At 41.2% G+C, this 71496-nt stretch overlaps 3 protein-coding genes and 1 non-coding gene across 6 annotated transcripts in view; all 4 read left to right on the top strand.

Moving 5' to 3' along the window:
- The window catches only part of BRS3 (bombesin receptor subtype 3), a 6573-nt gene extending 1588 nt beyond the window's left edge, over positions 1–4985 (top strand). Inside the window, exons 2-3 of the mRNA XM_020971778.2 lie at positions 1815–2166; positions 3462–4985. Coding sequence (XP_020827437.2) covers positions 1815–2166; positions 3462–3878 — 769 coding nt within the window. The 3' untranslated portion in view covers positions 3879–4985. The remainder of the gene's footprint in view (positions 1–1814; positions 2167–3461) is intronic.
- Positions 4986–29789: 24804 nt separating this feature from the next.
- On the top strand, positions 29790–52163 carry HTATSF1 (HIV-1 Tat specific factor 1). Of its 3 annotated transcripts, XM_020971781.2 has the most exons (11): positions 29790–29936; positions 30263–30445; positions 33784–33973; positions 34537–34584; positions 35863–36017; positions 37744–37907; positions 39100–39199; positions 46787–46876; positions 48541–48678; positions 49801–49983; positions 51627–52163. In XM_020971781.2, exons 2-11 carry the CDS (start codon positions 30272–30274, stop codon positions 51630–51632), a joined length of 1248 nt encoding a protein of 415 aa, XP_020827440.1. In that variant the 5' UTR covers positions 29790–29936; positions 30263–30271; the 3' UTR covers positions 51633–52163. The 3 variants fall into 3 exon arrangements, with proteins under 3 accessions (XP_020827440.1, XP_078003858.1, XP_020827442.1); XM_020971783.2 differs by lacking the exon at positions 29790–29936 and having other exon boundaries at positions 30174–30445; XM_078147732.1 differs by lacking the exons at positions 29790–29936; positions 51627–52163 and having other exon boundaries at positions 30056–30445; positions 49801–51618.
- Positions 52164–65374: 13211 nt separating this feature from the next.
- On the top strand, positions 65375–68594 carry LOC110197728 (uncharacterized). The gene is made up of 3 exons (XR_013483700.1): positions 65375–65469; positions 67549–67618; positions 68279–68594. It is a non-coding gene; the product is annotated as an uncharacterized LOC110197728 (transcript).
- An 881-nt stretch (positions 68595–69475) lies between these two features.
- VGLL1 (vestigial like family member 1) overlaps positions 69476–71496 on the top strand; it is a 4388-nt gene continuing 2367 nt past the window's right edge. The window contains exon 1 of the mRNA XM_078148043.1: positions 69476–69705. Within this exon, the coding sequence (XP_078004169.1) occupies positions 69480–69705 (226 nt within the window). The 5' untranslated portion in view covers positions 69476–69479. The remainder of the gene's footprint in view (positions 69706–71496) is intronic.

Below are 71496 nucleotides of genomic sequence, written 5' to 3'. Positions count from 1 at the left end.
CTTGCCAGATGAAAAGGTAATTTTCAAAGGAAGAAAGTAACAAGGGGCATGCCTGCTGCACACCTTGACACAAGGCCCTTCAGCCTCTGCCACCATAACTGTGACACAAATGGGGCGAGGCAGACGAATTTAAACTAATAGGCAAGGTAAAATTTATGCCTGCACTGGTCTGGAATGGGAGGGATGTTTCATGATATCCTACTCACCTCTTGTCCCCAGAGAAAGGACATCCTTTGACCCCACCAAAAGAAAGCCTTTCAGAGAAAGGTTACACACTGAGTTACTATCACACAGGAATCAACACCCTAAGAACCTACTATTGACCTCAAAAAAGGGAAAATATATGTAAGGATCTAAAATCCCAAACCTAGAACACCTCACATAATAGGTAAAGGGGGTGCCACAAGAAAAAAAATTGAGATGTGATCTATTTAGGAACCAGCAATCCAAATCAGATCAGCCAGCTGATAAATGGTGGCAGCTCATTTCTGAGATTGTATTGATCTGAGTGGGAGGTTGCCCTGATGTGGTAGAAAAAAACACTGGGTTTAAAGCCAGCAGATCTTGGTTGTAGTCAGCCTCTAGCTAGTTATGTGACTCTAGCCAAGTCATTCCTCCATGCTAGGCCCCAGTTTGTAAACTTGGATTGAAAGAGAGGTTGACCTAATGATGCTTAAGGTCCCTTGCAGCTCTCAAGCCCTGTGAAAATTCCCTTTGAACCTAGGATCTTAGGACTTCAAGCTCGAGGTGACTAGCCTTAGCCTGGGGTCCATGAATTCTTTTTGAAGAAACAGTTTCAGAACTTGATTTCAATATAATTGGTTTCCTTTACAATCCCATGCATTTTAGTGTATACATTTAAAAGTATTTTTCTGAGAAGAGGTCCATAGGCTCCAGATTGCCAAAGGGGGCCAACACCCACAGAAAGGTTAAGAGCCCCTGCTCTAGTCCAATATTCTCAATTTCATAGATTCAGAAAATGTGGCCTAGACAGCGGAAGTGGCTTGCCAATGACTGCTAGCTAGTGTTAGGGCTGGTACTAAAACTCAAGGCCCCTGGCTTCAAATCCAATGCTCTTAGCAATGCTATAGGATATATACATATATTTTGGCAAGGCAATTGGGGTTAAATGACTTGCCCAGGGTCACACAGCTAGTGTCAAGTGTTTGGTTGGAGGCTGGATTTGAACTCAGGTCCTCCTGACTCCAGGGCCGGTGCTCTATCCAATGTGCCACCTAGTTTTTAACATTAATTTTTTCAACTTTTCATGCTGATTTTATTTTATTTTTAATAGCATTTTTTCAAATTACACGTGATGATAATTTTTGACTTTCATTTAAAAAATGTTTGAGTTCCAGACTTTTTCCTTCTCTCCCTCCCTCCCCCTCACTAAAAAGGTAAGAATTTTAAATGGGTTATATATTACGTTCATTTAAAAAAAAATTTTGAGTTCCAAACCCATTGAGAAAGCAAGCAATATGATACATATGATATATTTTAGCAACCTGGGTTGGTGGCCTATCCTTCTGTTAGACTTTGAGTACCTTTAGGACAGGTAATCTGTCATCAAACTTCCTATCCCTTAGTACCTAAGCAAAGTTTGCTGAGTCATTAGTTGCAGGCCAATGCCTCATATTGGCTCATATCATATGGCATGGTATGGCATATAGTATGGTATGACACAGTATGGTATGGTATGGCATGGTATGGTATGGTATGGTATGGTACGGTATGGTATCATACCCTTGCCCACCAGGCCATAGAACCTTTCTGCTCTTGTTTCTGACTCTCTCTGCCTCTGGTTACACTTGCAGATACAAGGCAATAGTGAAGCCCCTGGAACTGCCAGCCTCTGATGCCTTCTTGAAGACGTGTGCAAAAGTTGGCTTTATCTGGATCCTCTCCATGGTTCTTGCTATCCCAGAGGCTGTATTCTCAGATTTATACCCTTTCTATAATCCTGAAAAAAATGAGTCTTTTGAAGCCTGTGCTCCTTATCCTGTTTCTGAAAAGAACAGGCAAGAGGCTCATTCTCTCCTATGCTTCTTGATCTTCTACATTATTCCCCTCTCTGTCATTTCTGTCTACTATGTTCTGATTGCCAAAGCTCTTTACAAAAGCACCATCGAAATACCCGCCGAAGAGCAAGAACATGCCCGCAAGCAGGTATGGATGAATCAGAGCTGACATTACCAGATAGCCCAAAGCTGAGCTAGACAGTGGAATTTCCCATCACTTAGGAGACTGGAAGCAGAGACTAGGGCAGCCACCAAAGTGACAGAGTTCAGAGAGGGGAGCTACTGAATACTAACACACGAATCCCCCATTGCATACAGTACGTAAAGGCTTGCCAAATGCTTTCTTTGCAATGTGCCCGTCTGATAGGAAGTGCCCAGCATAATCTCCATTTTACAGATGAAGTAACTGAGGTGACTGTAGAAATGTGTCATTATTTATTACAGAATGCTAGGCCTAGAAGGATAATGGGTCTTTAGGGCTGAAGGGGACTTTAAAGACCAGGTAGTCCAATTCTTTGTTGTATACCACAATTGAAGCCCCAGGAGGGAAGGTGACTTGCCCAAGGACACATGACCAAAAGTGGCAGAGCAGAGAGTAGAGCTCAGCCCTTCTGATCCCTGGGCCAGTACCCTTCTGACTAGTGAGTATTACCTTCTTTCAAGCAGTACCTCCAGGAGGCTACACATGGATTCCTACCACATTGCCAGGGCAAAGACCATTGGGGGAACTCTTCTTTGAGAGGCATTTACAACCTCAAAGAATAAATCTTGTTACAAATCCCATCTTGTTTTTGACCAAACCTGGCCTTCCCTAGTTTGATTAGCCACCTTATTTGCTAGATTTAGATCCAAATGATTTTAGGTTGTTTTCTGAAATTCAGGCTAGCTTTAAACAATAAAGACCAATCACCATTTACAGGGTTAGATTAGATGATCTCTAAGATCCCTTCCAGCTATAAATCCTGGGATCTCCAACAAGATCCTCTAATCTAACCAATGCATAAGGACTTCCAGTGATGGGGGAACTTGCTACCTTCCAAAAGAGCCCATTCCACTTTTGTGGAGTTCTCATTGTCTGCAAACCTTGGGCAATATTACATGGCTTCCCAGAAATGTAACTGAGCGTTAATAGGACCAGGTATGGCAACCTCTCATAGACAAGAACAGAATGAATAGAAATGTTACCAAGGCCCAGTCTCATTTGATAGGGGAAAAAGAATCTCATATTTCTCTTTAAAAACCAGGAGATCTTTTGATTCCTTCTGTCAACATATGGAGAGAGGTCTATGTACACAGCAGACATCTCAACGCTTTGCTTTTTAATTAATTGGTATGATGGGCTACATTGTGGTATTCCATGTGACCTGGTTAGGTTCTAAGTACCCCAAATGCTCTGTTTGTCTTAACCTGCTAAATAACCTTTCTTCTCCCTTTGCTTCATAGATTGAATCCCGCAAGAGAGTTGCCAAGACAGTGCTGGTGCTGGTGGGGTTTTTTGCTATCTGCTGGCTGCCTAATCATATCCTTTACCTCTATCGGTCCTTCACTTACCATTCTTCCATTGATTCTTCTACCCTTCATCTTCTGGCCACCATTTTCTCTCGGGCACTGGCTTTTAGCAATTCCTGTGTAAACCCCTTTGCTCTTTACTGGCTGAGCAAAACTTTCCGGCAGCATTTTAAAACACAAATCTTTTGCTTCAAGTACAAATGTCCCAGGCGTTCAACTGTCACCAGGAACCTGGCCACAGGCCTTGCTTCGACTACTGGGAGCACCCAGGTCTCTGAGATTAGTGTGACCTTGCTCACTGGGTATGGTGCTAAGAAGGAAGAGGATAGTGCCTCCTCTGTTATCAGTTAAAGAGGGCAGGCATCAAGCTTTTTCCAAGTGTATGGGTAGCTAGGAATTCTGGGGAGGAGTATAACACTTAATTACTCATCTTTGAATTGTATTGGAGATACTTAAGAGAAGGTTCTTGTCCAGTCAAATATTCTTGTGTGTGTGTGTGTGTGTGTGTGTTGTATTCTTGTGAGTAAAAATTTGATGTTCTAAAACTTTCTAAATTTTAGAGAGAAAACATTTAGTAGGCGGAGACACGCATGGTTACAAAGAGAAAGGGAAGGAGTAAGAGAATGAAATCAACATGGCACTAAAAATGTAAAACTCAATATATAGGAAGATGTATTTTCAGGAATATTTCCTTTCAAAAAAGGTCACACATAACTCACATTTCGACAGTGCTTCAAGCATTAGAAAGCATTTTCCTACTAACTGCCCCATGAGATAGGTAGTGTCTGTAACAGAAATGAAGAAATGGTGGTTGAGTGAAAGCACACTATTTGTCTGTAGACACATGGCTAGTACCTGACAGATCTGGAATGCCAAGGCAGATTTCAGATACCCAATGTCTCTATATCACACTAAACACTTCCCCCAGAATCAAAGAATTGTAGATTTAGAGATAGAAGAGCCCTTTGAGGTCATCTACTACTCAGTCAAGAAGCATTTAATAAGCACCTACTATGGGCCAGAGGCTGGGCTAGGCTCTGCAGATTACAAAGTCAGCTACTCCCTGTCCTCAAAGAGCTTATATTCTTCTAGAGGAGACAACATACATATAGACGATTCAATACAAACTATATACAGAATAAATGTGAGGTAATGTTGTCTGGGAGGGCACCTACACCTGGATGAGGAAAAGTCCTACTCAGGAGGTGACAGACATTTGAGCTGAGCCTCAAGTCAAGTTAGATAGTGGTGAGGAAGGAGGGCATCCCAAGAACAGCATGTATACAGAAACATTTCCTTTGTCTATGATACCCACCCTGACAATCACATGTACCCTTAAAATAAGCTATCTTGCTTTTGGGGGAAAAAAAAAGAGAGAGAGAAAAAACCAAACTCTTTAACTTATAGGACCCAAATCCTTCATGGACTATGGATGACATTTCTAACTTTCCTCACTTTGTACTCATGTGATGGACACCAAATTATGCTATTTGCATCTCTGCTCTGCCATACAGATGCAAATTATATTATTCTCTTTGTATAAAAATAAAGTAGCAAAAATAGAGATAATAAAGAATCTTTTATACAATTTCTTTTTAAAAAACCAGTTCTCCTAATAATTGATGGGAAATGTTCCTATTTTCCATTGTTCTCTCTTCTACTATCTCCAAAAGTTTAATGGAAATGAAAATGGGAATGTTTTGAGGTTGGCAAGTATGAATAACATACTAGGGTTTGGTTCATCTGTCTTACTGCTTCTGTAATAAGACACAATGGAGTCTTACTTTTTCCTTCCATTCAGTTAAAAAGTTTCCATGATGGGCTGACTTTATGTGAAAATGCAATAGGTGGTCACCTACATGGTGTCACATGAAGGGCACAGGGAAGGCCAACCTCCCCCAATCCTGCCCTGTCCAAAAATATCATTACCGTGAGACAGCCACAATATCTGAAATCCCACCACAATGGATGTTATTTTGAGTTGAGCATTGCCCTCTTCCCATATCTTGTTTTAAAATACAACTATTCCTGGGAGCTTCTTCCACCTTTGTGTGAATAAGTTTATTCGGGCAGATTGAATTACAGAAAGTGCAAAGTGACCTCTGTGGTGATTCTGAAGGTGATTTCTGGGCACTCGGGAGAGCATTAGAGGTTTGCGGGTTCTTTATTATGGCTAACTTCACTAGCAAATTTATGGTGTTCTTTTTTCCTTGACATTGTGATAGTGGTATATAAACGCTACTTTTGTGAATATGTGAGATAAATGTGATTATATATATTTCTCTATCTCTATGTATATACATATATAAGTAATAAGTACTACCCTTGTGTTTCTCACCATGATTAAGGTGTCCTTTGCTCACAAATGGAACAGAGAGGGGAAGAGACTGAGAAAGGAGTGGGGCAAAGAGAACGATTTTCCTGAGGCCAACATCTCCTGAGGTAAAAGAGGCAAGGGTCCTGCCCTGGTACCCACTGAATGGAAAAAGGCCCAGTCTGTGTAGATCCTCTATGGGAAATTGACATGAAGACATGGACAAGAATTGCAAAGGCCAAAGTTGTAAGGGGGAGGGGAAGGAGAAAGGAGACAAAGCTGGAAATGCATGTGCAGAACACAAGAGAACGATTTTTCAAACTGGAATTAATTCATTGAGTGGTGAAAGACAGAAAAAAAAAAGAATAGAGGTAGTGAAGCAAAATTAAACCATTAGTAAGTTGTATGTTTTTAACACACAGACTTTTTGCTACGTTTGTTCCCTGGAGTATCTTGCTGGCTCCATTTGACATTCAAGAATCCGAAAGGAGAGTTAGCCATGGCTAGACTCTCTTTTTAGGTGTCCAGCATTCAGAAGCAGGGAACCACACCCAAGGCTCTGATTTTCCACCTGTGACTGCTAGCTTTTAGCATACAGACCATTCACAGTCTTATACATGGACGAACACCCTTTCCCTCCATATTTGTGCTTAAACCAGAGGAGTTATTTCAGACTGTACTGGAAAGGTTTGGAAACCAAATGTAAATATTTTCATCCATGATGCGAAAAACACTGTTCAAACAAGGACTGTCCTAGGACTGTCTCTGGAAATACCAACAAGGTTTTGACTTTTGTTCAATGTAATGTAAATGTTGTTTCCTGAAAGTCAATTTTACGTGAATAAATTTTAAGCATGAATATAAAAGTATACACTTATATTTACATAAATTGAATAATTAATTGTATTTGCATAAAAGTGAAAAATAGTATTTGTGATTAATTTTGATTGTTGGGGGGGTAGGGGTGGGGAGGTGGGGGGTTGGGGGGTGCTTTCAGCTGTTGTAGTCTGCTTCCTTTTAAATGGCTCACCCTCGTGGTCCTGAGTTTTTTCGAATGTTGTAAAGAATTCAAAGAATAGAACAGCTGATGAATTCTGTCCTTCTAAAGTATTGTAAAATGGGTTTACTTAAAATAAGGAATGTCTATATTGTGTTAGTGTTGTGTTAAATTAATAAACATGTAATAAATCAGTAGGAAAACTAAGTGAAATGGAGTACTGAAATTATTTTCCATGACCGATACATTCACTTTCTAAAAAGAATTTTTGTAAAATAATATTTAACTGCTTCTATTTTATTTCAAAATTTAAATTTTATTTTAGGTCACATAATGGCAAAATATTTTGATTACTCTATATGTTCTTTATACAAAAACTTATATCTCTACTCCACTACAGGAAATACCTTAGAAAAAGCAAAAGTTCCAGATCATGAAACTCAAAAGCAGTCTTTTGACATCTCAGAAAATTGGAACTCAAAGATCTGTTTCTTTCATTCTTATTTGCATGCTCTACCAATAGACCATGCAGGAAACATAAATCAAATGGCAAAGTATCTGAGACAGAATAGTAAACGATGGGGAAAACCATTCGGTAAACTCATTCCCAAGGGCCCCATCCCCTCCAATGCCCTCCATCACCAAAGGGGAGCTCTTCTACTGACTCATACAGTGGGAGAAAGGAGCAGATCCCCCCAAAAAATGGACACTTCTAGACAGGGATCTGCCTAATATTTTGGCTGGAAATTCATCCTGCCTAAATATCCAGTTCTGCCTCCAGCAGCATCACCCCCTCCCCCAATCACCCACCCCTTCCACTCCACTCCCACCCCCATGACTGTCATCTGAAGCAGTTCTGGTTTTTGCTGTTGCTTTCTGTCCTACGCCATTCTGGGGAAGCATTCTTCCTCTTTATAGTGAGACTGCCCAGAATACCTGTCTAATCAACACACTTTTTTCTGTTCCATTGTTAAATAGCCCCATAGCCTCCTGCCAGATGGCCTACAAAAGGGGCGGTTGAGCCATTGGGTTGCTCTCCTTTCACAAGTTGAGTTAGATTGGCTGAATTCTATTCCTTTTTTCCCTGCCCTCCCTATACAGTCTCAGCTAAGAATCTCACCTTAATCCTTCACTCCTATCTCCCATGAAGAGATGGTCCTTCTCTTTGCCAAGGACAGCTCCTCTACATCCATTTCATCCCATCTATATTCCCGCACCTTCTTCTCCAGCAGATTGCCCCACAATCACCCCCACTCTCTATTCTTCAATCTCCCCCCATCTCCTGGCTCCTTCCCTGCTCCCTACACATACACCCAGACTCCTTCAACCTTCACCTGTCACTTAATCCCACCATTAGTCTCCATCTTCCCATATTTCTCCTTCCTTTCATGGCTAAGCTCCTTGGGAAAGCTGTCTTCTCTCAGTAATTCCACTTCCTCTTCTCTCATTTCATTCTAAACCCTCTGCAATGTGGCTTTTGACCTTATCATTAAATGGAAACTGCTCTTTCCAAAGTCACCAATGATTTTTTTTATGATTTTTTAAATTCTATTTTATTTTATTTTTAGGTGCAGTCTATCCCACTTACCTCCTCCCTCATCCCTTTCCCCCACCTCAGACAAAGCAAGAAAAATGAAACTGTTACCAACATGTATAAGCAAGTATAATGAAGCTGTTCTCCATATGTGGCATGGGGGTATCACTGTGTGGCTTGAAGAGAGGCAGAACAGACACCTCTAGCCTCTTCTCCCTCCACCCTTCTCCAAGGGGGACTTTAATCTCTGCCAGGAGGAGAAGCAGAAGGTTGGGGCCAAACATTTGGCCACTCTGCCCTTCTCAAACAGAGCAGGTACTGAGCTAGAATTATATCTGTCTGCTACCTTGTAGTTCTAAGGTTCAAGCTAAACTTCTCATCACTATTCGTTAATGGGAAAAGAAGAACTCCAAAGCAAAGTAAAACAAATTCCCTTCAACCCTCCAGCCCGCCCCCCAAATGCCTCAATCTACACTCTGAATCCATCACCTCTCTATATGGAGGTGGATAGCATGTTTCATCATGGAATTGTGACGAAACCCTCTGAAATCATGGTAAGTCATTGTGTTGATCAGAATTCCTAAGTCTTTTAAAATTCGTCTTCATAATGCTGTAGTTATTGTATAAATTATTCTTCTAGTACTGTTCACTTCATTCTGCATCAGTTCATTCAAGTCTTCTCAGATTTCTCTGAAACTATCCCTTTCATCATTTCTTAAAGCACAATAGGATTCCATCACATTCATGACATAACTCGTTCAGCCATTCCCAAACTGATGGGCTTCCCTTTCGTTTCCAGTTCTTTGCCATCCTAAAAAGAGCTTCTATAAATACTTTTATACCTTTGGGTCTGTTCCCTCTTTCTTTCATCTCTTTGTGGTATAGACCAAGTAGCAGTATCACTGGGGCAAAAGGTATATACGGTGTAACAGCTTTTTGGGCATAGTTTCAAATCACTTTCCAGAATGACTTAGATCAATTCATAGCTCCACCAATAATACATTAAGGTACATGTTTTCCTACAGCCCCTCCAGCATTTGCCATTTTCCTTTTTTTGTCATCTTTATCAATTTAATGGGTATTAGGTTGTACCTCATAGTTATTTTAATTTGCAGTTCTCTAATTATTAGTGATTTAGAGGGTTTTTTTAATATAGCTATTGACAAGTTGGGTTTCTTCCTCTGAAAACTGCCTACTCATATCCCTGAACCATTTATCAATTGGGGAATGGCTCTTAAGGAGTAAATTAAATCAGTTCCCTATATATCTTAGAAATGAGACTTCTTATTTAAGAAATCTGCTGCAAAGCTTTCCCCCCAAATTTCTGCTTATCTTCTAATTACCAATGATCTTTTAATTCTCAAATCTAATGGCCTTTTCTTAATCCTCATCTTTCTTGACCTCTCTGATACTGTCAATAACTGTCTCCTAGACATTTTTTTCAAGGTTTTTGTGATGCTGCTCTCTTCTGGCACTTCTTCTGCCTGTGTGACTGCCCTTTCTCAGTCTCTTTTGGTGACCTTTCATCCAGATAATGCCTACTAATTATGGGTGTCCTCCAAGGCTTGGACCTGGACCCTCTTCTCATTTGCTCTATGCTGTCTTGCTTGGTGATCAATTTTTGTAGGTTCAACTATCACCTCTATGTAGCAGATGCTCAGATCTATAGCTATCCAGTCCTAATTCCTCTCCTGAGCTTCAGTCCTGCCTTTCAGACACTTTAAACTGGATGTCCCGTCTGCATCTCAAATGCAGTATGTCTGAAACAGAACTGATTCTCTTGCCCCCAAACACTCCTTCCCAGATTTCTTCTTACTGGCATCCTCCCAGTTACCCACGCTTGTAATCTCAACCTCTCACTCTCACTCTCCCCGCATATCCAAACCATTGTCATATTTTGTCAATTTTACCCTCGCAATATCTCTAATATATATATATATATATATATATATATATATATATATATATATATGTGTGTGTGTGTGTGTGTGTGTGTGTGTGTGTGTGTGTGTGTCTACATACATATATATATGTATATATATATACATATATATATGTATGCAGACACATATATATACATACATATATATGTATCCCCTTCTCTTTATTTACACAGCCACCGACCTAGTTCAGTCACTTCTCACCTCTTGTCTGTACTATTGTAATAGCTGTCTAACTAATGTTCCTTCCCTCAAGCCTCTCCCCAATCTAATCCATCCTCCACTCAAATGCCAAAGTGATTTTCCTCTACTGGAAGTCTGGCATTGAAAGCCTATCACAACCTGGTCTCCTCCTCCCTTTCCAAGCTCCTTGCGCCATTCCCCACTCCACACACTCTATGATCCAGTCACACTGACCTATTTGCTGTTCCTTACACATGACACTCTATCTCCTGTGTCTCCGCCTTCCTATCAGCTGTCCTCCAGGCCTGGAATGCCCATCTTGCCCTTGCCTCCTAGCTTCCTTATCTTTCTTCGAGTCTCAGCTGAAACCCCATGTTCTGCAGGAGGCCTTTCCCATTTCTCCCCGTTCCCAGTACCCTCCCTGAGATCACACTATATATCTGATATGGATAGATGTTGTCTCCCCCATTAGCCTGTGTGTGAGCTCCTTGAGAGCAGAGTCCATGATTTTGACTTTTTTTGTCAAAGCATATTGCCTCGCACATGGCATTCATTAGAAATGCTTGTTGACTGACTGTGACACCCCCCCCCATGAGGTCAGTGCCTTCCCGGAGACTGGAGATAAACACTCATATCATTTCCTTTTGTCCATTTAATTCTTAGCACTGGAACAGCAAGCTGTACCGCAAATGGCCCTGAACCTCTTAGCTACAAGAAAGTACAAAAAACACTCGAGGGAAAGGGATGGAGTCAGAGACTTCAATTCAGAATTCCTGTTACCATGGCAAAAATCTCTGCCCCCTTTACATGTAGATGAGCAAATCAAACCCCCAAGAGATTGAGTAATTTGCTCAAGGTCATACAGGACATAAGTGGCCAAGGCAGGACTACCATTGAGATCCCCTAACTTCAGGTATTGTCCCTATTTTCCCACTACAATCCATGGCCTCTTCTACATGGTCTAGCATTCAGATTTCTACAGTTGGAGGGATGAAGAATACTGTTGCATTATTTTTAGGAACATTTATTCACAATAAGTCATTAACTCACTCTTTTAGGGACTACACTGCAATAACGTCAACATAAGAGATGTTCTTTAGGACAAAATAGTTTGGAAGAATTAACAGAGAGATGTATTCCTGTCCCACAGGATTGGTATTCCCCATATAGGCCTTCAGAAAGTCCAAAGACAGAAACCAGAAAGAAATCCTCCTTCACTCAAATGCCAAAGTGACTTTCCTAAAGTGAAGATCTTACTGTGTCACCCTGCTCCTCTATAAAACTCCAGTGGCTCCCTATTACCTTCAGGATCAAATATCAAATCTTCTGTTTCTCATTGAAACCCCATCACAGCCTGGTCCCTTCTTACCTCTCCAAGCTAAGAAGCTTACCACTTACCACTAACTATAGAAATAATTACAGCTGACTATATCACAGAAACACGGAGTTGGAAGGGGCCTCAAAGGCCATATTGTTGGATTTTTAGTCAAAGGACTTGGGTTCAAAATCCGACTTTGTATGTATCACTTTGGGCAAGTTCCCTGTCTCCTCCCCAGGTCTCTCTTTCCTTACCTGGAAAATGAAGAGCTGCACAAAATGATTTCTAAGGTCTCATCTCACTTTAAATCTATGATTCTGGCCCAAGCTGTACTTGAACAGGAATCCCCTCTAGAAAATCTCTGCCAAGCAGTCATCCAGTCTCTATTTGAAGGCCTCCAGGGAGGGAGGAAACATCACCTCTTGAGGCCAGCTGATCCCACCTGAGGACAGCCCATCCCACATGGGGACAGCTCTCAAAGTCAGGAAGTGTTTCCTTCCATCAAGCTTCATTGGACCTCTCTACCCACGGCTCCTAGTTCTGTCCTCTGAAGTCTAGCGATATAAGTGCAATTCCTCGAAGCTGTCGTGGGCACTTTGCATGTGGCTGGGGCACCAGAGCACCATTGCCCTCATGAATTCAAGAACGAGAAGTAATAGCACTGTTGGTGGCATTCTCACTTAACTGGAAGGATAATGTTCTATGCTTTCTCTATCAGCCAGTCATTTCCCCAACAGTAATGAAAAGCAACTTCTATGTTCCATTGAGTTGTCCTTTTGTAATAGGTTGTATTATCTTTAGATCAGCATAGGCATAGTACTGCCAGCAGAAAATTCTTGAGGCATGAAGAAAGATGGCCCTAATCAGACTGGCTTGTTCTTTGTGCACCAGCCAAATATGACTGGCAGTCTATATTTAAATCCTTAATAATGTTGTTTGGCAGTCAGCTGTCTTACAGACTCAGTGATCTAGTGCTTTACATCTTTTTTAAGCCCAGGATTTTCTCTTTAAAGATTTTATTAGCTCTACAAGTAGAATCTAGTGAAAGATATATTTGTACTTGGAATATCAGTTTGCCCAATCTCGTAGGCTTCTTATTCTCAAGCGATTTGCAAAGGAGAGTTGGCCTTAATTTTGTGCATTGGAACATACTGAAGCATATACCAGCTCAGTCGGGCATTCAAGGTCAGGCATAGAATAGTTCTAACTTAGTATTCCAGTCTCTTGCCCCCGCCCTGCCCCTTGCACATTGCCATTATCATGCTTTCAGCCAAACTAGTCTTTCTCTTTACTAATTACTTAACATGACTCATGCTGTTCTACCACCATGCTTTTACTTCTGCCCTAAACCCCTCCCCACAAATTGACAGTAAGCTCCTCAAGGGCCAGAACTGTGCCCTTTTTTTTTTTTAAAGGCAATTGAGGTTAAGTGACTTCCCCAGGGTCACATAGCTAGTAAGTGTCAAGTGTTTGGTCTGAGGCCACATTTGAACTCAGGTCCTCCTGACTTCAGGGCCGGTGCTCTATCCACTGCACCACCTAGCTGCTCCAGATCTGTGCCTTAAACAGCATCTCTTTAGCATTCCTGGTAAATCAATCCCTACAGTACCTCAAATTATGAAACCCTATGAACACCATACCATACATTATTGACAATGAAAGGGATGGAAGGATGTATACATAGCTCTTCCTCTTCCTTTTTTTCTCTTCTCTCCTTCTAGCCAGAAAAGGCAAGAATTAGATGGGGGAAATACTAAGTGGAACTGGAGAAACTAGACTAGACTGAGGAGGATGGGCTAAACTGGAGAAAAGTGAAGTCTGCAACCTTCCAATACACTCCTGATCTTTTGACTTGGGCAGTGACACCATATGGCTGCAATTTTTGTTAGCAAGACCTCCTAAGGCAAGGTGGGCCATTTGGTACTTTGATGCTATGATGAAGACAATCACTCCCTTGCTTGTGGGTGAAGCAGTGTATATTCCCAGCCTCCATTACATAAGTGATGATTTATCTATCTAAGTAGAGCTAGCCAATCTACTGCCTTGCTAGCAGTTATACAACATGAGAAATGTTAATGCTGATGGCCAGAGAGCCTTTCTTCCATTTACAAGGGCTGAGTTGGAGACAGGGGAGTGAAACTCTTTTCTCTTCTACACCCACTGGCTGCCATTTGTAAGGGCAAAGTAAGTCCATTAAATGATTACTAGGTCAGGTATTCAAATGACCCTTCAAGAGCCATTCAGTACCATTAGGTATGGGAACACATTTCACTCCAGCAAACACTCCTATTATCTTGTTTGGCTCTTTCATACATTTTCTTTTTTTTTTTTCATACATTTTAGCCCTCCTATACAATTTGTGTTCTCCATAATCCCCAACAAAGCATGTTCTTGCACCCTGATCCCTCTAAAGTTAGCCCTCTCAAAGGAGAACATATAAGTAGAAATAGAGTGTTTAAATTTTTTTTATTTCATTGAACATTTTCTAATTACATGTAAAAAAATTTAACAATCTTTTTTTAAAATTTTGAGTTTCAAATTCTCTCCCTCTCTCCCACTTTTCCCTCCTCTTTTGGAAGGCAAGCAATTTGATATTGATTATTCCTGTAAAGTCACGCAAAACATATAGAAATAGAGTTTTAAGAAACATCAGTCATAACTCCTCTTGGCGAAACTGGAGAACTAGCTTCTACTGATACATAGAAGTCTATTACTAGAGACAAAAAGCCTCCCTTCCATGAAATTCATGTATTTGATAAGTACAAAGTCTTGTGATTGGGGTTAGGTATATAAATGCAGCCCTTATGTCAGGGACTTTCTTCTGACAAGAAAGGCCTGGGCCGTTTTGGAGAGAGCCCTCTTCTCTGGCTCATTCACCCCAACCCAAAGATACCTCCTAACATCAATGGATGGTGCTCTCCCTAAGGGTGAATCTCAGCTCCTTTTATAAACATTTGGGATCCTAAAGCATAAAGAATACAGAAAAGACTCACAAATAGAACTCATAGAAAAACTGGAGAGTCAAAAGAGTTTCCCCCTGTGACCCACAGTACTGCCCCAGCTAGCATTCTGGCTGGGGGAAAGCCAGGGGCTCACCACAAAGACTCTGCCTGCCTCTTGTCATTCACTGCCATGACCATGCCTCTCAGTTATTTATTACTAATTAGCTGTCCATTCTCAGATATAGCTGTTCCTTCCCCCAGGAATAAAAGTAAAGGGTCTCTTTGGGTGCTATAGCAACCACCTTCAATTTGCCCTACTCAGTGAGTCTTCATTTTCCATTTCTTCTTAGTTCTGGGCTAGAGGTGCTTATCACTTGCTCAGCATCTCCCACTGCAGATCCAAGGTCCTTCTCCTTCAAACCCACTCTCATTTGTCTTCTCCTTCCCTGTCTTCCTCTTTGGCATCTAGGGCAGGCCATTACAAATTGCCACAGCTATGCTCTGAACCTTGAAAAAACACTGGAAACCAAAACTGCAGTAGAACAGAAGGGGCAGAGCTGGTGACTGCTCCCAGCACAGGCTTCTGTGCCACCTAAGGGAGATGGAGAGAGAGAAGCCCTACCCCACCAAAGAGACAACACAGATTCTGCTTTCAAGTTTATAATCTAATTGGGGCAGGGGAGACACAGACACAAAATCACTATGATACAAGTAAGTTGGTGACAAGTGCAAAGAAGTCTAGGCAAAGTGTTAGGAGAAATCTGAGGAGAGAGGGATCCTAGGCTTTAGTGCTAGAAGGAACCTCAGAGATAATCTAATCTAACTCCCTTATTTTATAGATGAAGAAACTGAGACCCCCAAAAGTGAAGCAACTCGCCCAAATTTACACAATTAGCAAGTGGCAGATTCAGGTTTTTAACCCAGCCCTTCTGATTCCAAATTCAACGTTGTTTCCACTACAACTCAGTGTCTAATTTTTACCTGAGGGAGTCAGTGAAGACTTCATGGAGGAGGTGACTACTAAACTGGATCTAGAAGGAAGGGAGAGACTTCAACGGATGGAAAAGGAGTCTGTTTCCAAGAATATAGAATGACATGAGTAAACATGACATGAGTTTTTAAAAAAAAAAGAGGGATAGGAGAGAGTAGGAGGAAAACAAATTTCAGAGAGTAATTCAGTTTGGTTGGAATACAGAACATGCAAAGAGGAGTAGATGATGCTGGAAAAGGAGGTTAGATCTACCAATGAGTCTGGAATGAAATAAGCAACGGGGAGACACTGAAGTGTTCTGAGGCTTCTAGAGGTTTCTTTCCATAGAGGACTTCCCTGAAAAAGTTGTTGCCACTTCAGCCCATATCTATGGATTAAAGAAAACCCATACTTCTTTTGAACTGGAGGCATCTGGGTGGCTCAGTGCTGGGCCTGGAGTCAGGAAGACCAGAGTTTAAACCTGGCCTCAGACATTTACTACCTCTGGGACTCTAGGCAAGTCATTTAACCTCTGTTTGCCTCAGTTTCCTCATTTGTAAAATGAGCTGGAGAAGGAAATGGCAAACTACTCCAGTATCTTTGCCAAAAAAAAAAACAAACATGGATAGCACTGGCGTGCTATGGTCCATGGGGTTACAAAGAGTTGGACACAACTGACTGATTGAACAACAATAATTTCTTTGAACTGATCCCTCCCCTAGACAGGACCAGTCTTACTTAGTCTCCCAATCCAAAAATATCTCCCCCTGCTTAAATGCCACTATGCCATAAATTCCACCACTAGAAAAATCTTCACTCTAAGTTTTGAAGCCTTTTTGGTCTTCAGAAGTCTCCGCTAAAATGGCACTTTAAGTCCTTACTAGTTAATAATGCCTTAGGGGATTCATTATAGCTCAGGAGTGCAAGGGAATGAGATAAAGAATTGCTGTGTGCAGGAGGAGAGGACTTGAAAAGGGAGATGGATGAGAGGGTGCAATAGGCCATGTCTGCATATTTCACAATTTTGCCAAGGACCCAAGCCAGACTCTAGGCTTAGGAAAACTTATTACAACATTTTGTGCTAAAAGGCACAAGAAGAAAAAAAAAGTTTATTGTAAACTGAAAGCTGAGTAACTCACTCTAATTCTTCACTTTAAGCTTAGTGTGAAATATAACATTAAACAAAAGTATACTTCAAGAGAGGCTATATGGGGGCAGCTAGGTGACACAGTTGATTCAGGAGGACCTGAGTTCAAATCTGACCTCAGACACATAACACTTACTAGCTATGGGACCCTGGGCAAGTCACTTAACCCCATTGCCTAGCCAAAAAAAAAAAAGAATAGAAAGAGAGGCTATATGTGTGTGTATGTATATATATGTTTGTATATGTGTGTGTATGTATATATATGTTTGTATATGTGTGTGTATGTATATATATGTTTGTATATATGTGTATATATATATATATATATATATATATATATATATATATTCATAGCAACATAGCCACGAACAAAGTGAGTACCTATCTGTGGGAAATGGCAGAATAAACTGTGGTACATGAATGTAATAGAATGTGATTGTGTAGTAAGAAATCATGAATATGTGGAATTCAAAGAAATATGGGAAATTTTGTATGAAGTGATGCAGAGTGAAATGAGCAGAACAACCCACAAAAGCCTACAACAGTATTAATTAAAAGCATATTAAAGGCCAAACTCTGAGTAATTGTGATGACCAGTTTTGGTTCCTGACAATAGATTATGTAATCTCCTGTCCTTCTTGGAAGATAGGTACGGATTAAGAGGGCATAGAGTTGCATATACAATCAGACCAGATGTTTTGGTGGGAGACTTACTTATACCATCTGGAAATGACTGATATAAAACAAAAGCATCAATAAAATGTGTTTAAAAATAAAGAAAAACTTTAAAAGAAGTATACTTTGAGGATCTCTGGTTTCACTAATGAATTGAAACCCTTCCATGCTTAAGTAAATGGTTTAACAAGTTGTTGTTTTAAAAAAATGTATCAGCTGGTAGCCAACCTTCAGGGGATAAGATTTCCCCAACTTAACTAGGCTGGTGCATTTATAGACAAAGTCTGCCACTGTCAATTAGACCCCTTCTCAAAGCCCTTTCCACTTGGTAGTACCTGCTAGAGCTTGTATTACACTAGCAGAGCCTTTAAACCACCTCCATGAATTAGGAGTGAAACTAAAGCGGAAGTCACAAAATTGTGCATGATGAAAATAGCAAGTTTGGGGCAGCTAGGTGGCGCAGTGGATAGAGTACTGGCCCTGAAGTCAGGAGGGCCGGAGTTCAAATCCGTCCTCAGATGAAACACTTGACACTTACTAGCTGTGTGACCCTAGGCAAGTCACTTAACCCCAATTGTGCCCCACCCCCCAAAAAAAAGAAAGAAAAAGAAAGAAGATGGCTCTGGAACCAGTCAGATGGGGGCCAGGGCTTTCCTTTAAGAGGGGCAGCTGGGTGGCACAGTGGATAGAGCACTGGCCCTGGAGTCAGGAGGACCTGAGTTCAAATCTCGGCTCAGATATGTAATACTCACTAGCTGTGTGACCCTGGGCAAGTCATTTAACCCCAACTGCCCTCACAAAAAAAAAAATAGCAAGTTTGGTTTAAAAGACTCTGGTAGCTTCAACAAAGACAGGGAGACTCAATCTTTTTGAAAGGGGTAGCTGCTTTTCATTTCCCCCCAGTTTTTAGATCACTGACTGGGGAGAGAGGCAGTTAAAACAGCTAAGAGTGATGGAAGAGGGCCCACTGCTAGCTAAACCACTCTCCCTAAAATGAAACTTTGGAAAAGGAAGGTGTGGTGGAGACATCTGGTTTGGTAATCTACCATGTAAGGCTTTGAGATTTACTGGCAAATACTGTGATACCAGTCTACCAGTTGGAGACCCTTAATATAAGTAATAAATCATAAATAAAGTATTAGCAATGTTTTTCTTATTCTCAAAATGCCTCTAATTACATCTTGCTGTTTAAATACAGATTTTGCAACCTGGGGAGGAGAATAATCACACTAACTAGTTAGAATTATAGAACTGTGACTGAAGGAAGCAATAAAATCCATTATGTAATTGCACAGGTCACTGTTTTTTGTTTTTTGAAAGCACATTTTCCCCTTATCAAATACTTCACCATCCCTTTCTAGTCAGTATACAAGAATTCAAATTGAAAGCTTGAACTACTGAGATGATAAATAATAATAATAATGTAGGTGTAGTTCTTAAAATGAGATGAAATTATGAATAACAGCATGATTATTAATAACTTGGGTTTATGTTTTGAATAAGAACTCAAAGTGCTTTCTCATGTCACCCCATACAACCCTACCAAACAATCTCAAAATTCAGAGCTCTAGAATTCAATACCAACTTACTGATCAATTTTTTTGTGACCTCCCTATAACTTAATGGAAAGTCTTAAAGAAAGTTGTTTAAGGCTCATAGAAGTGACTTGCCTGAGGCCGCACAGGGAATAACAGAATCATGTTTCAAGCCCAGCTCTTTGGATTCCAAAGTTCTTTTTACTACACTATGCAAAATACGGTCCCTATCCTCATGGAGTTTACGATCTAGTAGGGTAGACAAGATATTCCTTTTTACATTGTATTATTGTTATTTTTTAACTTACATGCCATCAAGAAAGATCTAAGAAAACTCCTATGTAGCAAAAAAGATTGCTTTACCAACCTTCTCTTTCCAAGCCAAGTCTTTCCCACAAATCCTCTGTGCAATGCTAGAGCATTAGATTTTGGGATAGGGAATGGTGGATAAGGCTGGAAAAGGCAGGGGCCACGTGGTATCTAACCCTAAATGTCAAGCTAACATCATTCAGTCAACTAGCTTTTACTAAGCACTTAGTGCCAGGCACTGTCATAACACCTGGGAATACAAATAAAAGCAAAAAGAAATATAGTCCCTGACCTCAAGGAGCTTACATTTTAACGGAAGAAGACAATACATAAAAGGAAGCTGAAAGAGGGGAGGGAGATGGTAATCTGTGTGAGGGCATGATGGGCAAGTCCAGAGTAGTGGAGCCTGGTGGGAAATGAAGACATAGTTAGCTAGCCCAGACAGCCTTCTGAAATAGAGGTTTCGAGAGAAGCTCTCAGACCTCCAATCCGAGGGAAGAATTCCAGCAGCAGAGGATACTTCCAAGAAATGAGTTCCAGGGCTAAAGTGATCTTCCAGGATGAAGAGGCTCCTGGGGAACGTTGTTGTTCATCCTTCTTTCTGGAAAAGGACCAATGATATCACAGGCGATGTCTTGACTTGCACGTGAATTGGATTTAAGTGAGGCAGAGTTGCACAGAGCTGTCAGTCTCTCTTCCGGAGTCATCCAAGTTCAGTGGCAAGGCAAAAGTCAGGATAACTGGTGATGGTTCTATGCAAGGGTACAGAATTATTTCTTCCAGGGTCTACCAACCACAGGAAGATTCATCTAAAGTTTCTTGTTTTGTTTTGGTTTTGTCCAGACCTATAATTTAATCTCTGTTGGGAACTCCCTGGTGTGGAAACTCCCTAAATCCAGAAGAGTGCTGCCTGGTTGAAAAAGCTAAATAATCTATATTTTATTCTACAAGTAACACAAAACAACTGGGGAGTTTTAAGGGGGGTGGTGACAGCCTTGTTTTAAAAAATACTTCAGGAGCAATGGATGAGATGGACTAGATAAGTAGAAGTGACTAGGCATATTGACCAAAGTAGGTACCAATTGTATATGTCCAATGTATATCATTACAGATGCCTGGAATCTGCCTCTTCCCCTCCCATCTCTGCTTGCTGAAGTCATACTCATCCTTTAAGAGTCCAGCTCAAATGCCACCTCCACTCTGAAGCCTTCCTTGATCCCTCTTAAAAATGATCTTCCTTTCCTTGAATGTCACATAGCATTTTGTATCTCTCCTTTCTTCTCTTATCATATTTACATCCTGCACCACAGTTTTTGTTTGGCTACCAAGGATAGGGACTACATATTGATTTTCTATCTACCACAGTGCCCAGTGCAGTGATATGCATATAATAGGTGTTAACAAATAGTTATTGAGTGAAAAAATGAATGAGGCTATGGAAATTGTCTGAGTAATAAGAGGCAGAAGAGGGGTGCCAGCGGTAAGAATGGAAAAAGGAAGAAAATTTGGGAAGAAATTGAAGTTCTAGTACTGAAAGGGTTTGGGAATTTATCTGTGCATATGTTGTATTCTCTTCCTGTAGAATATAAGCTCTTTAAGAGCAAAGATTATTTTGCTTCTGTTTTGGTCTCCCCAGTGTATAGCACTGAGCCTGGCACATAGCAGGTGCTTAATAATGCTTGTTGAATTAAATTGGTTGACGGGGAAAGTTAAAATAAAGAGAGAGAGAGAGAGAGAGAGAGAGAGAGAGAGAGAGAGAGAGAGAGAGAGAGAGGCAAAGAAGACTCTGGGTTTTGAGTCTATTGACTAGGAGAATGTTATTATCGTTAACACAAATTAAGGGAGCCAGGAAGAAAAGCATATTCAGGGAGTTTGGGGGTCTTTTGGTGGCAGGGGGTAGAAGTGGAATGAGATAAGTTCAGTTTTAGTCATGCTAGATTTAAATTGCTGGGGGGAGATATCCAGCAGACAGTTGGAAGCATGGGTCTGAAGTTCAAAGGATAGGTAGGGCTAGAGAGATTTGGGGATCACCCTCATAGAGATAAAAGGGGCAGATGAGATTGCTAAGGGAGAAAGCGTAGAGAAGGAAGAGGAAATCATTGAAGACATGACTCAGTGGAAAGCCTACTTTTAGGAGGAGGAAGACTTGCCATCTGGGTAAAGAGAGGAGTGGGAACAGCAGTAGGTAAGAACAATGTTGCAGAAGCTGAGGAAGAGAAGCTATCTAGGAGGATGGAGTGGTTGGTCAACAAGAAAGTACAGAGGAGGTCAAGGAGAATTAGAACAGAGAAAAGGCCATTGGGTTTATTGTCAGGAAATCACTGAGGACCTTTCTGAGGCAAGAGTTTCAGTACGGAAGTGGGTGTAAAGTGGCTGAGGAGTTGGTGGACAGTGAGGAAGCGAGGCATCAGTAGATAGGCTAAGAACCTTGGTGACAGAAACATCATCCAGAAGGGAGCAGCTTCATTATCGCCTACATTGTTAACAAGTACAGGAATGAAGTGGAGACCTAGAACACACAGCTGAGAATAGCTATCTACTGCATTGGATCTGTAGTAACCCATATATAAGATCTTCAGCAGTTTAACTGTGTCAAAGAAAACTACTTACAGTGTCCTGAAAAATATGTGTAAGAAATAGTATAGACTTCTCCAATAGCCCCCAAAGGTATGAGAAAGGCATAAGAAAAGTAACTGGAGATAGCTATTTTAAAGCAGACCATTTTGGAGATACCTTGAGACTAAGATCATGACTCTGGAGAAGCCTTTTCTATATCTAATGAGTTATCATTATTATATATTTTATTATATCACCTTCCATTCAAGGTACTGTATTTGGTCCCATAATTTCAATGCCTATCAGAAGTAAAATTCACTGGAGATCCAGGAATGTCTTTCTTCCTTCAGCAGTGTCTCTAGTCTAGTTGCTTAAAAATGCTCAATACTAAGTAGGTCTTTCCTTCCTTTCTTCCTTCCTCCCTTCTCTTCTTTCATTCCTTCTGTCTTTCCTTCTTCTCCTTCCTCTCTTCCTTCCTTTCCCTCCTTCCTTCCTTTATTCCACTGCCTAATGCATTTCATTTAATTTTAAAATGTTTTATGAAAAACAACAAGTAGCAATACAAACAGCTAAACTTTCTTAGTAACTGCAATGAGAGATGATTTGCAAGTGATTGAATTATAAAATCTGAATTTGGATACGGACTTAGGATGCTATTTGAACAGGCTCTCTACAATGGTGGTTCTTAAACTCTTTGGCCTCAGGACCCCTTTACATGCTTAAAATTCTTGAGGACCCCCCCCAAGAGCTTTTATGTAGGCCACTGTATTTGATATTTACTGTATTAGAAATTGAAATGTCTTATTACTATGAAAAGAATTTCTACCTCCCAGACTCCCCTGAAAGGGTCTCAGGGATCCCCAGGACCGCACTTTGATAACAACTTCTCTACACCTTCCTTACAAATAATCATCCAGCCTCTGTCTGAAGACATCCAGTAACCAGAAACTTGCTACCTCCCATAGCATTCCATTCTACTTTGGGACAGTTCCGGGAATTTTTTTCCTTATATCAGTCCTAAATCTGTTCCTACTCATGTGTTGCTAAATGCTAATAGATGAAGTCACATAGTCCTGCTGACTGGGTCTTCTATAAATATATGTTATGTAATCTCAACTATGCCCTCACTGTTACACATCAATCATTTTACTCTTCCCTGATTGCCTCTCTATCCTACTCCCCACAAGGTCTGTTCTAAATCTTCTCTTCTCAAGGCACCTCCCTCTCCCAGTCCTGAGCAGAAGGCCTCACTTCCTACTTAACTGAAAAAATTGAGGCTGTGTTACAAACTCTTTTTTCTCTCCATCTCTCCACATCAAATGCCTTCAGCGTAATGTCTCCCTCTTTCCTTCTTTGCTCCAGTCTTGAAGAAGGAGGCAGCCTTTCTCTTTGCCAATGACAACCTCACTATTCTTGCCCTGGATTTGATCTCCTCTTGACTTCTCAAGGAGCTAGTCCCTCTCTCTCCTTCCCCAATTTTCAATCTCTCTTTGTCCACTGGCTGGTTCCCTACTGATGACAAACATGCCCCAGTATTTCCATTTAAGAAGAGAAGAGAAGAACCTTCACCTGATTCTACCATATCCTTAAGCTATCATCCTCTATCTCTCCTCCCTTTCACAAGCAGATTCCTAGAAAAGTTGCCTCCACTTTCTCATCTCCCAATGGCTTCTCAATCCTTTGGAATTTGGCTTCCTATCCCATCACTCCACTTTAATTGTTCCTGAAGTGGCCCAGGTTTTTTTCCTCTTTGTGATTATTACTACTGATTTTTTTCCATCTAGGCTTCTTAGGAAATACAAGTTACTCCAAAATGGCAAAGGTGTTTGGGATCTGTCAGCCCTAAGGAGTAGGTGGTGAATTCATTGTTCAGGGTGTGTATCTATTCAATGAGGTTTTGTTTTGATTTTCAAAAAACAAAGCCTGTAATGGAATCTGGGTGCTTTGTTATTAGTACAATAATTGAAAGAGACAAAGTGATTACTAGTATTACTGCTTTTCTTTGGAAGAATTAAGAACATATAGAAAGGGACACTAGCAATTGAGTCCAGTAGAGATCCTGAATTGACTAAAGGCACTGAAGTATGCAGCAGATTACCCCCCAAGTTAGATTATTTACAATAAAGAGATGCTTTAAGAGGTGGCTAAGATCTCGGAAACTTTTAGTCTGCCATATGTAAGAAAGAGGTGGCCTGCGTCCCATCACAGGCCCAATATGAAGCCATTTTGCATAAGACAACCTGCCGCTGCCTCTGGTAATCCAGGATCTATACGGTCCATTAAAACAATCTTACTAAATGAGTTGACAGCTAAGGAGAATGAAAATTCCTGCTTTTATATGCAGAAGCAGTTATTTTGAGAGTTTCTAAGCCTTGAAAAGAAAAACTTTCTTTCAGATTAAATCTCTCCAGTTGATTCTTGTAGATAAATAATTTCATCTTCATCCCCACTTGCAAACCCAAGGCTTACTGATGTCCCTATTTTGCCCCACCAAATCCACTGTTTTGAGTTTGTTAGGAACATCAGATTTGCACTGACTAAACGAACTTTTAAAAAATACTATTTTTCTAACAAATTGGCTTTGTTCCCTTTAGCCACTAATCTGCCTGCTTGATTGAGGACCCCAAATCCAAAGATTTTGGACACATAATAAAAGCAGCCTTTTGTGGTCCTAGAATAACAGATAAGCATCTAGAGAGAGAGGAGGAGAGCATCTTGAGGAGTATATAGGATCAGTTTTCAGAAATACTTTAAAAGCAGTGCCAGGCCAAAAATAATGTTGAGGCCAGCATCACGGCAAAAACTTGGTAGTTAAGCATATTAGAAGAGGAATGGACCAGGCCTTTCAGTATTCCAGTGTGTGAATCAGACTGCTCGTTTCCCAATTTTCCAGAGTGCTTTTCTTCACTTCAGGTCTGGTAAGTCACCCAACTCAGGCTCAGTCAGATCTCAGGGCTCCCTTGAAAGCAGGGGTTCACTTAGGTCCTGGGTAGACTTCCAGGTTGTTCCCTCGACTGACTTGAATTCAAAGGTTGCAGAACAGTTTTGTTCTTAAATAAATTTATTTGGTGAAAAAAAAAATTGTTCCTGAGTCCTCTTTTCGCTTTACCCTCTCTCATGGTGTTCTCACCAGCTTCATGGGTTCAACTATCACCTGTATGTAGATGCCTCCCAGATCTTTAAATAGTCAAGGGTCATAAACATTTATACTGAACTCTGGTCCTGTATGCCCAGCTTCCAATCAAACATTTCTAATTATATGTCCTTTAGGCAGCTCAACATACCCCAACATATCCCTCCCGTATCTTGCCATATCCCACAGAATTCATTATTTTCCTCCAAAGCATCCTCTCTTCTTGTTAAGGGTACCCCCATTTTGCTAGCCCCTCAGTTTCACAATCTTAGAGTGTCTTCTACTCTTCCCTCTCTCCCACATACCATTTGTCAATTCTATCTACACAATATTGCTCTCTTCCTTCCCATTCTCTCCATTCGCACCACAACTACCCTACTTTAGGCCTTTATCACCCCTCAGTCGTAATATTGCAATAGCCTAACTGGTCTCCCTGCCTATCCCCTCTCCCCTCTCCAACCCACCTTCCATACAGATGCCAAATTGATATTCTTAAAGCACAGATCTGACCAGGTCATTCCCCTGCTCAAGAAGTTCCAGTGGCTCCCTCTTTCCTCTAGGACAAATTATAAAATCTTCTCTTGGGCATTTGAAGCCCCTTACAATGTTGTTCCAACCTACCTTTCCAGGCTTACTACATATCACTACCCTTCACACACTGTCTGTTCTAGCCGATTTGGCCCACTTGGTATTCCCTATAGATGACATTCCCTCTCCTGCCTTTACACAGATAATCTCTGTTCCATCTCTGTACCTTTATATAATCTGTCCCTCATGCCTAGAATATGCTCCCTACTCATTTCTGCCGTATATAATCCATTCTTCCTTAAAACTTCAACTCAGCCAGCATCTTTTACAGATAGTCTATCCTGATCACCCCAATTGCTAGTGATTTCCTTCCCCCCTCCCAGGAAATTATGTTTTGCTAATCCGTATAGTTTTTATCTACTTTTCTGTGTATACACTGTTTTCACCCAAAGAATATAAGCTCCTTAGATGTTGTTCCAGGGTCATTAGGACTTAATATACGTTACAAGGAGAACTATGCTAGGCCTATCACCATTGGCTCTTCCTTTGGATTCTAAGGCTGACCTTTAACTGAAATTTTATGCAGAAATTATAAAGTAGGTTCTGAGATGATACTTCTACTTCCAGCTAATGGAACCATTAATAAAGGGATAAACATTAGCATGCAAAGTTCTATGAGAAGTCAATAGCATATTTCTTTTTTTGCAAGAAATCAATTATTATAGTTCATTTGTAGATAATTTTTTGCTCTTTGAAAAAATATGTAGTATTATTCCAATGAGAACGTGAACTGAAAAACATTTTACACTTTTTTTCTCATTTGAGCAAATATGGCTATAACAGTTGGCAAGTATGAGAGTATACACAGCTGTGTCTGTCAACAATGAAAATATGGAACTCAAAGTTGTGGGATGGCAATATAAATAAATTGTAGTCGTAAAAAAAAAAAAAATAAGCTCCTTGAGGGAAAGAATTGCTTTACTACTGTCATATCCCCAGTACCTGGCACATGGTAAGCACTTAGTAAATGCTATTGGCCATAAATGAAAAATAGCTTCATTCTGCCCTCCAGGGCCAAATAAAACACATTTCATCTCTCTTCCACATGACAGCCCTTCAAATACTTGAGGAAAGACATCGTGCTCCTCCTTCCCCTTTCTATAAACCAATTAAAAATTTCACAAGTCTTTCTTATCCTTTCTCTCTCAATTATAGAAGAAAGTTAGCATAAGAGCATTATTCACGTTTAAGTAATTCCAGAAACACAGTTCATCAGTACTTTAGAATGCAAAGCCTTCTAAAAGGAGACCATTCCTGATTAATGTTTCAAGAAGTCTATGATAGACGATTACTTTGCTTTAAAAACTACTCAACCGGGTAGTTGTTGTTGTTTAGCTCCACCAGGAGGATTCAGTCTCAAAGGTATGTTTGAGTGGCCCTGTTTTTAGTGGAATTTCCCTCCCCAGATAGCTCTTCCTGTTTAGATTTTGCCAAGTTAATTTATCTTTCCTTATGAGATGCTGTTCATGTATGAGATTATCTTTCCGGTGTGTGGCTTAAGTAGCTTTGGCTCCAAGGGGAAAAGAACAGCAGCTAGCTACTAGTCGCTCACTTCTTTGTATAGGGCTGGAGTTGCATCAAAAGGGCCCCTGAGAAGCAGTAAGTATCCAAGGGAAGGAGGTGAGAAGAGGAAGCAGAGGAACTAGCAAAGAAATTCTTTTCTTGGGTAGTTATGAATGACAAACTCCTTTAATTTGATATTGTAAAGACAGAGAAAAATCCCTTTTAAGAAAAAGTCTTTTAAGAAGCTTGGCCCCAAAGAAGAGAAAGATGTCTTCTGCCATTTATATGCAGAAGTCGGGGCTGACCAGTGTGGAAATATTGCCTAAAATGCTGATTTCTTTTTCTGTCAGTTTTGCTGATTTATTTTTTCTTCAAAAAAAATTTTTTTGTTGTTATAAGGGATGGAGGTGGGGTGGGAAAAGAGACAGGGGGAATTCTAGGAGATGTAAAAAACAAAAGATATCAATAAAGGCCTATTTAAAAATAAAGAAGCTTCTTCTGGGAGCAAAATTGTTATTTAAAAGAGACAGGACTGCATGGATCTAAGTAATCATTTTTCTCATTTAGGAAGAAAACAGATCCCCACCACCACCACCACCATCATCACCACCACCGTTCCCAAAGTATAGGGATGGGGAAGGAATACTATGGGAGGGGGCTGAGGGGTGTGTCTCTTAATGAAAGACACAGGAAAACTTTAGCTGTACAGTAAACTCTCAAGTCATCCATGCCAAACTAGCGACACTATGATATGGATAATTCCTTATCTTTGAAATGATCTATGCGTGGGCTTGTGGGTTCCTTTTAATAGCAAATTCAGCGTTCTCATTTTAGCTTGCTTTGTCCAATACTAAAGGGAGTTAGCAGTTCTTCATAACTTATGGCAACTTAATACAGATGAAGGAATTCAAATTGGTATTCAAAATTGGCCAGTGAGGAGCCACAATTGATGAACCCATGCATATAATCAGGAGCTGACTATAATTGACAAGCACAATCAAAAATTTCCAACGTGTTCTGAAGGCTAAGTAGGATTTCGTATCTGTAGCAAGTTCTCTTAATCAGTGACAACAGCAGGATGTAAGGGATGTTATTAATTGGAGCATACCGCCTTCCTCTTGCCCCTAGCATCAAGATGATATCCCAGAACAGGCCTAGAAAATTCATTCCAGGGCCCTATTTGCCCAGTGGCCTGCATTAGAGAAAGGGTGTAACTGGTTTGCTAACATTGACGGCTCTGCCCAAGGGACCAGTGTTACAGCTGCTTGAACCATTTATTCCTAAAACACAGATCTGACCGTGTCATGAAGGAATATGAGCATTTCAAAACCTTCAACTGCTTCCTATTGCCTCTAAGAGAAAACACAAATTCCCCAGACTGACATCTAAACCCCTCCATTGGCTGGCTCCCACTAACTTCTATACCTATATTTCATATCACTCCCTTTTCCTGTTCCAAATTGGTCAGCTAGCTGTTCTCCGAATATGACTGCCCATCTCCTACTTCCCTAGCGCCCCTTACCCCTTTTGCCTCTTAGAAAAGATGGCTTGAGATCGAAGCATACTATTTGCTATTTTTTTCCTTCTGTTTTGTTTTGTTTCCTCTTTCTTGTGGTTCCTCCTATTGGTTCTAATTCCTCCTTACAACATCACTAATGTGAAAATATGTTTAATAGGAATGTATATGTATAGGCTATATCAGATTTCGAGTCGTCTTGGGGAGGGAGGGGGAGAAAAATTTAAAACTCAAAGGCTTATGGAAGTGATTGTTGACAACAAAACAGGGGTAGCTATGTGGTGCAGTGGATAGAGCACCGGCCCTGAAGTCAGAGGGACCTGAGTTCAATTCCAGTCTCAGACGAAACACTTGACGCTTACTAGCTGCGTGACCCTGGGCAAGTCACTTAATCCCAATTGCCTAAAAAAACAATAATAATAATGATTCAAAAAAAATTAATTTTTTTAAAAAAAGAAAAGATGGCTTGAGTCTCACCCCCACCCTCCCCCTACACGAGTCCTTTTCTGATCCTGTACTCTCTCCTAGTCAGTAATGTTCTTTCTTCCTTTTGAAGTTACGTCGAGTATATTTAATGAACTAGCTATATCTCCTCAGAAGAAGATACCCTCTTTGAAGGCAGAGACTGCCCTAGCGGCTAGCACCGCTCCTGGCACACAGTAGGTGCCTAAAAGGGGCGGGCTCAAGTGCAGTAGAATGCGAACCAATTGGGCAGGCCTGCGTGTGGCGCTTTTCTACACATGCCCCCGGCGGCCTCTGGGAGCCGCGCGTTCCCAGACAGAACCCCGAGTCTGACAGTCACCCCTGTCTCAGGTAGCCCCCGGCCCCTCTCTTATCACGGGCTCATTAACGCGCGCTCTCCCTCAGCCCGGCCCAGCCGAGAGAGCTGCCCCAGAGCGTTCAATGAGGGCCCCCCCACCCCGCCCCAACCAAACCCCAGGCACTAAGCACTGGGTCCCTAGCCCCTCAGGAGCCCAAGCCGGAAAGCAATCCGTCCGAGCGGCCCGCCTTTGCCAGAGGAACCAATGGGGGCTCTCTACGTCACGGAGAGGGCGGGACAACGCGAAGGCGCCCTCCAAACGGCTACGCTATTGGTGCCGGTGGCATTCGCTCACTGAGGGGGCCGCTGGTGTCTTGTTGGAAGGTGGCCCTCGGGACATCCGGACGGTAGAGTTGTAGCGACGGCCAGCCCTCCCCCCTGTCCTCCTGGCTGCAGTGTTCTTGCGCCCTCCTAACGCCGTTTCCCCAGGTGTGAAGTCTCCCCTGGGACCAGGCATCTGGATCCATGCCCGGCCAAGTAGGCCAGCCAGCGCGGGGACCGGAACGAGTCTCCTGCCGGGCTGGGGATGGGACTAGGGGTAGGGAGTGCGTGGCCGGGAAAGCGGGACTTCCCGAGAGTTCCAGTCCGGAGCCCGGAGCGGGGCCGGGCTAGAGGTGCCTGAGCCCACTGCGGGAGGCAGGTGGCGGGGGCGGGATGGGGGTGCAGCGGCGGCCGGTCCCACCTCCTTCCCCTCCCATCCTACCCACTCTCCGACTTTATCTCGGCCTTTCTTTCCCGGCCACCCCTCCTGGGAGCGGGGAGACATGAGCAGCAACCGGCGAGACGACAATGATCAGTTCAACGAACAGTTGCGGCTCCAGCAACTCTACGAGGAGCGCACCAGGATGCCCGAGGGCAATGATCCCTACACTTATGTGGACCAAGCCAGTGGCACTGCTTACGAATGGGACCTGGACAAGAAGGCTTGGTTTCCCAAGGTATGCGTGGCTGGGGGCTCCTGGGCTGGGGATTAGGGAGTGGGAATGGGGGGGGGGCTGGCCGTGGGACCCCATGTGAGGCAGCAGCTGCTGCTGTTTGACTTGATCTTCTGCGGCTTTTTAGTGAATCCGTTTCCAAAGTTCCTGGTCACCTTCTAACTTTCCAGGCTTAGTTTCGATTTGCTCTGTTGCCAGTTCATTCATTCTTTCATTTATTTAATTGCATTTCTTCCCGGGCTTATGACTTATTCCCCAAAAAAGGCAGTGTCGAGAAACAACTAGATAGTGGCTGAGCCCAGGGAGGACCTTCCTTGGCAGCTTAGGGTATCAGGTTTTCAACTTGGTCTTTGTACAAGATGCAAAGTTTTCAGTTGGTTAGATGAAAGCAGTGGCCTTGGATTAGGCTAAAACTTATAATGGCCGTGATAATAGTTGACTTGGTGGGCAGCTTTGCTTACTTACAACTTAAGAACCATCCTCAGGTTGGACTTTTCCAATAAGCCACTGTTTGCTTTCTGCTTTTATTTTGTCCCTGGGCATGAATAGTTGATCCATATAACTTTTGAGAGTATTTCTAGAGACTTAGATGGTGAGTTTTTCCAATTATACGTATGGATCTTTTCCAAGCAATATTGGGTTTGAGTACCTTGAATTTCTTGGCTATTCTGCCAAAAATGAAAGAAGTTCATTTCTTCTTCATTTGGGACTATTATTCCAACTTGAAAAAGAAGAAATCAAAAACAGTGTATTCGTATAACACATTTATTAAGCACCTATGTGGCAGGCCCTCTAAGCGCTGGGATGCAGAAAGCGGCAAAAGACCGCGCCCCTTAAGCGGCTCACAATCTAACAGGAGAGACAAAAAGCAAAGAAGTGTGAACAAACAAGCTTTTTACCAGATAAATAGGAAATAATTAAGAGAAGGAAGACACTAGAATGAAGAAGTGTTAGAAATTAAATATTTAAAGTATGAGTCCTGAGAAAAGGGGGGTGGAGGCAGGGTGAGAATCTGAAACTGAAAATTGAATAGGAAAAAAATTTTTAATAACTATGGAACAGATCAAGTATTTGGAAGACACACAGGAATTATGTTCATATACTTGTAAAACATCTTTACAGAAATAAAGACAGACTTTAATTGGAGAGATTAAATTGTTCATGATTAGACCACATTAATATGGTCTAATAATATGATTAGACCACAAAATATATGACAATACTACCTAAATTAATTTACTTATCTAGTGCCATAATAATTAAACCACCATTGGGTTACTTTATAAAGCTGGGGGAGAAATTCATCTAGAGGAGCAAAAGATCAAGAATCTCAAGGGAAATAATGAAGAGGGGAAGAAAGTGGGAGGGAAGAGGACCTAGCAATAATACTAGGCCTCAAACTATAAAGCAGTAATTTTCAAAACTACTTGGTACTGGCTGAAACAAGGAAAAATTGATAAGTGGAACAGATTAGGTACGTGAGACCTAGAGACAAAAAAGAAAAGATCATCGATAAAAAATTTAAAGAAAATGAACAGAAAAGATCAAAAGGAGGTTCAGAGGCAACAGACAATCAAAGTTGTTTGGAATAACCATGCTGAACTGAATGTATACTTAATGAAAAGCAAGCTGTAGGGAATGAGATTCACAATTTCATATACTGTACTTTGTAAAGAACGCATGTAAAATATTTGTAAATTTGTAAAAAAAAACCCACCATTTTTGAAAATGAAAATATTCATGTTTATTGATTTTTCTCAAGTTCAGAATTAAAAAATTAAAATTATACAAAAAAGAAAAAAATTAAAATATGAGTATATAAAATAGGTGGAAAAAAGGGACCCAAGAACATACTACCTGGCTTGTGAACCTCCAATGACAAGAACTCCATTTTAGATATTTTAAGTTTTAATTATGTATATACAGGTTGTCTCCAAAGTCTTAGTGAAGTGTTATGCTATTGAAGTTTATTAAGAGCATCTCTTCCTCTTCTCCTTACCCTCTTTCTTCTCCTTCCTCTTCTCCTTCTCTTCTTTCTCCTCCTCCTCCTTTTATTAAAGCTTATTAGTAACTATTAAAGACTTTTGGAAAGCTAAAAACTTTATTAAGACTCTAGGGATAGGAGCAGTTATGCGGTACAGTGAATAGAGCACTGGCTCCGGAGTCAGGAGGACCTGAGTTCAAATCCAGCCACAGACACATAACACTCATTAGCTGTGTGACTCTGGGCAAGTCTCTTAACCCCAAATGCCTTACCAAAAAAAAAAAAGACTCTAGGGATACCCTGTATGTATTTAAATTTCTTTGAACCTCAGTAACCTGTTCTGTTTGTATTCAATTTCTATCTTTATAATGCTAGTTCAAGTTCACATTTTTTTCAGTCATCTTTTTTGAGTATGTTGAGTACTTTTTGAGTAACTTTGAGTACCTTTCATAGTAGTCTGAACTTTGATTGACTTATTCATCATGTAAAAAAAGGCATACTAAGTCTGCCTCTCCATAAACTTTTAGCTTCTAATTTTTTCCTCATTCCTAAGATTGATTGGAATAACGACTTGATTGGTATGAAGATAGTACTCCAGTTTTTCCTTTGTGCAGTGATACTTTACCTGCATGATACCTGTAGATAGCTGCAACCTGGTAGTGGCATCCTCATTTTAGTTTGAAACACATTGATAAAGTGACATTTTTAATGATAATGAGACAAAACTGAAATTTAGTCTAAATCAATGTCCTGTACACTCAACCAGGGTACCATTCTAAGTCTCTGTGTGTACTTAAAATTATTAAATAGTAAATATGTATATTAAATATATATTATACACACCGTATATGTATATGTATACAACCATGTATGTACACACATGTGTACATGCGCATATACATACATGTGTATCTCTGTGTGTCTGATCAATGTTATGACAAAAACTTGGTGAGCTGCCAATTTTAATGTCCCCCTAATCACATTTGTTTCATCTGTTGCTCTTGTAGTATGCAGGGTTTCTGATGGAAAAAAAAAACAGAGCTGAGTAAAATATATTCATCTCCACTTACAAAAATGGATATGAAACAATGCACAAAACAAAGTGAAAACGGTGCCAAGAGAATTCAGAAGTGCCCTGATGCTTGGTGGTTCAAAATTTGTTCTGGCATCCTGATTGCCCACAGATCATCTGTTATTAACACATGCTTTCCATATGTTCAAGTGGTCTGGCATTTTGTACACTTCACTGCCATAACCATTGTTAGTAGGAGCCTGTCTACATTACCATAATTTGTTATACTGTGGTTGAGGGAATAACAAAGTTAGGATGTGTTTACATATTTGAATTTCCTTTTAGATAACTCAAGATTTCGTTGCTACATTTCAAGCCAATTATGAGTTCCCTGCGGATAGTACTTCTTCTTCTCATACAAAAAAAGAGAATAAGGCTGATGTCAGTGTAAAAGCTGAAGGGAGACCTGCTTATAAAAAAGCCACACAAAATATTGGAAAAAAGCAGAAAGGAGAAAAAAGAAAGCCTGAACCAGGTAGGCGGCTGTCTGTCATACAAAATGTGATAGCTCAAAAAAAAAAAACTTTGACCCTAAATCTTTAGAGCATAGCAATAGCTTTTAGGGAAATAACAGTAGAAAATCTTTTTTAAGTAGTTTTTAGAATTTTTTAGAATCAAGATAAGCCAACCTACCTTTTCAAATTAGTGCCTTGAAAATAAATAAATTGCACAGCTCAGAAGCACTTTGAAAAGGAAGTTAAGGATTTGGATTGTTTTGTATGGTGATCTAAGTTCCCAGATAAATGAAGGCTAGAAGAGACAGCCCAGGGCAGCTGGGAAAGTGCTGGTTTGGAGCCCCAAGCTCTGGGTTTGCAGCTCTGCCCTTTTGCCCCACTGTGAGTATCTCCTCCCCAACCCTCCCCCCCAAGTCACCTTACCACTCTGAGTGAGTTTCCGCATCTGTAAGATAAAGGGGGCAAGTGGGCTCAGTGACCTAGAACCTTCTGGCTCTAAATCTGGGATGTTGGAAGCTTAGAGCAACCACCACCCTAATAAGTTTCTGTGCTCTGGGCCTCATAAATTTCATTTTATTTTCAGGATGGTTTCAAGTTCAAGAGAAAAGAAATACAAATGTTTATGTTACTGGTAAGTACCTTCTTTTTTTTTGGGGGGGGGGTTGTTAGGCAATGGGGTTAAGTGACTTGCCCAGGGTCACACAGCTAGTAAGTGTTATGTGTCTGAGGCTGGATTTGAACTCAGGTCCTCCTGACTCCAAGGCCGAAGCTGTATCCACTGGGCCACCTAGCTGCTCCCTTAAGTACCTCCTAAAAAGGGCATCTTCCATATTATATTATGATAGAAAATCTTTGGTTTTTAACGTAATTTTGGTTTTCTTCAAGTGTATATTTTATGTTAAAGTTTGGCATGCTTGTATTTGGAAACCCATCTGACAGTGACAAATGTGTATTTACTATTAAATTTGGTAATAGGAAAAATCAAATGTAAAATTCACAGTGGGCAGCTTTTCTGCCATCCCATTTGGGATCTCAAGCAAAGTTAATCCTGCAAACTTGGTGGTACTACATATATGAAGAGCTAGTTCAAGGTCGAGTAGTGTGGTAGACTTCCTGGCTTTGGATTCTACCTTGGACGTTGACTGTGTACACAGACTAGTTATTTGCTTCCTTTGGGCCTCAGTTTCTTCATCTATAAAATTCGAGGGGGTGTTGTTTTAGGTGATCTGTAAGGTCCCTTCTAGCTCTAGATCCTATGATATAGGATAAATAATTGAAATACACACACACACACACACACACACACACACACACACACACACACACACAGGTTTGAGTAAATAACATAGGCCTTCCTAAGAAAATCCTATGTGATTGAGATTTAGCATACAATTAGACATTCTAAATTTTGAGCAGCTAAATTCTAGATATAATGGTTTAATTTTGTTATATACATAACAGTTTCCCTCAATGTAGTTTGAAATTACATTGCACAATGTAGTTACCGTGAAAATCACAGCTTCTTTACCTTCTGAGTCATTAACTTTTTACTTTCCTTAGCTGTGGAAGTGGTTTTAAAAAACAGTAAATGGAAGTGTTATTGTGTAAGGGTATGTAAGGGATACAAATACCTACAAACACTGGATTTTGTTTTAACTATTTTTGCTAATTTAATGGATAAGGGTGGTACTTTAAATTTGATTTTAATTTTTTTGTTGTGTAGAATTTTTAAATTTTAATATAGTCAAGTGAATGTGTCTCCTGAATATTCTTGAAGATTCAGATGGCACAGTATCAGTTCATGGGCATTTCTGATTGGTAGAATGCCTGGGTGAACTAGCTTTTATGAGAACTACAGCTATACTCTAACTGTCTGAAAAACACTGCAGTGTCTTTGTTAACTTTGCAGGCTTACCTCCAGACATTACAAAGGATGAATTTGTACAGCTTATGTCCAAATGTGGCATTATCATGAAAGATCCCGGAACGGAAGAATATAAAATCAAGCTTTATAAAGATAAACAAGGAAATCTCAAAGGAGATGGGCTTTGCTGTTATTTGAAGGTCAGTTACATAGATAAGATGGAGATTTGAGAATCTTAACTTGTGACTTGACACTAAGCTTTGATAGATGCTGTTGACTGCCTCAAAATAGCATGATCGAGGTGTGAGGGAAACTGAAATTTCAGTTTGCATGTGTGGACCACATTTAGTAGAGTTTATTTGTGGCCTTGCCAATGAATTTATCTTGTCTAGCTAGACTAGTAAGGAGTTTGTACCTTTCACATTTACTGCTTTGAATTTTTTTTTTCAAACTGAAGAAGGGAGTGTGTGGTTAATAAAAATTGGGAGTTGATTAATAACAGCATGGACCTCCCAGGGGAAACAATGGCAGAATCAGCAAACATTTACGGAACACCTGCTGTGTAAGCAAGATTGGCTTAGGACAGGGGTGGGGAACCTGCAGCCTTGAGGCCACCTGTGGCCTTCTAGGTCCTCGGGTGCAGCCTATTGACTGAGCCCAAGTTTTATAGGACAAATCCTTTTGTTAAGGGGATTTGTTCTGTGAAGTTTGGATTCAGTCAGAGGGCCAAGCTTGAGGACCTAGAGGACCACAGGTGGCCTTGAGGCCACAGGTTCCCCACCCCTGGGTTAGGACCTCCTGGAGAAGATAGGAGAAATAGAAGACAAAAATTCTTGTCCGTGAGGAACTTAGCAGTCCAATGGTAGTGTTAACAAAATGAGATGCAGCAACTTGAAAGTAGCTGCAGACTGACATCGAGAACAAAATAATGCCCCTCCCTCCAGATTAAACCCAGGTGTACTGTGTGCATGTACAGTGGGGTAAGGAGCATCTGATCAAGACTGGGGTGGAACAGTCAGGGAAGAAATGCTATGGGGGCTTTTTGAGCTGGGTCTTGAATGTGATAGATTTGGAAATTACCACGAAAGTATCATGCAATCAAATACAAGGAAATTTGTAGGCATTTTACAAGCTGATTTTTAGGATTATTAAATTCTTTTACCAGTGTGTACATAAATACTTGTTGAGATTAGTTTGGACCAGATGGCATTTTTAAAAGAGAAATGGGCCCCCTGAGAAACTTGATTTGGAGATAATGGAGGACTTCAAAAATTGCTCCACTGGCAGCTTGAAAGGTAGAGAGATGTCAGTAAGTAGAGCCTAGACAGGAGGGATTCGAGTGTCAGAGCATCGTCTTTCAGGCCGAGTGTTGCTGAGTCCTTCTTGCCATTTCATTCCTTGTCTCTGTCAGTTCTACTTTCAAAGCTTCAAGCACTACTTTAACAGTACTCCCCATTCGTGTAAGAGCCAACATCATAAAACTTATTTCACATAAAAACACCTTGCAATTTTCAGCTGATCATAGAGCTGAGTTAGACAGAAATTGGAAGACAAGATATTACCAATCGCATGAATCATCTGGGCCTTTAGCTATAAGGATCATAAAAATTTAAAGCAATAAGGGATATTAGAGGTAATCTTGTCCATCTAACCACCCTCATTTTACAGATGAGAAAATGGAGGCCACAAGAAGGGAAGTTAAGGCCATACACTAACTAGTTAGTGGCAGAGCCAGGACTAGAAACCAAGTTTCCTGACACACAACTCAGTGTTTTTTCCACTACACCAAATTAGTTGCTTATTTTACATTATTACATTACGTTATTGGTGTATGTTTCTGGGATGTGCGTCTCTCGTGGAAATAATTTTTATGATTTCTCTTGTTTCAGAATAGAACATAACAGATTTTATTTTGCGTTCAAATAGAGAGAATCTGTCGGTTTAGCATTAAAGCTTCTAGATGATGATGAAATCAGAGGCTACAGACTGCATGTCGAAAAGGCAAAGTTTCAGCTCAAGGGTGAATATGATGCCAGTAAAAAGAAGAAGAGATGCAAAGACTACAAGAAAAAGATATCTCTGCAACAAAAGTTGGTGTTGACTTTTTCCTGTAGGCATTGTTATTTGGGGGCAGTGTTTCACATTAAGAATCGTGGCTAAAACACGCTAACAACTTTTGGCAATAAGAATTGCATTGCTTTATTCCTCCAAACAAATGCATGTGATTTCATATAAATGCCGTCTGTACAATGGCATTCTTTCCTAGAGAACTAGAGATGACCAAGAACCTTACAGGGGGTGGTTAACGACAGGGAGATTTAAAAAAAAATACCAACAGGGAGATTTGAGGTTGGTTTTTTCCCCTCCAGTGCTAGAAATGCATTCTGTTTATTTGCAATATAAATAAGATTTTTTTAAAAGTACCGTGCGTAACATTGGTTCTTTTATATTCTTTAACCTAAGAAATTCTTTATTAATTAGATGCTTATTAAAATCCAACTACCAAAGCTTAAATAGATAATCATCAGGAAACTGAAACTGTGTAAAAATCTAGTTCTTTTTAGAAAGTAGCCAAAGTAACACATTTGTGTTGATTTTGGAGGAACTCTAAAATTGTAGTGGAATTGGTGGATTTGCCCTTAAAGTCAAGAAAGTCAAGGATGAGCAGCCCCCCCCCCGTTTCTTAGTATCTCACATGAGTGAAGTATGTGAATGCAGCACAAAGAGCTTATTTTTTATGTGTGTCCATAAAACCAGAAGAGACTTCAAAGACAATTACTATAAGTAAGTTCTCTTTCACAAATGACATTGGCGTTTTGAAATAAATACTAACTTTATAAACCAGGAGTGGTTCTGCAAGAAAAAAAAAAAAGGTAGCCCTGGGCTACTCTCAGGATCTGGGTTTCTGGGACCTTCAGCACATGTTTGTTTTTATTTCCCAATGGTCTCTGGTGAACTGAAGAAAATAGGGATTTGTATTTGTATTAAAGGCAAAGAATCATTTGTCAAGGCAGCCAGGTGGTGCAGTGGATAGAGTACCAGGCCTGAAGTCAGGAGTACCTGACTTCAGTTCCGGCCTCAGATCAAACACTTGATACTTACTAGCTGTGTGACTCTAGGGAAGTCACTTAACCCCAATTGCCTAAAAAAAAAAAAAAGAATCATTTGTCACTATTGATCGCCCAGTGAGGGAGAATATTAACAAATGAGATTTTTCTCCAATAAACATTCGCAAAAATGCAAAGGAAGCCATGCTATCTTATTGTTGTTCATTTCTATTAGACGGCTGGACTGGCGGCCTGAGAAGAACACTGGCACAGCTCAAATGCAACGTGAGCAGGTTGTTATTATCAAGAACATGTTCCATCCTAAGGATTTTGAGGTGAGGCGTTTCAATCCTTCCTAGCAGATGCTTTGCTATCATGATGATGATTGTTCTCTTTGTATTGTTATTTAAGGTTTACAGAGCTCTCACTCCATGTGCATGTGCCTTCTTGAATGATGCTTGACAGCTTGGGGGATGGGCTTCGGGTAGCATCATGCTTTCTTGGAGGATTCCAAAGTCAACATCTCTCCAACTGACCAATTCCACATGTATAAGTAGTAGAGGCAGACAAATTAAAATGGTGGAGCCATGAAATTAATCCAGGTTTCCTTTTGCTTAGGCTGAACTTAAAGCCTCAAATAACTAATTGGGGAAAACAATGAAAAATGGCCATTAAAAGATTTACAGATAGAGGGCAATAAATGACTTTGGGTTTGGACAGAAGTTGATTTGTAAAGTATTAGGACTCGTTACTTAGTGAGGTACTATTTTCAGAGAATCCCAAAATTCACCGCCATTAAGAGGATTTTGGGGTAGTTAATGCCCAGGTAGATAGATATCCTAGGATCATAGCATGTAAAACTATAGAAGGGACTTTAGCAGTCATCCCATCTAACTCCCTAGTCCCGATTGGTAAAGTGACTTGCCCCAAGTCACTAGCTAGAAAATAATAGAACCAGGATTTGAGCCCCAGTCTTCAGACTCCAAATCTGTTGGGTTTTTTTCCACCACAATACACTGATCCAGAGAAAGCAGAGAAACCAGGAGAGACATAATAGATATTAATTCACAGTTCATTCCTTCAATTTAACTTGGTCTAGAACCCAGGTCTCTTAAGTGAAGGAGTCTCCACTGTTTCTCCTCTGTGGAGTGCAGAGGTGATGTCTGCCCTTTTTGATCATGTGCCTGTGGTAGAGAGGAGTAGATACCAGAGTGCCTTCATTCATCTTTAGCACCTTTCCCAGCTTTGTGATCTCGGGCAAATCATTCCACCTTCTTGGGCCATACTTTCCTCTTGTGTAGAATGAAGAGGCTAGACTCAGTGGCCTCAAGGTCCCTTCTAGCTCCCGATCTTGGCTCCTTTGACCTGTGACCTTCTAGGTACTTTCTTTCTCCTATGATCATGTCAGAATTCGAAGAATAGCCAAGTGCCTTCTGACTTAGAGGCTGCTGTGCCCTTGTTCATTGGCCTCCCTGCATTTCATCATGCCAGCATACAGGTTGGTCTGCACATTTGAAAAATAACTTAAAAGGCTTAGAACACATTTTGAAGTTGTGTTCTTCTGTTGCAAGTGCTCAACATAGGAACTTGCTTTTCCTTGGATCACTTTTGGTGGGCAAAGGTTGAGTTTCCTAAAGGATAGAGATTATTAGCACTAGACATTCTCAGTTAAAGCTGATCTCAATCACCAGACAAGGTGGGGGTTTCCAAAAGTAACAAGTAGCTCCCCTCCCCTTTGGGGTACTTTTATATACCAGACAGCTGAAGGGTGTTAGAAGTAATGAGCTTAAAAATACCTTTTAACATCGGGGCAAATGACAAATGTTCATTTTTCTTTGACATGAGAGGACTTTCTATATATAATTTCTAGCCTTCTTAAAGATAAATCAGCTGACAAAGAGCTCTAAGAAAAGATTGAAAACTGAGGTCCAACAGTGGGTGTATTTCAGGTTCACTATTAAGTGCATCCAACTCAGGGGTGGCGAACCTGCGGCCTCGAGGCCACACGTGGCCCTCTAGGTCCTCAGATGTGGCCCTTTGACTGAATCCAGGCTTCACAGAGACACAACTCTGTATACTTATGATGAAATTTTAAGCACATTGCATTAATGTCACTTTAGAAATTATGACCACTCTGTAAGAAGAGATGATCTTACCCACTAGAGTCATCTGCTAAGAACAGTTTATTAGGGCCTTGATCTTGTTTTAAAGAATTTGAGGACTCTATTGTCCTATAATTAATCAATTAGCTACTGATCATTGAGTGCCTGTAATAACAATAATTTATTTTAGCGGCTTTGGAGTTTACAAAACAGTTTATATGCCTCATCTCATTTAAGCCTTACAACAACCCTTTGAAATTGGTACTGTAGGTATTATTATCCCTGTTTTCTAGATGAAGAAACTGAGGCAGACAGAGATTTGATGACTTGCCCAGGGTCACATAGCTAGTGATTGGAGTCTGTGAAGTTTGGATTCAGTCAAAGGGCCACACTTGAGAAACTAGAGGGCCACGTGCGGCCTGAAGGCCACAAGTTCCCCACCCCTGGCCTAGACCTCCTTTAAGGAATAGCAGCTTCCATTTCCGTCAGGAAAAAAGAAATACCACCAGCTCCCATGGGAAAAAAAAAACATAGCCTGGAAAACAAATAATAAATGGCTAGAGATGGCTTTCTGAAATTTTAATGGCTATGAAGCTTTTTACTGTAGGACTTTGGCTACATAAATAGAGACAGACCTTATCGCTTCTGAGAATAAAGAGGTAAGGGTTCCTCTGTCTTCTGTCCTAATCACACCACATCTGGAGTATTGGATTCATTCATGGGTACCACATTTCAAGAATATCAGTAAGCTGAAATAACGTTCAGAGGAAGGTAACCAGAATGATGAAGAGCCTTGAGTTCATGCTATTCAGGAGCAGGTGAAGGAAATGAGATTGTTCTTTCAAGGAAAAGCAACATGTAGTCAAAGTAGCTAGAGCACCAGACTTGGGATTTGAACCCCACTGCAAACACTCATTAGTGATATGACAAGTTACTTAAACCTCTCTGGGCCTCAGTTTCCACATCTGTAAAATGGACTTACACTCAATAACCTCTAAGGTCCCTTCCAATTCTAAATCTGTTCACCTGGAGAGAAAACACACAAGAGCTGCCTTCAAGTATTTGAAGGAAGGGCTCTCACATAGAAGAGGGGGGTATACTTGTTTGGGTGCTGTGGGCAAAAAGGCCATTGGAAGCTGGATGTCTGGAAGAACTTCCTATCAGTGAGCACTGTCCCAGAGCGGGTGGGACCCCTTCAGAAGGGAGTATGCATCCCGTCCTTGGAGGTTTGTAAGCAGAAGCTGGAGGATCACTGATCTGGTCTCTACCTTTCAGGCCTAGCTGGACTGAGGTCCTTTCCAGTGGGAAAATTCTGAGACTCATACTTGTTAAAATCCAAAGTGTCTTATTTCAAATTTTCTAAAAATATTTTTGAGAAAAATTTTCCTTTGGGAAGTTGAATAGAGGAATCAAGAATAGCATAGTTTGTTCAAAGTACAAGGATATTACTGATATTCAGAATTAAAAATTGAAGAGGGGCTAGGGTGTCTTTTGTGGCTAAGTATATGTAAACGCCACCCCTTCCCAAGTAATGGAGCTCTTAGCGTTCAGCAAACCAGCAGGCCTGTTGGTGATTGCTACAAAGCTGTCACTTCATTCCAGTGGGCAGGGATTTACATTTCTGCTCTTAAATTTTATTTTAATTACCTCTTAGTAGTGTGTTTATTTTGCTTTTAGGAGAGAGAAGCCTTCAGGAGGGGAAGGCCACTTTTCCATTTACCGTACAAGTAAACTTGTAAAATTTTTAAGAGGGATAAAATGAACTTAAATCTCTCCTGGAGAGTGGAAGCCCATTTAAAGACAATGTAGCTAGGTCCGCGATATTAGAAATTCATAGAGAGAACATGTTCATTTTATTAGCTGTTAAAATAGAAATTGGTCTCATTACCTTTATTCATCAGTTCTTGTGAGCTGAGTCCCATTGCAGAATGATATGTTGATTAAGGGCGGGGGGGGGGGTGGAAGGCGGGGGTATGTTAGGCATGGGGGGGTAGGAAGGACTTACCTGGTTGGACCAGCTGGTTTCTGATGTCTCCTTCCAATGCTGAGATTCTGTGAGCCCAGGACAAGAAACTCGAGTCAAAACTATGTTTGTGCTTTCTTACTGTGTTTGCAGTTCCTACACAAATAGCTCCAGAACTTTTCATTCTGTTTGTGACGTTTCCAGGATCTGCAGTTCTGTGAGTGAGGGCTCTGTCTGCCTCCTCAGATTAAAACCTTGGTACATTATCCCTTGTGTTAATAGAATTCTACCTACCCCACACACCTTTAAGAAAAAACACCAACAAAAGGATGGTGACCCTTTGCTAGGCTGGTCTTCAGGCAGCACACAGGCCATCAGCCTTGAGTTATTGCTCCTAGATTTTCTCATCAGTCTTTAAGAAGCCTCCACACTCCAAGGAGGCCATTTGAGCAGAACTTGCATGGAGCTGTTCTGCTATTACCTCCTTCTTTTGGAGGCTCAGAATGTGTTGTCTCCCTCTATGTTGGAATGTAAGCGCCTCCAGAACAGGGGCTGTCTTGCCTTTTTTCTTAGCCCAGTGCTTTGCAAATGGCAGGCATTTCAGAAATGCTTTTTCATCAGTTCATTTATTTGTAGTTTGTGACAGCTAGATCCTATTCTTTTCAATGTGATAGAGTTCTTTTTTCTCCCACTTAATAGTATTTAATTTTTTCTAATTACATGTAAAGATAATTTTTTTTAAGGCAATTGGGATTAAGTGACTTGCCCAGGGTCACACAGCTAGTAAGTGTCAAGTGTTTGGTCTGAGGCCAGATTTAAAGATAATTTTCGACATTCACTTTTATAAAATTTTGAGTTCCAAATTTTCTTCTCCTTCCCTCCTCAAGATAGCATGCAATCTGATATAGGTTATACATGTACAATCATATTAAACATATTTCCACAGTAGTCATGTTGTGAAAGAAGAATCAGAATAAAAGGGAAAAACCATGAGAAAGAAAAAAACAAAAAAGAAGTTAAAATAGTATGCTTTGATCTGCATTCTGACTCCATAGTTCTTTCTCTGGATGTGGATAGCATTTTCCATCATGAGTCTTTTGCAGTTGTCTTAGATCATTGTTTTGCTGAGAAGAGCTAAGTCTATCAAAGTCGGTCATCACACGATGTTGCTGTTACTATGTACAATGTTCTCCTGGTTCTGCTCACTTCACTCAGCATCAGTCCATACAAGTCTTTCCAGGCTTTTCTGAAGTCTGCCTGCTCATCATTTCTTATAGTACATTACATTCATATACCACAACTTGTTTAGCCATTCTGCAATTGATGGGCATCTCAGTTTCCAATTCTCGGCCACCACAAAAAGAGCTCCTATAACTATTTTTGTACGTGAGTCCTTTTCCCATTTTTATGGTCTCTTTGGGATACAGACCTGGTAGTGCTGTTGCTGGTTCAAAGGGTATGCAGTTTTATAGCCCTTTGGGCATAGTTCCAAGTTCCTCTCCAGAATGGTTGGGTCAATTCACAGCTGTGGAGGAGTTCTAAAATGGAACCTGGTGGTGTGATAGGCAATTTAAGAATTGTATCCTCCTTTGTTTACTGAATGGTCTATCAGGCTTTTGGTAATTTAGGTAAAAAAGAATCTACCCCAAATGGGTGCTCATTGATTTAAAAATAGGCAGTGTCATCAATAACATCCTACATGTGTAGAAGGAAAGTGAGGCTATAGAGTAGTGGTGTGAGGCTTCAGGCAATGTTGCTGGGTGTTGCTGATGCTAAGCACTACTACAGTCTTGTAGTAGGCGCCCAAAGCTGTGGTCACTACATAACTAGAATGTGACCTGATGCCATGCCGGATAAGTTCAAGGAAATGGCCATCTTCTGCTTGCAGGAGGGAAGACTTGAGGGTGGCAGGTCAGGGAACTGAAGATACACAAGTTAAATGGCTTTTTCTGTTCACATCTAGAATGGTAGAAAATGCCTACAATGGGAGTATTTTCTGAGGCCTGGGTTGCATTATGGGCAGATCATTTCTCGCTGGACCTCAGTTTCCTCATCTGTCAAATGAGAGGCTTGAAGAAGCTAGCTTTAGATTTTCTTACTTCAGTCCTTCCAGCTCTGTGCTTGGATGTTCTTCTCAGGTGGTGAAAATACATGGAGATCATGTGAGTGTTGTTTTCATAGTTTGGGTATTTGTTTCACCAACGCAAAGCTATAACCTCTCTCCAGTCCTTCTCATTCTCTGTTCATGTTTGAATGAACAAACACACCTCAACACCTCTCCACAGCCCACTGGAGGACTTATTCTTTTCATGTCTTGAGAGGCACTGGTGTAGAGCACAGACCATTGGCCATAGATTGCCTCCTATGCTACTTCTCACACCAGAGTCACTGTTGGGAATGTGCCAGCCTACTTATGTCCACTATATGGCCATCATTGCCCTTTGAATTCTTTATCATCCTCATCCATCTGGGACCTTGGAATTCTAGGAATCTCAGCCAAATAGCAACATCACAAGGAATATTCATGTTAAGCAGAAGGGCTTTTGCAGAAAAGCTGTGTGGTTTCTTGGTCATTTCCTTCGCAATTCTCGGCCCAGATCCTCATATGTGTCTAGCACTTGTAGGGATGTACTTAGCAACAGGCTGATTTTACAGAGTGCACATCCAACTGCATTTTAAAAGTAGGGCAGAGAGGCTGACTTCAGAAAAACCTGGAAAGACTTATATGGTCTGATACTGAGTGAAGTGAGCAGAATCAAGAGGACTTTGTACACAATAACAGCCACGTTATGCAAGGACTAAGATTGTTAAACTGAACCCTTCTCAGCATTACGAGGATCTAAGACATTTCCAGAGGCCTCGGGATGGATAATGCTGTCCACATCCAAAGAAAGAACTATGGAAGTCGAATCGCTATCACTTATTTTTACCTTCTGTTGAGTTTTGTTTCCTCTTTCTGATGGTTCCTCCTCTTGGTTTTAATTTTTCCTTACAACTTCACTAATGTGAAAATATGTTTCATGGGTATGTAAATGTAAAGCCTATATCAGATTGTGCGCCGTCTTGGGGAGGGTGGGGGGGAGGAAGGGGGAGAAAACTTTTCAACTCAAAAGCATATGGAAGTGATTGTTGATAAATCAAAATAAATTAATTTAAAAAAAAAAAGTAGGGCACAGAGGCAGCTAGGTGGCACAGTGAATAGAGCACCAGCCCTGAAGTCAGGAAGATTTGAGTTCAAATCCAGCCTCAGACCAAACACTTGACACTTACTAGCTGTGTGACCCTGGGCAAGTCACTTAACCCCAATTGCCTAAAAAAAGAGAAAAGCTGGGCACACTGTTGTTCATCTGCTTGGTTTTTCCAGTGTGAATGGTCTGACCATTCTATTCTCTTAAAATTACTATGGATTTTGCTGAGACTTTGTAATGTTTCAGACCTTAGTATAATTAGCATGGTATGATTTGTCAATAGGAATATTTGGAGAATATTTCTACTGATAGGAAATCTTTCATGGCAATGCCAAACACGTCTCCTTGTCTGACACCTCTCTTAATGTTAATATTCGGTGGGCCCTTGAATGAGGCTCTCTCTCTAGCTGTCATTCTTGTGTTTCTTTAATTTTGACATGTGAGAGACTTTGAAGAGAATTGTGAAGGCTACATTTTGTTCCGTCTGAACATATAATGCTTTCCTAAACCATAACCAGGCCTAATTGTAAATATAAAAACTGCTTTCCAGAAGCAGAGTATGCTTGTAGAATAGTTTTCTAGCTTCGTTTCCTTTTTTAAGAAAGGAAATGGGTTTGAAAGCTTTCTGTTTGAGACAGAAATGTGTTTAACCATGTGCAATCTTTGCAGGAGGATCCATTAGTGCTAAATGAGATCAGGGAAGACCTCCAAACAGAATGTGAGAAGTTTGGACAAGTAAAGAAAGCTCTTCTCTTTGATGTAAGTGATGACCCAATTAGACAAAAATTACTCAAAAATAATCTTCCAGCTAACAGGCCTTAATGTGCATCCGGAGTTTGGAATCCCTTTCTACCTAATAGGCCTCCTTATCTAGTCATAAAGAGGCTTAGTGGAGAGAAGAGGTCTGTCCCCACATCCAGGAAGGCCTGGGCTCAGCTCCCTTCCCTACCAGATCCTGGCTGGGGAATCCTAGGAAAGTTGCTTCATTTCTCAGTGCCCCAGGCAACTCAGAGTCTCTAAGTTTCCTCCAAAGTCCCAGCTTGTATTGACAGAGGGAGTCTCTTCATCTGGGAGCTCCCTAAACAGGGAAAAGCACAGGTCCAGCCTCCTCCCCTCATTTAGTCATAAGTATGTATCTCATAGGGCAGGTAGGTAGTGCTGCAGTGGCTAGAATGCTGGGCCTGGAGTCAGGAAGACTCGTCTTCCCTGAATTCAAATCCAGCCTCAGACCCTTATTAGGTGTGTGACCCTGACAAAGTCGTTTCACCCTGTTTGCCTCAGTTTCCTCATCTGTAAAATGAGCTGGAGAAGGAAATGGCAAACCACTCCAGTGTCTTTGCCAAGAGTCAGACCCAACTAAAACAACTGCATGACAACAAAAATGTGTTCTATGAGGAACCAGAAGAGACTTATCAGTGTATACCAGCACTCCTTATAAGGCCATCTGGTGTTTGTCAAGAAATAAGAATTTATTAGCCATAGTTTTATCTGCCTAGATAATTTTCCTTCAACTTAAGGGCTAGACCTCTGACCAGGTTCAGGAAAGGACAGAAAAAACTTGGTCTGTGGTAACCCACCCTTCCCCCCTCCTTTCTTTGCATATTTCCCCTTGACCTTGCATTTTGACAAAGGAAAATGTTTTCCCCTCTGTAGTTCCCACCCACATGCTTTGAAACCCCAACCTTTGTTTTTAATAGCAAGTTCTCCTGTTGCAATATGTTTATTTCTTATTAGGGAAGATAGAAGGTTAAATTTGAGGAGTAATCAGTGACACCTAGTCAGTACTCACCACTTTGCCAGCTCCCCTCCTTATCTTGTCTTTCTCATGCATGTGACTTCCCATCTAGCAAGACACTCGAAAATGACTGTAGCGGCTTCTGCCCTATTTCAGAAAGAAGCAACAAACCTGAAATTGAAATGGAATCCCAAATGTACAAACTACTTTTCAATTACAAACCCTTCTCCTTTCTCTGCTTCCCATCTTTTGCCAACCCTCACATAAGCCATCTCACTTCAAAGAGTGTTTTTTTCTTCCCACACCGAGCATTGAGAAATTGCTAAAGTGGGGGAAGGGACCTCTAGGTGATCTAGGGTGCACATGGTACCTTGTGCCACTGACTGCTGTGCAACTTGTAGTCACTGCCCTTTAGTAAATAATTTGGAAAATCTCCAAAACAAAGTTTTCAGGGAATGGGGATGGGGCAGACCCAGCATCCAGGACGGGCCCCCATGACACTGCTTAAATCCCTATTCTATAGGCCAGATATCAGGGAAGAGAGCCGGGAAGTGTGCCAGTAAAGAGACCAACCACTGTTGGTCCTCAGTGTGTAGAAAGTGCTTGAAATCTTTTGTCTCCCCCACCTAGATTAGTTGGGGGAGGGGAGCAGCGCATTTTAGTTATGCCCCGTTTTTTCCCTTTCCAGAGACACCCAGATGGCGTGGCCTCTGTGTCATATAAAGAGCCAGAGGAAGCCAATCTCTGTATACAAGCCCTCAACGGGAGGTGGTTTGGTGGCCGTCAGTTAAATGTGGAAGTGTGGGATGGTGTGACAGATTATCAGGTGAGACCTATAGCTTTCCAGTCTCCCTTTTCCTTCTGCCTATCTCCTCCCCATGTCCTATGTTCAGGCAGGATATTAATGATCTGCAAAAATGAAGCGATCGTAATTTTGTTTGACATAAGGATACTGACTATAGTAGATCTTCACACTTAGACTTTAGGTTCTATTTCATCAGTTTAATGTGACAAGTCATTTTCATTAATATTTTTTACCTGTGACATTGTGGGACGCATTGTGAGGTATGAGGAGCATGAATCACGGTCTTCTACCGTGAAAGACCAAAATGAAGAGTGGAAACTAAATCTTGAGTCTTAGTTGGAACAAATAGGTAGTAGTTAAAAGCAGTAGCAATGTAGAATCAGACAGTTCTTTCCATTTGGGGTTATAAGTTTGTTTTTGGGGGTTTTTTGTGTTTTGGGTTTTTTTTTTTTTACATCAGTGATCTCAATTTCAGTTGAAGTATAGAGAGTAGGGGGCAGCTAGGTAGTGCAGTGGATAGAGCTCCAGCCTTGGAGTCAGGAGGACCTGAGTTCAAATCTGGCCTCAAACACTTGACGCTTACTAGCTGTGTGACCCTGGGCAAGACACTTAACCCCAATTGCCTCACCAAAAAGCAAAACAAAGAAAAATGAAGTATAGGGAGTGCCCAACAGCCATTTAAGGAAATTGATCCTCTGTCAGATTTTAGATACCAAATATAAGGTAAATGAATTGAGATTAGATTTTTCTCAGATTATGAATTTGATAATATTGTTACCTATTATTAATATTTATGTACTTCTCCGATAAGTTTATCAGAATACTAAATCCTATAGAAATTTCATATACAGTAGAAAAAAACTAATAAAGCCAACTCCCCTTTTCAGTCTCCTATACTTTTTCCAGATTTTGTTGTATCTCTTCTTATTACATGAGCTGACCTTTGTGGTATAATTAAGATAAACTGCTCCATAATATTCTGTCGTAATACTAGCTTTGAAGAAGTTAATTGTTTGAGCTATTTCTAATGCTTCTTGTCGCTCTCGAGTTGTTGCCTTGTAGTCAGTTTGGAAGCACTACATGGAAAGCTGACACTTGTTTTGGCTGAAGTGTCTTTACATGGCATGTTCTATTTATGTACAGGTGGAGGAGACATCAAGAGAGAGAGAAGAAAGACCGAAAGGCTGGGAGTCTTTTTTAGATCATCCTAACATCGGGAAAGGAACTCATTCATCACATCCCCATTCTGCCTCTGGAAGTGTGGCCGTAGCAGCAGGGAAAGAGTCCTCAGACAATAGCACACCAAAAGGGCAAACAGAAGAGGAAGTGAGTAAAGGAAAATGCTTCAATGACGGAACCCAGTCTATAGGCAGCAGCCTTGGAGACAGTGAGAATGAAGACACAGGGCACCCTTAATCCCTTACACATGCTCTGTAGGTTGAGGTTTGTTGTATTTCTCTTCCAAGTTGCAGGGCACTTACACTAGTAAGTTCCACTAGTAGTGTTCCACAAATGTATGCATATTAATCAAATGTCTTCAACTTAGCAGTTTTGTGATTTTGATTCAAGTCAGTACTTAATAGAGAACTCCAAATATTTGTTAATTGACCATGTCAGGGTGCAAGTGAACTGGACAAAATCTATTTTTCTGCCAGATCCTTGCATGTATACTGGTGTTTGACATTTATGATCACAGGAAAATTAAAAATTAATTTTGGAATATTGAAATTGGCATATGAACTTAAGGCATAAGTTTTTAAATACATGAAACTGTTAAAGTATTTTTTCTGAAAAAGTTTGTCTTTTCTGAAGACTTAAGTTCTTTAGAATCTGGGCTTTTTGTATAATTTTCCTTTTTTCCCCCCCCTAAAAAAGCATAACGTTAAGTTTTATTGAACCTACAGTGTACAGGAAAAATATTTGATAATTGTCATAGTTAATTTGATGGGGTTTTTTTAATTTAATTTTTGCCATTGTTTGCATTAAATTTGATTTTGATTTCTGCAATATACAAAAGATGCCCACTAAGGGGCATAGTTTCCATTATTAATAGGAAGTGTCCGGTGGGAGATGAACACACCCCTTGGTCTGTCCTTCAAGACTAGTTCTCTGTAACTAACTGTAGTGCCTAGTAAAGTGCTACCCAGTAGGGTCCCAATAAATGTCCACTCAGTCTTTCAAAAGGGAGGCTCACGTTTTTATTCTTATAGACTGGTAATACGAAATCAGAGCTGCTACTTTAAATGCTTCCTTCACTCTAATCAGAGCAGCAATAATATTGTCATTATGGGGCTTTTGAGAAAGTGGAAGAGAATCCAGATCTGTGAAGCCAGTTTTCATTTTAAGGGAAATATTTTTTGTAATCTCTGGAATTTCAATAAAGCCTTAGTGATTTTGGAAGATGAATCTTTTAAAGACCATCTCATTGGCTCAATTCGGGCTTCAGTCATTTGCATTATCACATATATGGAATTCATTGGACTTATATTTTTAGTTTTGAATCCAGTTTACTGTTTCCTGGTTGACTCAGTTTAAGAAAGAACTTGCTAACAGTGAGGGCTGTCCAGTAATGGAAAGGGTCGCCTTATGATGAATTCTCCATCCTTGGAGGTCTTCATTGAAGGGAAATGCCTGGTGGGGAGGGGATTCCTACTTCAGGGAGGGTTGCATTGAACGACCTCTGACAGTTCCTTCCAACTCAGAGCCTTCATCTTAAGCTACCCACAAATGTAAGTTTAAGAATGCAAGGAAGAACATCTCCTTAAAACTTCAAGCCATGCATTTGTGGTCACCACAGTTAGACAAGCCAATATTCAAAGTACAAGGCGAGTTTTGATTAAGAAATAAGCAATCAGTGAGCTATGTTTTATCTTGGTTGCCAGTATGTTGTATTGTTGCTTACATGAAAACCACATTATGAAATGCCTTGTAGTTTTGGCTTATTGCATCCTTATCGCTTTCTCATACAGAAGTAATATACGCCAGCAAAGGAAATTTCAGCCTACTGATCATCGAGGCATCAGTCATCGGAGCTGAAAGGGACCAACTTCAGACTGACTCCAACCCCTATGCTTTTGCTGAGGATCCGTTCTTTCTGTCAAAATTAATCCCAGTGTTTGGGTTTGGTTGTAGGTTAATATGAACGTTTTCATTTGTTTCTTAAAATGAAAACATGTTACTAAAGCAAAGCTTTATAAAAACATTGTGTTCAAGAAACATTATCATTTTTGTATGTAGGAAATGCACCTCTAAAACAGGAAGAAGAACTCAATACTTGAAAGTTGATTTAAAGCTGGTTCCATTTTCTTTCTTTGTCTCCCCAGTGCCCATCATTCTAGGCCCTTGCGTGTGGGTGCCATTGGGGACCAGTTTGGTGTGCGGCTGCACTGAATTGTCCTGGCATTTGGTTTTCACAGTAGTTCTGTGGAGAGGGTGACAATGACTGTTATTTTCCTTTCAAATCAAAAACTTATTTCAAGTGTAAATAAAGTTAATATGTAAATGAACTCTTCTAATCATTCTGATTGATTCACCAATAGCATTCTTTTCTAGTTTGCCATTTCTTCTCTGTGCTGAGCATCCTCACTCTTTAAAGGATTTCTAAGTGCAGAGTCGCTATTCCTCACCCTCATTTTTTGAAGTAGACAATATATAAGAATGTAGGAAACTGCAATTCTTCTCAGACATTTAAACTACTACCTGAAAATGCAAAGCAGTGCGTCCTGGCAGAAGTGGGGACTCCTCGGTACAAGCTGGCCTAGTGCAGCCAGACTCTGACCTACCTCTTCCCCCCTCTTCTGTCCCCCAGCCTTCCATGTATTGGTTGCACCTATTCATTTACCCAGAAGATGAAGTTTCTGTGACCTCATAAAAGCAGTTCCAGTTTTGGTTTGGGAGAAAATCCTGTGAAATTATTGTTCAGTCACATCCGACTCTTTGTGACCCCATTTGGGTTGTTAGGATTTTGGGGGGGGGGGTTGGCAAAGATACTGCCATTTTTGCCATTGCCTTCTCATTTTAAAAATGAGGAAACTGAGGCAAACAGGATGAAGTGACTTGACCAGGATCACACAGCTAATAGGTGTCTGAGGCCGGATTTGAACCATTGAATTAAAAACATTAAACATTTAATATACTTTGGTTTCTAATGCAGTAGTGGTCTAATTAGTTTTCTTATGCTGGTTTTCAAAGTTATTTGTGAATGAGATCCATAGATCAAAACAATGAAAATGACGTGCACACTAAGAATGAGGGCACTAAAGGAAAGCACACCCAAACAAGCTGAAAAACACAGCCCCTTTCAAAAACAAAGGTCAAGGCAGCACCTGCTCAGAATCCCGGAAGAGGGCTAGACCCAGTGGCATTAGGGCTTCCACACATCTATACATGTTTAAAAGGTTATTTCCATATCATTGTAACAAAACAGTTCATTTTCCAAACTTCCCATTGCAACGTTCTCATCACTACCCTTGCAATCACATAAAGAGCTAGTTCAGAGTGTGGACTCCTGGCAGTGAAAACTTTCTTCCAATGGCCTCGTGCCTTCTACTCCCACCATTACACCTTAATACCAGAAATTCCCAAGACATTAAAATAAGCACACACCAATCAATGTAACACAGCAAGATGGCTTATGCTTATTGCCTAAAAATACAGTGGACAGCTCATAAATGCAAAGTAAAAATACCTGAAGCCTTTGAGTATTAGCAATAGAACATCCTCCCTGAACTAGTTACTTGAAAATCTCCAAGCTTGTGATGATTTAGAGCTGACTTGCAATTACAAATGACTTGCAATCGTTGCAGAATTTCCCCCCAGACCTAATTTATGGAGCTAACATATTGTGGATGCAGTCTCTTCCCCTTTAACGTGTTTTTTAAGTAAGTCTTTTTAAAGACAAAAATGCCCAGTATTCCTGGCCTGCACTGGTCTCTCCACTCCCCCCCCACACACACACACACCAAATGCAAAGACAAATTCTATTGAAAGTATCTAGTATGTATTTTAAAAGCCAGACTCAATGGGGGTGGGGAAGGAGGAATTCTGAAATGGAAATTTAATATTTGTTTAGTTTCATTTCCACAATTGCACTTGAATTTGAAGTCACATCTTATTACAATGATTTTCTCCTTTGGGGGATCTTAGGCCTTCTTTCAATTTTTCCCCAATTTCCCCTCAACTTTCCTTAAAAGGAAAAGTAGAATATTCATTGTTTGTTTGTTTTTTTAAGTCTTTGAAAACCTTGACACACACACATTATTATTCAATTAAATTGCTTTAGCCTAGTGGCTTCTCATGATTTGCCACAAGGCCAATCAGAGCCTTAGCCAAACCATTATTTCCAATTAACCCTTTTAAAGTAAGGTCAAGGGGGCATTTGGGGGGCTCCTTCCCTCCCTTTATGCTCAGTAGCCTGCTATGCTATAGCAGTCATAAATTTTATTGCAAATTTGCAAGGTGCTGGGACAATTTAAGCCATGCTCACTGCAGGCTGATCTGAAGCTGCTTGAGTCCTTGTCCTTGTCTTTAAGGACCTAAAAATTTAATAGGGGGAATGGGTTGTAACTCCCATGCCAAGCAGCGCCTTGCATCTAATAAGCATTTTAACAAATGTTGGTTGAAATGAACCTTCTTCGATCAGTGCTCTAAGTGAAATTCAGCTAATTAAAAACATCAGCTTCTTTACAAGCCTTAGCTACGCTAAAAATCTCCTCTGTTTTGATAAGGAAAGTGCAGGGGCTTTACAAATCTCAGGTTTTGACATATAGAGAGACACTGCAAATGAGAAAGAAAAAGAAGTGGGCATATGATAATGTTCCCCAAATTTCTTTTTACTGGCAACCATATCTTTTTTTTTTTAAAGCAGACGTCTGCTCAAAAATATTCCGACTGTATTGGCAAGATGCCATTTTGTTTACATTTGATCATCTGTTATGAAGGAATGAAATCTCTTGTCAGTTAATAATGCGCTTCTGGATGTCCTGCTATCCGTCTGAAAGTTGTTATTATTACAGTACATTTGGATTTTTGAAAATTCCCCCCCCCTTATTTCTGGCTAGTGCACCCACTTAGGCCCCTTAGGTTTTCTCAGCTACTTTCTATACAGCCAAGGAGTGCCTTGAAAAGTATCAGGCTTAGAAATTCTCTCAAGTCAATGCTGAACTGAACTTAATCACACAAATGAAGTGTTTCTGAAAATGGGGAGAGAGGGGCAGCAAAATCTTGTGACTAGAATTCTGGACTTGAAATTAGGAAAATAACATGGGTTCAGACCCTGCCTCTGACACTTAGCACCTGTCTGGCTCTGGGGAAGTCACTTATCCTTTCAGAGCCTCAGTTTCCCAGTTTGCACAATAAACTTTGCAGAATGAACTCTGTAGTACCTACATCACAGGATTATTGCTTATGAAGAGGCTCTGGTGAGAAAATGGACGTAAAAGTACTCTGAAAACTTTTCAAAGACAATAGTACAGAGTTAAGCTTAAATAGCTTAACCCCAGACCAAGATTTTTGGAACACCCTGTAGAAATGTCAAGTACTATATAGTATTAGAGAATAGGATTTTCTGTCTCCCAAGAAAGGCTCACAATTAGAAATTTACTATGTGATCAGATTTCATTGCTGCGTGATAGAATTTGACATGAGTTGAGCTCCATGATCAGAAAAGAGAGAAAGTTAATGAATGTTGTTGTTCAGTCATGTCTGACTTTTCGTGACGCCATTTGGGGTTTTCTTGACAAAGATACTGGAGTGGTTTGCCATTTCCTTCTCCAGCTCATTTTACAGATGAGGAAACTGAGGCAAATAGGGTAAAGTGACTTGCCCAGGGTCACACAGCTTTGGTAAGTGTCTGAAGCCAGATTTGAACTTGAAAAGAGTCTTCCTGACTCCAGGCCTGGTGCTCTATCCACTGTGCCACCCAACAGGAAGACCTGAGTTCAAATCCAGATCCATTATCCTTCCAGTTGTCTATAGTTGCAAATTTCACCTCGTATGACAACTTCACTGGTTCAAGAGTTCTTAACCTGGGGTCTATGAACTTGTTTTTAAAAAAAATTTTTTTTATATTAGAGAAATGCAAATCAAAACAACTTTGAGGTACCATATCATATCTATCTATGAGGTTGGCTAACATGACAAAACAAGAAAATGATAAATGTTGGAGAGGATGTGGGAAAATTGGAACATTAATCCATTGTTGGTGGAGTTGTGAACTGATCCAACCATTTTGGAGAACAATTTGGAACTATGCCCAAAGGGCTATAAAAATGTGCATATCCTTTGACCCAGCAATAGCACCTCTAGGGCTATATCCCAAAGACATCATAAAAATGGGAAAAAGTCCCACGTGTACAAATATATTTATAGCAGCTCTTTTTGTGGTGTCCAAGAATTGGAAATCAGTTGTGGAATGGCTGCACAAGTTGTGGTATATGAATGTGATGGAATGCTATTATGCTGCAAGAAATGATGAGCAAGCGGACTTCAGAAAAACCTGGAAAGACTTGTATGGTCTGATGCTGAGTGAAGTGAGCAGAACCAGGAGAACGTTGTACACAATAACAGCCACATTGTGAGATGACTAACTTTGATGAACTTAACTCTTCTCAGTAATGCAAGGACCTAAGACATCTCCAAAGGCCTCGTGATGGAAAATGCTATCCACATCCAAAGAAAGAACTATGGAGTTTGAATGCAGATGGAAGCATACTATTTGCTCTTTTCTTTTCTCTTCTGTTTTGTTTTGTTTCTTCTTTCTTCTAGTTCCTCCTGTTGGTTCTAATTCTTCTTTACAACATGACTAATGTGAAAAAAACTTTTAATAAGAATGTATATGTAGAGCCTATCTCAGATTGCATGTCATCTTGGGGAGGGAGATGGGGAGGGAGGGGGAGAAAATTTAAAACTCAGAAGCTTATGGAAGTGAATGTTGAAAACTAAAAATAAATTAATAAAAAATGTTTCTATAACTGTGTTTGAACATAATTGGTCTCCTTTGTAATCCTGTGCATTTTATTTTCTGTATTTAAAACATTACTCTGAGAAAGAGTCCATCAGTTTCTGCAGTTTGTTAAAGGGACAGGACACAAAAAAGGTTGAAGACCCCAGGCCTAGATTCCTTCCTCTCCTTCATCCCCCATGTCCAATAAGCTGCCGAGTCCTGTCAATTCTACATCTCTGGCATCTGTCCCTTTCTCTCCATTTAAATGACCGCCATCTTAGTTCAGGTGCTCATCTATGTATTCTTGCCTGAACTCTTGGAATAGCCCTTCTAGTCCCCCTGCCTACAAGCTTCTGTGGTTCCCTATTACTTCTAGGGAATACAAATTCAGCCTAGCCCTGAAAGTCTGCATTGACATTCTGTGGCCCTGCTTGGAGCATTCATACAAGCTAACCTCTATGCCTAGGATGTATTATTCCCTCCTCATCTCCACCTCTTTAATGTTATTTTTTTTAATTCTGAACTTCACAGAAATGCTTAAAAGCAAACATTTCTATATACACATAGAACAAAAAGAGAATTATGCATGAAACCACAAATTTCTGTTATATACAGCTTACTTTTTAAAAAGTATATAATAGGAGCAGCTAGGTGGTACAGTGGATAGAGTACCGGCTCTGGAATCAGGAAGATCTGAGTTCAAATCTGGCCTCAGACACTTGATACTGGCTAACGGTGTGACCCTGGGCAAGTCACTGAACCTCAACTGCCTAGCAGGAAAAAAGTATATAATAAATTCAGCATGTTGCTTTCTTTTTTTTTTTTTTTTGAAAATTTTATTTTTTAAATTAATTAATTTAATTTTAGTTTTCAACATTCATTTCCATAAGATTTTGAGTTCTAAATTTCCTCCCTCCCCCTCCTCTCCCTCTCCCCTCCCCAAGACAGCATAGAGTCTGATATAGGCTCTACATATACATTCATATTAAACATATTTTCACATTAGTCATGTTGTAAAGAAGAATTAGAACCAATGGGAGGAACCACAAGAAAGAAGAAACAAAACAAAACAAAAAAGGCATATAGTTTACTTTGATCTGCATCAGACTCCATAGCTCTTTCTCTGGATGTGGATAGCATTTTCCATCATGAGTCTTTTGGAATTGTCTTAGATCCTTGCATTGCTGAGAAGAGTTAAGTCTATCAAAGTTAGTCATTGCACAATGTGGCTGTTACTGTAGCATGTTATTTTCAAAGCTGTGCTATTTGTGTGTTTCCTTCTGAGCTGTTCTGTGAATTTTTAAAAAATGCTTGGATGACTCTTTTCTTTTCTGGTAGCATTTTTGTTGGTTTCCATCTCCCCTCTCCCCAATGGGGAAAAAAAAGAAAACACAATCTTTGTAACGAATAAGAATAGTTAAGTAAAATGAATGCATGCATTTGCCTCATCCAAAAGTACACATCCTTTTCTGCCTCTTGACATCACCCCACTGTTAGAAGATGGGTTGCATGCTTCATTATGAGTCCTTTGGCATCCTGGTTGATCATTGCATTGATCAGAGTTTTCAAGTGTTTAAAAGTCATTTGGCTTTACAGTGTTGTTGTCACTGTATAAACTGTTCTCCTGGTTCTTCTCATTTCACTTTGCATCAGTTCATAGAAGTCTTCCCAGGTTTCTCTAAAACTGCCTGTCCTTTTAGCCATTTCTTACAGAGCAGTCAATAAACATTTATTAAGCGCTTACTACATGTCAGGCACTGTGCCAAGCACTGAGGATACGAAAAAAAAAAGGTAAAAGACAGTCCCTGTTCTCCAGGAGCTCATAGTCCAAGACAACATACAAACAACTAGGGACAAACAAGCTGTATGCAGGATAAATTGGAAATAATCAGCAGAGGAAAAGCACTAGAGTACAATTCATCTCTATGTTTTAGGATTCTAAGGCCCCTTAAAGACTCAGCTCTAGTGTCACTACTTCCAAGAAGCCCTCCCTGATCTCTCAGCTCCAAGTTGGTCATGCTCTTTCTTCTCATGTATTTCCTTACCTTCATCCATATTTTATCTCTCCAGCAATATACAAGCTCCTGTTTCATTTCTGTCTTTGAAACCCCAGTGCCTTGCACTTTGCCCTGAATGTAGCCGGCATTTAATAAATGTTTTAATTATACCAGTTTCTCTTTTTGCAGGCAAAGTCAGGGAATGAGATCAACAGAGAAAGGATGCTGGCAGAGTTAAAACTGAAAGGTGGAATCAATGAATTGAACCCTGGGTCAAGCCAGTGGAAGAAAAAGAAGTAAAAGGAGTATAGTTCCCTTATGCCAAGAGATCAAAACCAATTAAGAGTTTGGAAAGTAGAACCCATGATGAAAAACCAAAGGAGTTAGATGGATTTCTTGTAGAAGGACTGAAGAGTAGAATTTATTTAGCTGTATACCTACTCTTTGTATTCACAGAGAAAAGAAGAAGAGAAATAAATTCAAATTGTGGGAAAAGGCTTTTGAGATAGATGTCAAGAATTTTTAACATCCAACACCATTATTAAGCATTTGCGTTGGCTGTAGTAAGGAGGGGCATTTCTTTGCCTCTCTAATGCACTTCTCCTATGTTATTGTTTATTATAGCTACCTGTAGTTGTCTTATCCTCCTACAAGACTGTAAGCTCCATGAGAGCAGGGACTATGCCTTCCCTAAGACAGAATTGAGGAGTCAAAGATTGGAGGTCACAATGTGGATGAAGGGTCAGGTTTTTTTTAAAGGGAAGGCAGAGGGAGAAGTAAAAAGCCAATAGATCATGATCAGATAAGGGGATTTTGGAATTCTTGAACATAGAAGTGATACATTTGTGGGTGGTGGCAAGATCAAGGGTATGGCCATCTTTGTGTGTGGCTGAGGAAGGACAGAGTGGTACGTCATGAGAAGGGTGTAGGTTAAAGAATTGAGTAGAGTGTTTGAGGGAGAGCCAATATATATATATATTGAAGTCCCCTAGTATGAGGGCTGGAGTTGGGTAGGGGAGAAAAATTGTGACCCATGTACCAAAATCATTGAGGAAGGAAGGAGAGTGACCTGGGGGTCAGTAGACAACAGCTACCAGGATTTCGATTGGGTGGTAAATAGGAATAGCATGAACCCCAAAGGAGAAGAGGTTACTGAATGATAACCTGGAAGTGGCAAGGGTGAGCATGGAGCTTCTCAACTCTCCCTCCTCAACAAGTGAAGAGGATGAATGAAGGTATAGCCAGTACTGGAAAGGGTGGCCAGGTAGGCCATATCATCAAGGGGAAGCAGTAAAAGCTTGTAGATGGAAAGAGTGGGAAAGGAAAATATTTAGGATGAAGGGGAATTTGTTGCCTGTGGAATAGGCATTCCATAAGACAAAATATAAGTGCCGGGTGGTATTTGACTGAAACTTTGGGGTGGGAAGGTTGTGAGGCATGGGAATAAAGAATCAGGTGTATGTGGAGGGGAGAGGGATGGAGTTTGGACAATGACCTAATAAGGGTTCAGAGTCACTGGGATGTGATGGGTATGACCAGTTGTGATAATGTTCATCGTTGACTGGAGGGCACCATTCTTCTTCCTAAAGGGCCAGAAGCAAGTGCAGTATAACATGGGAGGCACTGTGAAATCCCACTTCACTACTCCTCTTCCCTCCAAAGGATGGAGCTCAGGCAGGAAAGGGCATAGCAGGAGGGGGAAGTTGAACCTGCAGAGCAAAAGAAAAAAGTCCCGTTTCCTACCAACAAGGTGGTACCTCCCTTCAAGGAACAGGCACAGCAGAAGCAAGGCCTGAGGTCAAAGGAAGTTTGCTCCTCTTTGCAATGGAGATTCTCCACATCCCAGTTGGGAGCTCCTGCTGGGAAGCAGGCTTTAGACGTTGCCTCGCAATGGCACAGATGAAAGGGGGTTGCTCTGGACAGATGGAAGATGCCTAGCTCGGCCCCTTGTTGCCTCCTTAAGTGAAGCCTAGGGCTCCTGGCACATCTTAGTAGGCGCGTAATGTCTGTAAATTCAACCATTCCATTTGATATTTCTGGATCATAGTATCAGGGATCTAGAGATAGAAGAGACCTCAGAAGCCATCTAATTCAACCCTCTCATTTCACAAATGAGGAAACTGAGGCCAAGAGGGGAAGTGCCTTGCCTGTTATCACCCAGGTAGTGAGTGGCAGAGCTGCAGTTCAACCCAAGTCCTCTGACTTTGATACAACCTAGGTCCTAGATGATCTATGTGAAGTTCCTGCTGGAGCCAGTATATTCTCAATGTAAGATAGTGAATGGTGCCTGAGGACTTGTCTGGCTAAGTCTGGAAAGAATCACTGCTGTATTGACCACATAAGATGGTGACTATTTCAGCCACAGAAACTCTGTTATAGAGGAGTCGCAATCTATGTTGATGGAGGGTATGTACATCCACACTGATCAATTCAGTTTAAAAAGCATTGATCACCCACTGTATTAGGCAGTGGGGATAAAGATCAATCAGCAAACATTTATTAATCTCCTATTATGTGCCATGCCCTCTGCTAGGCACTGAGGGGATACTAAGACCCTACCATCAAGGAGCTTGCCATGGATTTTTAAAGTACAGTAAAGACAATGGGCAGATTTTTAGTTTCTATTAACAACAAAATATACCCCCAGTAGGTTTGTTCTAGTTTCTTTTAAAATTCCATTTCATTCAAAAGAGTGCTGCGTTGGAAGTCAGGAGATCTGGTCCTGCCATTAACTTGCTTTGTGACCTTGGGCAGCTCACTCTCCATGTAAGGCACATTTTTGTCCTTCTCTTTAATTGAGTGCCTGCTATAGGAAATGTACTAACAAATAGCTCTAACAACTCAGGCTACCCAGCAATAGAATGGGTAGGCTGCCTGATGATTGAGTGCTGTCCCAAAGTAGAACTGGGGGGGGGGTCTGCTTCCAGAGCTCAGGCGTTCCTCATCCCAGGATGGGAAACGGAAACTGGTGAGCATTTGTCAGTGACACTGTAGAAGGGATACCTGTGTAGGTGGGGCTTGTATTAGGGGAGTTTTGAAGTCGTATCAGACTCTGGGGCCCTGAGAGAATCACTGAATCTGAATATTTAGAGAGCATCTATTCCAATGTCCCTATTTACAAAGGAGGAAACTGAGGCCAGGGAGGGGAAGTGATTTGCCCAACACCTCATAGGTAGTAAGTGACAGAGCCACGTTTCAACCTAGGTCCCCTCACTCCAGATTCAGGGCTCCTTCCACTACTACCCCGATCTGGATGAGGTGATTTCTGAGATTCCTGTTAGCTCTGGTATTCAAGTATTCCTAATGCCTCATTCCTGCTCCTATGGCACTCTAAAGGAAAGTACCCAGCCTGAAAGCTCCTAGACTTTGGAGTCTCTTAACTCCACGCGGTATCTATCAAGCTCGGTCCTGTGGGCACTCCTCAGGAAACATTTACAAACTGAAGGTAATGGGATAGAGAATCAAAGAGAAATCAGACTAAGAACATGGGCAAAGTCATTACCTTTGCCAGCCTTAGGCTCTAAGCAGCCACAGAGGGCAAAGAGGACAGGCATCTATTCATGCTGACTGCCTTCACGGTTGATGCCAGTTGCCCTAGCAAAATTGGTTCTATGGTATTTGACATCGATCACAAAACAATGCTGCGACATAGCATAGCCTGCTATTGGCATGACTCCATCTGAACAAAAATGTCTGTTTATCAGTTTAATAAGATGGAAATGATCTGCATTTTTATTTCATTTTTATTGAGTTTTGTGTACCAGAGAGGTAATGGGGGCACGCTGACAGCCTTCATTTCCCCTCACTAGCAAAGAGAATAATTTTTTAAGTAAAATTCTCAAGGTAAACTGCCAAATCAGTCTTTTCAAAAAGACTTTGCAGAAAGCTCTCCCTAGGCCATTTAAAATGGGTTTTTCCTATTGTGCCACATTGATGGATGGGGCGCTAGTTATTTGTTGAGCAAAGACCAAGTATATTAACTCTGCAATGGTCTGCTATATCTAGGATTGGAGCAGACAAGCAATCAAGATGAAATCGAGATTCCAAATAATAGACTGCATTTGAAAAGCTTTCAATATCTGGAAAAGTAATTGGGAACAAAGTTGGTAGCTGGTAGTCCCTTACTTTTGGGAGTTGACAAGAGGTCCCCCACCGGTTGGCCATCTGGAAGAGACCTTAAGACATCACAGAACCAAGCCCCTTATTTTTCAGGTAGACACTGAGGCCCGTGGTGGCTAGGTGATGTAGTGGACAGAGTGCCAGGCCTGGAGTCAGGAAGACCTAAGTTCAAATGAGACCTCAGGCACTTCCTAGCTTTGTGACCCTGAGCAAGTTACTTCACCTCTATCTAACAGCTTCTTCATCTGTAAAATGGAGCTCATACTAGCATCTAGCTTGTGGTGGTATAATAATTGTAAAAGGCACTTAGTACACTACCTGGGATTTAGTAGACACTTTGTTCCCTTTCCCTTTCAAAGTGTCAGAACCAAGATTTCAATCCAGGTCTACAGAGCCCAGATCTAACAAATATTCTTTTCACTGTAGCCTATGTTTATTTTTCAAATTAAAAGTCAAGTAAAAACAATTCTGTTTGGGGATTTAAGAATTTTACTGTTTCTTGAGATAATGAGATACCCTCCGTTTTGCAAAACTAGGTGAGGTAATCCTTGCTGTAAATATCCTTGTTAGAGGTATAAAAAGATCATGTTTTGCTCCCAGGCAGAAAGTGAGTGCATAGCAAAGCCAGGAATCCTAAGGCTGTTGGCTTGGACATTTCTCTTTCCCAGGGTGAGGAATGAGGAGGTGTCATTGAATCTGATTTGGAAGGGAGTTCAGAGGTCATCGCATACAAGCCCTGCCAAATGCAGGAATTCCTTAATAACAGCTCACTAGACTAAGAGGTCAGTGGTAAGAGTGTCTTTAGGTGATTTGCCCCCAAAGTTTCCTGATTACAGGCCCAGCATGTGGTGCTACCTGCCTCCTAAAAGATCCCCAACTGCCTCCAGTGAACCTCACGAGGCTGCCCATTCCATTTTGGGGACAATTCTAATAACTCAGGTTCCTATAGAACTTTAAGGTTTGCAAAATGCTTTGTGTAAGCTCTTCTTGTAGCGGCAAAGACTTGGAAACCAATGGGGTGCCCATCACTTGGGGAATGGCTGAACAAGGGGTGGTATAGGAATATGATGGAATACTATTGTGCCAGAAGAAATGATGAAGATGGTTTTGGAGAAACCTGGAAAGACTTGTATGAACTGATGCAGAGTGAAGTGAACAGAACTGGGAGAAAAATTTATGCAATCCTAACAATAGAGTCAAGATAAATAACTTTGAAAGACTTTGGAATTTTGATCAACACAATGGAACCAATGACAGTTCCAGAGGATTCATGATGAAACAGACTACCCACCTCTAGTAGTAAGATGATGGACTCGAGAGGGCAGATTGAGACATATTTTGGGGGGAACATGGCTAATGAGGTAATTGGTTTTGTTTGACTATGTGTGTTTATAACAAGCTTTGTTTTTTTGTTTGTTTGGGGGGGGGGTTTGGCTAGGCAATGGGGTTAAGTGACTTGCCCAGGGTCACACAGCTAGTAAGTGTTATGTGTCTGAGGCCAGATTTGAACTCAGGTCCTCTTGAATCCAGGGCCGGTGCTCTATCCACTGCGCCACCTAGTTGCCCCAAGCTTTGTTTTTCTTGCTTTCTCAGTGGGGAGCAGGACTAGTGGTGGTGGGGGGGGGGGCGGTGGGAGAGAAAGATGAAGAGAGAATTTGGACCTGAAAATAAAATAAAAATGACTTTTTTTTAAAGAAGTGCTATGCATACATTGTCTTACATCTCAACAACCTTGTGAAGTAGGTTCCCTGGGAAGTTAAGTGACTTATTCATGCTTACCCAGTCAATAAGTGTCAGAGATGGGGTTCGAACCTGGGCCTTCCTGACTTCAAGTCTAGCTGTGTACTCACTAGGCCATTCTGCCTCCTTGTTACAAAGTTGTGATACTGAGCTAAAGCCTGCTCTCTTGCATTTCTTTAGTCCTATTTCTGCCTAGTACTCTTCCATGGCATCCTTTCAGATATTCAAAAGCAGCTCTCACATCCTTCTCACTGCCTACCCTCCACCCCAAGTCTTCTCTTCTCTAAACTATTATGTTTATAACTATATAAACTTCTCTAAACTAATCCCATTTCTTTAACCCTCACAGGATGTGGTTTTGAATCCACCATTTTGGAGGCCTTCTTCTTGACATGCTTTTTAATAACCTTCCAAAGATGTAATACCCAGAACTTAAAAGAACTGGACTGAATTAAATCATGGAAATGGCAATTCATAAAATCCAGAAGCTGCAAGGGGCTCTAAGAGGCACCTTGTCTAACTTTCCAGCCAATGCAGAAATTTCATCTATAGCCTCCTGGGCAAATGCCTATGCACCCTCCAGGAGCTCACTGGTTCTTCCATCCTTCGCCCTTAGAACCTCTGGTGAGATGAGATTCAATGTGACATCTGTTCGGACCTAAGTTGACCCAACGCTCAGTTTAGATTCTGTTTACTCTGTATACTGTTTCAAATCAAACAATGTCTCCTCATTGAATATGAGATATCACAAACTGGTTAGAAAGCAGAAAACCCCACTTTCCTCATTCCCGAAAGCTCCTAACCTGGTTGACTCGTCGGGGTACATTTTATGCATTCTTGATAGTTGGTTTACAGGAAACGCCTTGTTCAGCCCCAGCTAGAGGTGAGTCTGTACAAAATCCCCTGTTGCCCGCCTCAGCCGGCACTGTACCTTTCCCACACCAACTCTGGGACTGCTAGATGCCGCCGCATGCTTTCCCGTCCCCAAGGATCTTGTTACGGCAGCGAATTAAGGTAGGAGAATCTGGGCTCTGGCCATGGGGAGGGAGCTTTTGACCGCACAGCTGCCCACCATATGGTTCCCTGTCAGAGTGACAATGGTCAGAAAAGGCAGTTCATGATATTTTATGGTCGATTAATGACCCAGCTGGGACTATATGGGGCTTCCCTTCCAAGGAACACTCGGGTCTTTACAGATAAACACTGCAGAAAACCAATCATGTGAAAACACACACAATTGGTCGAGTTGGAAGGGACCCCAGGACCATCTGGTCCAACCAGTACCTGAACAAAATCCCCTCTACAAACACAGCTTCATAAATGGGCTCTCTCCAAGGTCCCTTCCAATTCAAACAAATCTAAAGCCAACCCCCACATTTGACAGAAGGAAAAAATCCAAGGCTCAGAGTGATAAAGCAGTTTGCCTGAGGTCACTCAGATCAGTGATGGCTGAGCTGGGACTTAAACCACAATCTCCTGCCTGCCTCCAAGTCCAGTGTGGTCTTAATGAAGCCAAATAATGAATCTGTCACAGAATGGGTTTAAAATTCAAAAGATCTACTAAGTTGGTTGAATAAGTTAGACAAACATTTTGAGCTGCGTCTTCTAAGTAGTATATTTAGTGAGTTGCAGATTTTGTGATCTGCATGTTTATTGTGGGTACCTCCTAAATACTGGCTGGTTCATTTAACTGACATTAATTCATCAAAAAATCGAGTACCTACAAATACAAGGCAATGAGCACTGTCTAGTGTTATCTTTATGACTCACTCAACAAGCATTTAGTAAGCACTTACTGTATACCGAGCACTGTGCTACACACTGGAAGAGACGCAACATTTTGAAAAGATATAGTCACTGCCCTCATGGAGCTCAAGGTTCTACAAAAGGAATTTGATGTTGGGAATAGGCTTCTGTTATAAATTATGCATCTGAACAAAAATATCTTGGAGGTGGGAAAGGGGGGAGGTGTTACCTCCAGGAAGATCTGCTTTGGTCTTCCATTGATTCTTGATTAGATTTTGATTTGCTAGGGTTGGAAGGACCCTCAGATTTCTTTCTTTCTACCTCATTCCCCAGTTTTGTCTCTCCTGTCCTAAGTCTTCTTTTTTATTGGGGGGGGGGGCTAGGTAATGGGGTTAAGTGACTTGCCCAGGGTCACACAGCTAGTAAAATGTCATGTGTCTGAGGCCAAATTTGAACTCAGGTCCTCCTGACTCCAGGGCCGGTGCTCTATCCACTGTTCCACCTAGCTGCCCCTTCTCTTTCCTGTTCTAGACTTGACCCCTTCCTTTCTCTTTTTCATTGATCCATCTCTAAATAATTAACCCATAAAGACTTCATTTCATAGGAGAAAATCATAGAATGTTGGAACTGAAAGAGAGCTTTGAAGTCATCTTGTCTACCCTGTTCATTTTCCTGAGAACCAAACAGAGAGAGACAGACAGACAGACAGAGACAGAGAGACAGAGACAGAGAGAGAGAGACAGAGACAGAGAGGAAATGCCTTATCCAAGGTCACTTGGCTAGTGAATAGCAGAGTCCAGAACTGACTTCACATATTCTAGCAAAGTGTCTTTCAAGTCAGTATTTCCAGCCTCCCCCATGGTATGAAGAGATACAGCTAATAAATTACCATAAGGCATTCTCTACTTTCCAACCTTTTAAATTCAATCTTGTATAGATTTTCTCCTCAGAGATCCACTCCCAAGGTAACATTTCTAGAATAATAAAAACCAATAACCGACATCCATGCCTATATCATCTCTTCTAGGGTCATTTGACTTAATGTTCAGGGCAGGGCTTGTTTTTAACCTTTCTTTTAGATCTTGCAGAAGATTTGTTCTCCAAACCTTCCAAAATGTTTACTTTGTGGACTACGGCTACCCGTTTCTCCTTGAGAACCTCTCAGTTAGCCAAGGACTGAACCCATAAACTCATGCCCCGAGGGAAAAGGGATGCTGATGCCTTTGCCACCTCTAACTGTGCACCTTGGTCTTTGTGCCTGTAAAGAATGCCCTGGCATCTAGCAGAGCTGGGAGAGAGGTGGCAATAGTCCCATGTTGATGTGATTGACAACAATTTGTGTTTCAGTTACAGATCTCAAGGGAATAGGCCTTAGAGGCTAGAAAAAGCCTGCACTGAAGATACTCAAGCAAATAAGGTAAGCTGAGTTCTTAGGGGTAAAAATTCTGAGAATTCATTTCAATTCAACAACCATTAGGCATTTATTCTGGGCCTGGCCCTGTGCTAACCACTGGGAATTCAAAGACAAGAGCCAAACAGTCCCTGCCCTCAAGGAGCTTACTTGTAGAATACACCATGTAAACAGGTTAATACATACAGGAACACCAGAGAAGGGAGAGAACATTTTTTAAAAATCTGTTTATTGTTCAGAAAGCCCCTTGTGCTTTTAGGGCCTTGAAAAATCCTGATCTATGTTAGTTTTAAGGTTTTGACCTGAGAGGCTAAGAGGATGACTCATTCTTCATGGGTGCCATTCTTCATGTCCCATCTAGTTCCATCTCTGCCAAGTGCTCCGTGTGGGGGGGAGTGGGTGTGTGTGACCTGAAGCAGATGCCTTCCTCCTTCTGAGCCCCAGGTGCCTAAGTAGTAACAGGAGAGAGTTGGACTAGATGTCCCTTAAAGTCCTGTCCAATGAGTCCCTAGATCCTAGGGTTTGGTGAAGAGGGTGGGATCCTAGGTGGAGTCTAAGAAAGCAGACTATTTTGGTCTCTTCAACCAGGAATAACAGAGTGTGGAAAGTATTGCTTATCTTGGAAATCAAAATCATCCTGTAACCAGCCTGCTTGATTATCCACAGAATCCCCAAAGGGCTTTTGCTTGGCTCCAGTTGTACTGCGCTCTTCATCCATTTTGGTCCCAAACATTTGGTTTGGAGAAAGATGCCTCTTCAGAAGACCCATTGCTCCTGGTAGATGCACCTCAGAATTGTGTGACACTACATTACTTGCCCTCCTGTGCCAAATAAATGCCTTTCCTGTCTAGGGTTAGCCTAGTTGCTTTCTACTCCCTTGTAAGGCATCGATTTGTTTTCCTCTGTCATTGTTTGTCAAAGTCTACAGAGTCAGTTCCTTTGACTGGTTAGATTTTCACCAGAGCCATTACTAGGCATTCTAGTGCATGTGGTGAGCTTGTTTGTGGGGGAGGGGGGAGCAAGAAAGAGGGAAAGGGTGGGGAGGAGATCTGGAGATAGAAAGATCTTAGACCTTGAGACCCAAGGGCCAGTGGAGGAAAAGACCCAGGACAAAGGCCCAAGGGAGGGTGGGGACCCAAGGACAGGGAATCTAGACCCAAGGACAACTCCCTTCTCTGCCCCACCCCCCAGGTGGACTGGGATAGTGCTACTGGATAGGTTGCCATTAGAAGGAAAAGGGCAGTGCTAGGCTGGGGAAAGCTTACCTGAAGAGAGAGAAGACCTTGGGATCTCACCTGGACATCCTCCAGAGAGCCCAAGATTCCATACCGAAAGCTACGGCCTCTTCCAGCAACCCCAGGAAGAGGCAGAGAGGAAGGTGGCAGGCGGTGAGTATGGCAGTGGGAAAGGCAGGCGTGCCCCAGTGCTAGAACCCTGGCAGTACCCAGGGACCAGGGAGGGAGCAGAGGTACATTCGTTGCATGGCTCGGGGCCAATGGGCCAATGGAAGGGAAGAAGCGAACCCCTATGATGTTGGTGCCCTGGCAAGAGTTCCTGTTTCCCTACTCTAGTTTTGGCTCTGCCTTTCATTCCTGCACTGGTCATTCTTTAACCATCTTCCTGGTGCCCCAGATCAGTACCTTTCTCCTCGCCGGGGCTATCAGCTCATTCTCTAGAGCTGATTCACACTAGGAGCCAGGGTGAGTTATTAGCACACTGACTTAGCTAAAGAGGGGCTCTCTAAGTGGATAATATACTTGTAAATAAATCTGCTTCTAGCTTCTACACTGAGCTATCTGTTCATTCTACCATAATCAAATAGAAAACTGGTTCTTGACATTTTCAATTTTGTTCCTAGGCATTGGTAATGTCAGCCAAGATGGATGAAATGAAGAAAAGTTCCCTCCGGCTGACCAGGGACAAACAACAGCCTATAAAGACAGAGTGGAGCTCCCAATATGTCCTCTTCACTTACTTTCACGGGGACATTAACAGCGTAGTTGATGAGCATTTTTCTAGAGCCTTGAGTAATACTAAAAAGCCCAAAGAGCTGAGCACCCAGGACAGGAGTGAGGCCGCTAGCCCCACTAGTGGTGAGTGCGTGTATGGGTCTGTGGGGCTGGGTGATTGGGGTTGCCCCAGTACGGGATTATTACCAAGCTCACCAGATTTCATGGTTGGCCCTTGCGCCCATTGTACCACACTGCCTTCCACCAAGGGCTCACGTTGGCTTCCAATCCAGTTCTGGACTTGGGGTTTAGAGTTGGACAAGGTGAGATTCCTCCAAAGAGGTGACTGGAGCATGGCTCCTCTTCTAACATACCACTCTTACAGCTGCTATTCTTCTGGTAAGAATTTTCTAGCCAGGTAATGCAGTAATTTCCTGAGAGCAAGTAGCTTGAAGAGGCACAGTAGATAGAAAGCTTGTCTTAAAGTCAGGAAGATCTATGTTCAAGTCCTGCTGCTGACTGGCTCTGTTACCCTGGGCAAGTCAATTAACCTCTCAACGCTTGAAACTATTCTTTAAGACTAGATTTCAGAGTAGTGGCATGGTGGATAGAACGCTGAGCCTGGTCGTCAGGAAGACTTGAATTAAAATTTAGTCTGAGACACATACTAGCTATGTGTCCCCGGGCAAGTCACTTAACCTCTGCCTGCCTCAGTTTCCTCATTGGCAAAATGGAAACAATAGTAGCAACTACCTCTCAGGGTGCTGGTGAGGATCAAATGAGCTATTTGTAAAGTCCTTTGCAAACCTTAAAGTGCTATAGAAATGCTCACTATTGTGGCTGGTATTATTTGCATTAGAAGAGGGAATTTCACTATTGATGGTGAAATCGATGGGGACATCAGAGGTATCAAATGTGTGGCCCACGACATTTCCAAGTGCTGCTGCCACCACCAGAAGAAAATGTAATTGAGAAATATTTAACAAAATAAATAAAAATATACCATATGAACATAGAAAATGTTAATATCATCGGGATGTAGCCAGAGAGTACCAGAGAGTAGTCACTATATAAATGCTTATTCCCTTTCTGTCCTTCATACCCTGTACCAGGCACTGTGCTAAGCACCTTACAATTAGGATCTCATTTGATCCTCACAGAAATCTTGTAACATAGAGATAATGCATTGTACCACTGGCCGCCTCCACACTTTGACCTTTCGTTCAGCTGAGCTGTATAGTTTGTCGTTAAAATATGAAGTCTTTCATACAAATGTGAGGCAAGTCATCATATTGGGAAGAAGGGAGCTCCAACGGATTGTTGGCGAGAGGCAGAGTAGCGTGTTGGAAAGTACATTGTACTTGGAGTCCCAAAAACTGTGTGACCTTGGGCCAGTCATTCAAACTCTATCGACATCATTTTCCTTATCTACAAAATGAGAGGGTTGGGCCAGAATCGAGCCTCTCAAACTGGCCCTTTTGGCCTGCTTTGCCTCCCCCCTCCCCAAATATTAATATTAGGCCGCCCTTTGTTCAGATGAGAGGCAATGTGGTTGTCACAGTAGCGTGGTGCAGTGCCTGGCACATAGGAAGTTTTTAATGAATGCTTTTTCTCTCCTCCATCCATTCATTCACTCTTTTAATTTATTCACATCCTGCTTCCAGCACTTACTATCTCTGCAGCCATCATCATGGCATTTAATCTCTCCGAGCTTCTGTTTCTTCTGTAAAATGGAGAGAGGAATACTTAAAGAAATGTGAGTTCAGAATTTGTAATCAAATGAATAGGTCTTTGGGAAAAAGAGCCAAGATGGACAGAATAGAGAAGCAGCTGCATACGGTAGGTAGAAAGAAGGCTGGCCCTGAATGTAGAGAGGGCTTGGGGGTTGAATTTGCTCTTCTGCCATGAGGCCAGGTGCTCCAGTTCCTACTCCCC

This window comes from Phascolarctos cinereus, unplaced genomic scaffold, assembly GCF_003287225.1.
Source record: "Phascolarctos cinereus isolate Bilbo 61053 unplaced genomic scaffold, phaCin_HiC Scaffold_8;HRSCAF=390, whole genome shotgun sequence".
In the NCBI taxonomy this organism is placed as follows: Eukaryota; Metazoa; Chordata; class Mammalia; order Diprotodontia; family Phascolarctidae; genus Phascolarctos; species Phascolarctos cinereus.
This window is presented reverse-complemented; position numbering and strand designations above follow the sequence as displayed.

Excerpts from the sequence above, each read along its gene's own strand:
- HTATSF1 (XM_078147732.1), top strand. The coding sequence starts at position 30,272 with ATGAGCAGCAACCGGCGAGACGACAATGATCAGTTCAACGAACAGTTG. Across the intron at positions 46,877-48,540 it reads AGAAAGCTCTTCTCTTTGAT|AGACACCCAGATGGCGTGGC; the intron begins GTAAGTGATGAC and ends TTCCCTTTCCAG. Across the intron at positions 48,679-49,800 it reads ATGGTGTGACAGATTATCAG|GTGGAGGAGACATCAAGAGA; the intron begins GTGAGACCTATA and ends ATTTATGTACAG.